This window comes from Dendronephthya gigantea, unplaced genomic scaffold (assembly GCF_004324835.1).
Source record: "Dendronephthya gigantea isolate DGI-Jeju-01 unplaced genomic scaffold, DenGig_1.0 000085F, whole genome shotgun sequence".
NCBI lineage: Eukaryota > Metazoa > Cnidaria > Anthozoa > Malacalcyonacea > Nephtheidae > Dendronephthya > Dendronephthya gigantea.
Window position 1 is genome coordinate 73 of NW_021163095.1, and position 55,244 is coordinate 55,316.

A 55,244-nucleotide genomic window follows, 5' to 3' on the forward strand; every position below is an offset into this window, starting at 1 on the left:
TTACTGATATTCAAACTATCTTGCGGTCTCATATAGCCACAATATCACCTGTTAAAACCAGGACAGTTTAATTTCGTAGCTTGCCAAATTAACGTTTAAATCATCAAACAGTTATTTGAACAGCTTGACAGAATGTTTCACGGTCACAATTATCCTTTACTTTATAAACTAAAGCCAAATAGGCTATAATTCTCTTGGCAAGGTCAAGGATGTTTTGCCATCGGAAAATGAATTAATTATAAAATGATAACCTATGAATAACTAAGATGATAATCTATGAATAATTAGGATAATCACTCATGAATAATTTTCGAAACGTCGAGAAGTGTTCTTGTCTTTTTTCATACTACTACTTATACCTTTATACTTCATTTGATTTGTCTCGTTTGTACGATTTTTACTATGCACTCGTTGTAAAGAATCGTAACTTCACAACACGCGCATAAAAATCGTACGCACTCGTCAACCATGAAGTAATCTATATTAATTATTAAACATGGATCTGAATAAAGTAGCAGGGATCCTTCCTGCAAAATCAAACGAGAGAACACCGTCCTCGGCACGCTGTATTAGCCAAGACGGCGATATAATATATAAAAGTGTTATACCTACCCTTCAATGAACAAGCTGGCTTTATCACTATTCGTCTTTCTCGGGTATCTTTTGTGTCGTAGTTATTTTGGTCTTTGATAGTGGGACAGTCGGACACGAGATTAAGAAAATTTGTTTCAGCTCTTGGATTTGGGTCATCACCGACACTTAATATGCGAATCTCGGAAGTAAGTTCTGATAACGAGATTTCTGAGCAATTTGAGAATGTCTGAGGATCTTTTATCGTAGTCAGGAGAAAGTTCATTAGTGTCCGACGAAGACAGCGACTGTTTAATGCTGCAGATTTTTCTCGCATGTTTTCTGTGACGCGTCGTGTTTAATTATGGGTTCTGTGCCCCTATCTTCCAGTGATTCTTCTAACTTTAAGCGGCCTCGAAAGTTTTTTAAATTAGAATTCTTATTTCTTGAACTTATGCAGGACAAGGGAGTCCCGTCGGAGCGTTCGAAAACATCATCACTAATGGAACCGCAGGGTGAACAAAACGAAGAGCTTTCGATAGGAACACGTGTTTCAACAGGCACTGTTTTCTCCAAGTTTAATCTATGTGCTTTGGTCTTGAGATACTCCTCAAGTTTTACTAATCCATCGCTCGTTGAGAGGTCTGTAAAGCCATCCAAGAATTTCCAGTGTTCGCACCATGAAACATTCTGGGATTTAGCTACTTTTCTGCAATAATAACAGAATGTTTTTAAGACCACGCTAAATTCAAAAGAGAAGCTATTAAGAACCAGTTCTTCAATTTTTATGAAACTATATAGATAGATGCCTTATTTCAAAAAAATGCGTCAAGTTAGCCAAACATTTCAAACTTTAAAGCTGAGTTTGGTTGAGTTTGGTTGAGTTTAGTGATGAGGTGACTCTCAGGAATAATTAACTCGTAAGGGTAACTTTTGACCCTGACTCTCTATGCTCGCCTGACTCTTACAAGTTAATGATATATGAGAGTCTCCTCATTACCAAACTCAAGCCTTCTCTTATTGTTCAAGGCAACTTTATTCTTCACAATACAATGAAATATTTTAGTTCATGCTGACGTATTGTTCAATTTCCAATTGACAGTTAAAAGTTCCTTTCACTGGTGGCAAATGGCGTTAAGCAAAGAAAGTAAAGGAAGACATACGACTGTCAATTAGCCAATATTATGTAAGTGGGTGAGGGTTGTAATAAAATAAAGTTTACTTCTCTTTAATCAAGGCATTATCTGCAATAGTTTGATGGCCTTGTCAAGGCCGAAACTAGACAAAATTTGTACTGAATGGAAATCAACCTTAGTGGCTGTTCTCATGAGCGCGGTTACCGAAATTTTACGAAGCGTAAAATGGACTTTGAGCTATAGAGAAAAGCTACTCATTTAATCTAGATGCCTTGTGAACCTAAATGTTGTTCGATCGCGACACTCAGAAGCACATCGTACTTTAAAAAGTATAGTTCAATTGTTTAAAAATGTAAATAAACTGCGTGATACGTTCACTTTGTCTTACACTTTGGAATTCGTGCTAATATTAAACCTTCAATCCTGTGCAAATTAACTGCGACGTGTCAACGCGTCCGTTAACGACCACATCTTGTTAAACGGCGAAATAGCAGCGATATTATTAGAATAGGACCAGAATCTACATGTATTGAATATATTCTTACCCTAAACTTAATCGAACAGCATCAAAAGAACGGTTTATTTGTCCCTCTTGGTGGAATTGCCTTATCATGCGAGCGAAATCGAATCGCGCATCGGAAAATTAGCCAAAGCTGTGCACCACAACTCTTGGGAGATAAGACTGGGACGTAGATAAATACGGGCACATACACATTTCAAATACTAGTATATTCGCGCCATTACAGACTTGCGACGACGAAAAATAAAAAAGAAACAAAACAAAACAAAACCGGGGCGAATTTTCAACTCCGTCGCTGGCGCCGGAGTGGTTACTCGATTTTTGCGCCCGGAATGTTTCAAGCAACACTCTTCGCTCCTTGTTTCTTTAAATCTTGAATATTTATCAAGCCCGGCTGGACATGCGCAGTTGTGACGTAATAGTAACGGGCCAGATTCCTCAATATTTTTGTGAACTTAGGAAAAGGGATAGATAATTCATAAATAAAACAATTTAAACTGATTTAAAACGTTACCGTACTGATCATGTACAAAAAATTACTATAGGCATAAATCAAACTATCCCCCGGGAAGTTTACACTATGACTGACTGATTGATTTTCACCACTCATCACAATACTGCCAAGTTTCAAAGAAACTTTGCACTAAAAATGATTTAAAATAGCGAATTATTAAAAACGGTCAAGTACTCCCATGGGTTGGCATGAATTATTTGTTATATCGGGATACAACAAAATTTTCCTATCCATAATATTGAAAAAAAATTATGGCGAGGATCCAATATAATAATTTCCGAGGGACAAATATTTCGTGCATCAAAGACAATCAACTGATTCAAAGAAAACTGATTCATACCTCATGTGCTGACAAGGGGCCGGCGAACGCTCGACCTTTGAATGTTGGTTCCCCCATGCAGGATATTTATTGTGTGTATTTAATTAGCCATTTCTCAATCGAGCAGGGTACTGGTCTAGTCGCGAACCGCAAAGCATCTATGGACTGTTTCGAGGGACAAATGATTTCAGACTTGAATTTCCTGTCCCTCCAAATAGTCCATAGATGCTTTGCGGTTTGCGACTATACTTAGTACCCAACCTCGCAAGCCAGGCTTTTCTGCCCACGGTGAAAACCCTGGTTCAGGCTGGTCACGTGATTCCTTTGTAACGCTCCACCCTTGTGGGGATGGGTGAAACACAAGTAGCCCAACAATCACTCCCGTTTAGAACAGCGTGTTTCTACGGACTAAATATGGAGCGCATAACAGCCTGTTTCGACGCAATAGCAGATAAAATGAAATGAGGGCGTAAACGATATTCTTTGTTTGTTCACATTTGTTATTTGTCCTCCAAATTCGCTCATTACGACAGGCAGTCGTAAGATTCAGTAAGATTTGAGTGTCTGTATTGAATGTCAACACAACTTGATAGTTGATTGTAACGATATTAAAACCGATTCTATCAACAATGATACAGTTTGCCCACACACTTTACACCTAAATTCGGTTTATTGTTCTTTGCAGTTTCTTTTTGCTGCGCCTTCCATCTGTATTTATATATATAAAATATATATATACAATATATATCGTATATATATACAAACAAATCAACAAAATATAATCATAAAATTGTATTTCATCGCTACACTGTGTTTCACGTACTAGTTTTAGTACGATCCTCAGGCGATAACTATTTACAACGGTTTACGCGCACGTGTTTTTGATTGATTACGCGAGAGTTTTAACGTGCATGTTTGCGTGCGCTTAACATTACAAACCTTAAAACCATATCTATGCCGGCATTTACTATTAAACAGTTCTGTCCTTTTGTTCAACGATTTGTTTTTGTCTGATAGCATGATTAATCCTTTTTCCTCGGTGCATAAATTACAAACTTTCATTTCTGGACATGCGGCGGGAACTTGCTTCATCACTGACCATTTTATCCCAAATGGTTTATCTTGCGACTTGAGCCCCCAAACATACTTCGAGAGCTCCGTTTCTCAAGAGTAGCGTTCGTGGTTAAAAGACTTTAAGTGGTTGCTGTATCTGAGTTTGAAGCTACCTGATGTTATACCAATATAATGCTTGACAACTTCTCCATTATCCGAGCTAACTTCCGCTTTGTACACAATGCTTTTCACGAGACAATTACCGTTCATTGGGCATTCCTCCTTAACTCTGCAGTTGCATGATTTCAAAGAACATTGGGAGTTGTTTTGATGTTTAAGGATTCTATGATTGTGGTTGGAGATTGAGGTTTTAGCATTGTTCATACAAGAGTAACTCACTTTGACCGTGTTCCGGTTGAAAATTTTATGGAGAGGCGATGACTTTGGGAAATGCTTATCAATTAAGCGAAGGAACCTTTGTGCTACATTCGTTTTCACATTCTTACTATAGTTGGATTATACCAGATTATGTTTCTTGATCGCGTTCTTCGCTTGGGGTTGTAGTTGTTTTCATCTTGTTGGTAACTTAAGGTGGTGTTGAAATGACTGTGTTTTAGAGCATCTTCGTAAAGCGGGGCAGCTAAATCAAAACTGGTTTTGTTGGACGAAAGTGAGGATATACGTTTGTTGATCGATTTGGGAAGTTGTCTGATTATGGATGGTGGATGGTTAGACCGGCTGTCGATGTAAACTGGGTCATTATTAGGTTTTCGGTAAGGGGAGAACTGATTATCTTTTAGGTTTAAGGTGACATCAAGATTGTAGGAAAACCTATTATGAAAGTAAAATTGGTCAAATGAAGGACTCTACGCCCAGAGATTGGTGGAGAGAGGTCAAAAATCTTTGTGGTATTAATAAAAACACTCGTCGTGACCTAAGATCCCTTTTACACCCTGATCTTGTGTGTGATGATTTTACTCTTACGAATAACATAAACAAAGCGTTTATCAGCGTAATGAATGATTACTCGCCTTTGACAGAATATACATGCGTGGATGCGGTTGATGATGAACCTTTGTATGTTACCGAAGAATCTGTGGCAAGGAAACTAAGAGCGATTAAGATATCTCGCGCCAGTGGACCTGATAACCTTCCAAATTGGGTGCTCAAAACGTTCTCGGACATTATCGCAAGTCCTATTACTGATATATTGAACACCTCATTTACCGAATGTAGAGTGCCTAACGCTTGGAAACTCGCAGATGTTTGTCCTCTGCCAAAGTCGTCTCTCATTTGTGATTTTAACAACGACATCAGACCAATTTCTCTTACGTCGACTCTGTCGAAAGTTGCGGAAAGCTTTGTGATTGATATGGCTTTAAAACCGGTTATGTTGTCCATTGTTGATCCACGACAGTTTGGATTTATCCCAGGTTCATCGACAACTATGGCACTAATCGATATGTTTCATCATTGGTTATCTGCCACTGATGGGACATCGTCCACAATAAGAACTGTCCTCTTAGATTTTCGGAAAGCCTTTGACCTAGTAGACCATCATATACTGATCGCTAAACTATTCGCATAGGAGTAAAGCCAACCATCGTTAATTGGATTGTTGATTTCTTACGTCATCGGCAGCAAGGGTTAAATATGATGGTACTTTTTCCAACTGGGTTGATGTCCACGCTGGAGTTCCCCAGGATACTCGTCTTGGTCCATGGCTCTTTCTTATTCTAATTAACGATCTACGATTACCAGATCAGATCTCCCAAATGTGGAAGTTCGCTGACGATATCACATTATCCGAAGTGATTACCCAATCTAATGAAAGTTCCATTAGGACGCTGTTGATTATGTTAACTTGTGGTCTAAAGAGAACCATCTACAACTTAAACCTACCAAATGTAAAGAAATCCAATCATGTTTTAAGAGAATCCCTCCATCTTTCGTTCCAATTGAGATAGATGGATAAAATTTGATAAAGTTAGTGCTGCAAGACTTCTCGTGTTACTATTCGTGACGATTTTAAGTGGATAGATCATGTTAAAACCATAACTGCCAAGGCCTCAAACGCCTATATCTCTTAAGACAACTTAAAAGAGCGGGACTCAGTGTTGATGATATGAAAGCCTTTTATTGTAGTGTTGTCCGATCAGTACTGGAATATTGCTGTCAATTGTTTCATAGAAATCTCCCCAATTACCTCTCGAATGATCTTGAACGCATTCAGAAGCGTGCATTGCGGATTATTTTCCCTCATCAAAGTTATAATGAAGCACTGAAAGAGGCATTTATTCCCACCCTCTTTGACAGGCGAGAAATGCTATCACAAAGTCTTTTTAAAGATATTGTTGTCAATGGAAACCATAAACTTGCTGGTTTACTTCCCCCTCGTAATAGCTGTAATGGTTTTCTGAGAAATAATAGAACTTTTAACACGCCACAATGCCGGACAGATCGTTTCAAAAACTCTTTTATATAAATGAGTTTTAGTACTGAAGCAAATTTTGCTAATTGATAACAAGTTGTATATATGTATTGTTTTCAATTTTAAATGATTGTATATATCTAATCTAAAGAACACATAATGAAACGATTTACGTGCGTGATTGATGATGGACTCTTCTTCATCTGTGATATTTATCATTGTCTTCGCCCAAGAAATTGCCCTTTTCAATAGTTCTTCTGAAATCGATGGGTAGAATTCATTGATGTCGAAAGATAGGAATGAATGATCGCATTTGTTTCTTATTTCCTTGAACCATTTTAGAACCGCTTGTGTATTCTTCCACTGCTTTACACCCGTAGCTCTTACATCCACCTTATAGTAAGAATGTGAAAACGAATGTAGCACAAAGGTTCCTTCGCTTAATTGATAAGCATTTCCCAAAGTCATCGCATTTCCATAAAATTTTCAACCGGAACACGGTCAAAGTGAGTTACTCTTGTATGAACAATGTTAAAACCTCGATCTCCAACCACAATCATAGAATCCTTAAACATCAAAGCAACTCCCAATGTTCTTTGAAATCATGCAACTGCAGAGTTAAGGAGGAATGCCTAATGAACGGTAATTGTCTCGTGAAAAGCATGTGTACAAAGCGGAAGTTAGCTCGGATAATGGAGAAGTTGTCAAGCATTATATTGGTATAACATCAGGTAGCTTCAAACTCAGATACAGCAACCACTTAAAGTCTTTTAACCGCGAACGCTACTCTGGAGAAACGGAGCTCTCGAAGTATGTTTGGGGGCTCAAGTCGCAAGATAAACCATTTGGGATAAAATGGTCATTCCCGCCGCATGTCCAGAAATGAAAGTTTGTAATTTATGCACCGAGGAAAAAAGATTAATCATGCTATCAGACAAAAACAAATCGTTGAACAAAAGGACAGAACTGTTTAGTAAATGCCGGCAAAGATATGGTTTTAAGGTTTGTAATGTTAAGCGCACGCAAACATGCACGTTAAAACTCTCGCGTAATCAATCAAAAACACGTGCGCGTAAACCGTTGTAAATAGTTATCGCCTGAGGATCGTACTAAAACTAGTACGTGAAACACAGTGTAGCGATGAAATACCATTTTATGATTATATTTTGTTGATTTGATTGTGTTTTTGCTCTACTATTTACTTGTATTGAGCACTCTGGTTCAGCACAAATCCAAGATTATATATATATATATATATATATATATATCATATATGTATATATATATATATATATATATATATATATATATATATATATATATATATATATATATATATATATATATCTACTTAATTATATAGATATATATATCTATCTACTTAATTCGCTCTACTATAACATCTTATAGTATTGAGCACTCTTTTGTCTTTTCGAACAACAAGATTATAGTTTCTCGAATTTTTTTTGGGCTCATTTTAAACAGGGATATTAAGCACCTAAATATTTCACTATAAGGCTAAAAGTTAATACACTTTGCAGGAAACATATCTAGAGCGGAAATATTCTCAGAACTTTTGCCTGGCACCCGTTACCATGGCAACTGAGACGTTTCAAAATGGCCACCAAACAGGGTTTTATCGTGCATTGCATTTAACGTTTACGCTATAGATTATTTATCTACGAAAAAGTTTTAAAAAAATTTTAACATGGGGGAATTTTTTAATAAGCAAAAATAACGTTTCTGTAAATAGAAAAAATTCCCCATGTTAGAATTTTTTTAAAACTTTTTTATAGATAAAACATTTATGGCGTAAACGTTTAATGAAAAAAAAATGGGGGTCACCGAACTCGTTTGTGATATAAACATGATTAAACCCTGTTTGGCGGCCATTTTGAAACGTCTCAGTTGCCATGGTAACGGGTGCCAGGCAAAAGTTCTGAGAATATTTCCGCTCTAGATATGTTTCCTGCAAAGTGTATTAACTTTTAGCCTTATAGTGAAATATTTAGGTGCTTAATATCCCTGTTTAAAAAGTGCATCTAAAAATTTCGAAAAATTGTATCGAGCCACTTTAAGCTTTCCGATTGGCTGGTGAAGAAAAATATTGATTTCTTATTGGTTTGCTCTACTTGACTTAAAGGAAAAAATATATCCTTCTCAAGTAAATAAGGAATATTGAAAAATTTGTTAGGAAATTGACGCTACAAATAGCGAATATGTCGAATAGCTTTCAGTTGTCGTCTTGTCGCAGCCTCTTACCCAGGTGCTTTAATAGTAAGATATATAACGTTGCATTTAGGTCTTATATAGAGGTCAGCAGAAAAAACCAAGCGCGCAGGGGTGCTTGGGGTGTTTTTTTTGCGAGAAAGCGCCTGGCAGAAAATGACCGATTTCTGGCAAATCGTGACCGATTTCTGGAAAACGCTTGTATTTTGCAGTTTATATTTTCATTATAAAATTATATAATTTTTTTACTGGATGGACTGCCGATAGGCTAGCCAAGTATTATGAACGCTTCCTTTGGCGAAGAATCATCTGAAGGTACTTTTATTTAAATATTTTCTGTCGGAGTGACTATATTCGTAGAGTACTCGAATAATCGCATGCCGTATTTACATATTACTATTGGAAAAAGCGAGCGCATTTACAACATATTAAGAGGTAAACTCATATTCCTTTATTTACAGGTTTAATAATCCGATGATGATTCAACGCGACATGGCAACAGCTTGAATTTAAAAGTAAATTGATTCCATACGTGATACTTATTGGATATAATTTGTAACATGAAATGTTCTATATTAATCAACCTATAACATTAAAAACTGGTGTATCTGTAAAAACCTGGATCTAATTCAAGTAATTATAGTATATAATTATATTGTATTATATTGTATAATTCATTTGATTGTTTACATGTTGAATTCATTTTCTGCCAGGCACTAAATTTGGCAAAACCACCCCAAGCACCCTCGCGCGATCGCGTTTTTTTTTAGCTGACCTCTATACAATAACTGAAAGCAACATTATTTTTTACTATTAAAGCGCCTGGGTACGAGGCTGGTCTTGTCGAGTAATATGGATAATTCCGTTACCTCGTGTCCTCGTCAAAATGAAAAATCTACTGAGATAAGGTAAAGATTCATGTCGATATTCATATAAACAATACTCCTATAATTTCGTATAAACTATAGTCCTATAATTTGCTAAGTTAACTGTATATTTGAACGTGGTTCTGTATTAGCATATATTTGCATTCGCCCGTCGTCGTTCGGTCATAAGGTCGATTATTATATTGTTTATTTGTATCAAATATCAACCAAGATTTACTGTATGAATTTACGTCTAACAAACAGCCAATGCATCATACTAGATCCAGGCGCGTAAAGAAGATATATATATTTGTGAAATCATGTAATCCATGTTTATGTCAAACAGTACAACGTAATCATGTTACCCACCAAACTAACATGGCAATTATAGCATTGTAAACAATATTGCCCTACTGTGACTCTTACTGAAAAGTGTTAGCGGCATTAGCCACTCAATATTTGGCATGAAGCATAGCTTGGAGCAATACTAGTTTATGCTGTAACAGTTATGAATATTATTCAGGCTTACAAATTGACCGCATTCATGTTTTTATTCCATGGATGTAATTTCCTATTATTGACCGTTATTTCAAGAAACATGTTCCTGCTACATGTTTCAAACATTTTTAATGCGTACTTTTCGCGCATGTTAATAATTTTTGAAATTTCATTATTCCGGGAGGGAGCAATTGACCCACTTCCCGTTTTGACCCACCCGGTCGATTGGGAATAGCGATATAATAAAGTTACATATATGTCCACCCCACTTATCGATGCTGGCCACTGCCCTGCTCACATGAATCCCCTGACGTTTGGGACTCGCAAGTCTGTCGTCGAGGTATAGTAAAGTATAATTTCATATATTTGTAACAAACCTAGCAACTCGTTCCAATCCTTTCTCGCTATCGCTTCGTTTGATATTTAGAAGTTTTGCCTGCTTCTCGGGTGTTGTTCCTCTTGGAGAACGCAAAGAAAAGGAAAACCTTTCTGCCTAAAAACATGATTTTATGTGAAATATACCAGAATATCCTGATCATTTATTATTATACAAGCGGAAAAAGGATAGATATCCCATTGTTGAACATGTAAAATACGTTCATTTTTTCTTCTATTTAATGTCAAATTTCCTAAATTATATACAACAATTTAACTGGTTCTGCACTGGCGCTAGCTTTACTTGATCGCAATAATCGCTATATATCGTATCCTTTATCTTAGAATAGAACAAGTCTGCATGTGCTTCTCTAAGTTCTGAATGGCTAATGCTTTGACGTCATCAGACTTTCAAATAATATTAAACCAACGATTTACAACAATTTAAACAAATTTTACACTCTCGGTAATCGTTATGTAATATACGATTAATACAATTATTTAACGTTATTGTCTCTGTATCTCTCAGTTTCCTTACGGTTGTTCTGATTCGCAAGAAGTATTTTGCAGTCGACGCACTAGGCTCGGAAGTCTACGGTTCTACGATTACGGAGTAATTCTTCCCCTTTCGCTAAATTCCAAAATGATCGCGATGATTTGTCGTTCTTTAAAACGAAAGTCTCTCCCTCCTCGATCTGACACTTGAGGGTCGCATTCGAGGAACCCTTCGACGTCTCTCTCAAACTAGGAGATACTCCGTTCTCCATTGGGTCACAAATTGGTTTAGAAGCCTTTTGGGATACCGCTCTTGTCGAGTTAGGGATTGACTCGTACTGATTATTTCGAAATGCAGATCGTTTGGCGTTGTATCAATGTTTCGACCATAGATCAACTTTGCGGGTGTTAACGGGTATGACACTCCTTACTCATCATCATACACGTAAGTCATCGGACCATTATTTAATGTAGCCTCAACCTTGATCAATAAGGTGCGCATTTCTTCACACGACAATGACGCGCGACGAATGCCTTTTTTGAGACAGCGCTTGACACATCTTACCATTCACTCCCAAAAACCCCCTTGCCAGGGAGCCTTTTCCACAATGAAATCCCAAGTGGTTCCTTTGTTCGCGAAACACCGCTGAACTTCTGCAGATCTCACAATGCCTTTAACTTCCTTCGACGCCGCCTTAAATGATTTTGCGTTATCGGATAGTAGCTTTGTTGGTAATCTTCTTCGCGCGGTGAACCTTCTAAACGACTGTAAAAAGGTAGACACTGATAAATTAGGCACGAGTCCGAGATGCATGTCCTCGTTGACGCACACGTAACCAGACAAATGTATGACTTGTTCAGCTTTTGTTTCTTGACATTTTCATCTGCAGTTGTTAGATACCGTGGTCCTGCGAAATCCATACAAGTGTGAGCAAAAGGTGGGTCATCGCTCACTCTACATGATGGTAACAGGGCGAACTTTGGTGTTTCGTGTTTCCTACATACAACACATACTACAATTACACGTTTGACGGCTTCTCGACCTCTTGGAACCCAATACCCTTCTCGAATGCAGTTATAAAATGTCGTGAAGGGTATAAAAATGTCGTGAAGGAAGAAGGGGCGCTTTGCCGTCATAGGTAATAATGATTAATCTATTCGCCCTTGGCATCGAATCGTGCCTTTTCCGTCTAAGAATAAATCCAACTGTCTCATGAGCTGCGGTTTTGTCGTCAAAACTGCTTGCAGATATAACCTTTCTTCCTTGAAATTGCAGGCTTGTATGACATCTACCCAAATTCTTTCAGCTGCTTTCAGTTCACTGGCAGTTATTGCAATTGGCACTGGTCGTCTCCTGGTCTTGTTACCGAGCTTCTTTAGTAACGCTGTTACTCGCTGTTTTTTTGTACTATCCCGGTTGCAATCCATGACGGCTCCTACGTTAGGTGGTGTGTTCGTTACATTGGTTAAAGTGTTGGCTCGGCCTTTGGTTTGGTGATTTCTGCGAATGCTTTCATTTCGTCACTCTGTGTAGGTCCTGGTTCACTCGGCTAAGACTCATCGGTACATCGAATAAACTCTGGACCGTCCCATTATGTCGTATTCTTCATTAACTCGACTCCACAATTCCCTCTCGATGTCAAGTCTGCTGGGTTTTGTTCGCCTGGGAAAACCGCCAAGATTCCTTCTCGACAAGCCCACGTATCTCTTCGACACGATGATTGACGTAAGATTTATAAATCTTTCCGTTCCTCATCCAGCACAAAACTGTGTAAGAATCAGTACAAAATATTTCAGGAGCGGAGTGCAATGAAGTTAGCGCTTTCCGGACAGCGTTCATCAATTGAGCGAGGATATATGCCCCCAGTAATTCTGATCGAGGTATTGATTGTTTCTTAATTGGGGCCACTCTCGTCCTGGAGGCTACAAGATTAACTTCAATTTCTCCGTTGTGATGAACTGTGCAGCTGGTAAATTATCGGTTTCTCTTTGGTTTTTCGAAAGTAACATCGAGGTATGCCAATAAGTGCTGAGAGGTCTACGACAAATCCCTTCTAAGCCACTAACGCTTCTCCGTCTAACACATCGTCCCAATTAACGTCATGAACACACAAAGTTTGGAACAAAATTTTCATGCTGATCGTAAATGGAGTAAGAAATCCAAGTGGATCAAACACTTTAGCGGCGAGTTGTGGCACCGATCGTTTCGTAGGATTAAGTGTTGCTGCAAAGTTTACCAATACCGTTAGGTCATATTGAATTTCATCAGTTTCCACATTCCAATTCAGTCCTAGGAATTTAATAGAACATTCTAGTTTATCTCATCATCAGACTCGTCATCTGCCTGGATTCGCTCGGACAAAACATCGTCGTTTGCTTCGTCTGAATTTCTCTCAGTTCGGTTCTCCTTTTCTTTCGAGTGTTGCTTACTCCCGAGGGGTTCCACGGTTGTTAGACGGTTTCATTAATCTTATTGCATTCCGGTTCGCAGGCGATTCTTTTACGAAGGAATTGTCGAGTTAGAATTCCACTGTCGTAATTTAAACCCGCCAGAGGCCATAACGTCGTTCGCCTTTTCGTGTATCTCTATAGCCTGGTCGTCGTCCCACGCACCTCCGACCAAATCGTCAACATAGAACGAATCTTGCAACAATGAAACTAGTTCAGGCTCTTTCGTTTCATACGACGCTAAATGACGCTGTATAACCGAGTTCAAAATAGCTGGCTTGGAGTCAACCCAAATACTGGAAGACAAAACTGATATTCGACAATGTCGGGCTGTTCCTTGTGCATATCGTCAAACCACAAGAACCACAACATTCGACGGTTGTCTGGATTCATCTCGACCTGCTGGAACGTCTTTTCCACATCGGCCACTATTCCTACAGGGTAACCTTGGAACTTTATAACGACGTCAAACAAGTGGGAAACTAAGTTCGGACCTTTTTCCAGGCAGTCGTTGAGGGATAAAGCTGTGCCGGCTGATGGTCGCTTAATCCAATATTCAGCACGCCTGATTGGATGACCCTTCTGAGAAGTGTAGATAAGGTCTATTACTTTACCAGATATTGGCCTAGTAGCTATATTAATAAGTTGTTCAAATTGGTACTGAGATGTTATTACATGAAGTGGCTGATAGCAACGTTTGTCTTGAAAGTTAGTGTTTAAGTCTCCTAAGATGATAATTTCTTTACGTTCGTTATCGGCCATACCTAAAGTGCAGTTTAAAGAATCTCTCCAATGGGTATTATTTCCCGGTTGATACAAAATGACCGTTAGGAAGGGTTTGGAATTAGGGTGCTTAAATTCCAACCAAACGCACTCGAGAGAACTGTCATTATCTACCATTAAGTCGCTTCGATATTGAAAGTTAATTGAATTAGGGATATAAATTAGAATACCTCCACCGGAGGCATAAGTTCGATCGTTTCTAATAAGGTTAAACTCTCCAATCTGCAATTCTGCATCAGACCAGCTAGCATTTAAATGAGTTTCAGAGAAGAAGAATATGATATTGTTTTTATTTCGATCCCTAATAGATTCAGAAATCATGAGTCTGACTTGGTCCAGTTTATTTGTAATAGCCTGAATGTTTAAATGGAAAAAACTTAGGCCTTTCGTAGGAATTTGAGTAAAGGGATTATCGTTTAGATTGATATTTGGCATGGGTTGGTTGGAATTCAAGCTGTTTAAAATATGTAATCTAGTATTACTAAAAGTGCCGAATAAAGTTAATTAAGTTCCTAGCCATAAGGTCACTACCAGAAAGATTAAGGTATAAACCATATCTATCCAGGCCTCTCTCATCAATGTTTTCGTGTTTTATTAAGTTTAAGTTTCTGGCTTCACAGAGACCTTGAAGCAGGTTGTTCAGTTGAGTAACTTTGTCTTTAATACCAGGGGCCGGTTGTTTAAAATCTGGTGAGCTTAAACCTGGGTTAAAGCAAATCTTTTATATTAATTTTTTTATTCTTTTGTTTACAAAGTTGAATATCTTTTTTCATAAATATTTTCTGCACTGATAGAAGTAATATTTTCTAAAGTTTTAAAATGAACAGTGGTTCAGAAGCACATAAACTAAAACACTGGATTGAAATTTAATCCAGGGTTAGCGCTAACCCAATTTTGAACAACTGGCCACAGGGCTATTAGTTCTAGTAATTTTTTAGGAAAGTGAAATGTCAGTTTTAGGGCAGATTTTATAGATTTCGTCGCAGAGCTTGGAGATGTTTTTAGTAATAGTATTTACCTCCATGGTTCCAGCATGTACAATAATTTGTGCTGGTGGAAGGCGTAGACTTTTGCGTAGTCCATCATGTCAGTTACTGTCGCTCCGGGAAACGTTTGAATAGTCACATTCTTGCAAGTTGACCTTCTCATGTTCTTTGTGTTGATACCTCTTGTCATAGAGTCACCCAGGATAACTGTGAGATTCGTCCCATCGTGTCTAGGGGGCTCACGGGATTTGTAAGTATTCGTTGGGTTATGTTGATGGAATGGTTGCTGACATTGCGGCTGATTTTGCTGTTGAGTTTGGTTTAGTGAGGAGTGAGAAGTGTCGTTGTCTGGGCGTGATTGATGATATTGTTGTTGCTGCTGCTGCTGGTCTTGATGAAACTGATTTTGCTGTATGAGTTTATGCTGCTGGGGTTGTTGCTGCTGTTGCTGGGGTATATGTTGAGTTTGTTGTGGCTGAGTAATTTGCCGTTGAGGTAGATGTTGAGTTATCTGTGGCTACGAAAATTGCTGCTGCTGGTTTTGTTGAAGGTGATTCGGCTGTATTCGTAATCTCGTGAGATTACGCTGCTGGACTTGTTGCTGCTGTTGTTGGGGTATATGTTAAGTTTGTTGTAGCTGGGGAATTTGCCGTTGCTGATCTTTTAGCAGCTGATTCTGCTGCGTGAGGTTACACCGCTGGGGCCGGTTGTTCAAAGCTATGTTAGCGCTAAACCAGGGTTAAATTATATTCAAGAGTTTTAGTTTATGTGCTTTAGAACCACCGTTTTAAACGTTTAGAAAATATGACTTCTATCGGTCCTGAAATTATTTATTTTGTACTTGAAAATTGATTATCAACTGCAAACAAGAGGCTAAAAAATTAATGTAAAGATTTGCTTTAATCCAGGGTTAAGGTAACCGGCTTTTGAACAACCGGCCCCTGGGGTTGTTGCTGCTGTTGCGGGGGTAGATGTTGTTGATGATATTGTTGTTCCAGCTGATGGAGATATAGTGGGCTATGTGTATTATATGGTGAGACACCAGTATGTTGATAGCATGTATTAGTATGTAAATGAGCTAGTTCTTGTTGCTAGAATTGAATAGTATTTTGATTTTCTACATGTAGTAGTCTTACAACTGTTAGTAAGCTGTTTCATTCGTTATTAAGTTCTTTTGTCTTTGTGTCCAGATTGCATATTAAGGATGACTGATCGTTGATTTTGTTCTTTAATCGTGAATTTTTTTCCTTGAGAGATAGGTTTTCATTTAAAGAACGAGATGCTCTAAATTCAGTTGATAATTCATTCAGTGACTGCTCTATTGATTAATCGCTAGCCGAACATCCTGAGACTTGCTCGATTACACATGACTTTACTTGCTCGTCTCCTCGTCGTATCTCGCCCGTGATTATTTCAAAATAGTAATCAGCATTAAGTAAGATGTCAGTAAGATGTCGATATCTTACACAGAATCGCTATCGTTAAACAGACCTTCATCAGCAAGTTCCAGTCCTTGCAGGTGTGCATGTCAGTCAAGATCAAGCGTTGTGAAAAGGGGCGAGCAAATTTTAGAATAACAGAGTGCTGCAATTTCAATGCCCTTCAATTTCCCTTGCAATTCTACGCGTACTCGGTCGCATCGTTTCTTGATAAATCTATCATCTCCGAACGTATTCAAGTTCAAAACTTAAGTTTTTTCCGAGCTAAGACCAAGCCTTCCTTTCAAAGATTTGTGACATATGATCGCTGACTCCCGCTGTCCATCAAGACACGTACCGGAATTACATCATCTTCACCTTTTGAGTAGGCATGTGCTATCGCGGTTAGCAAGAAAACTTTACATTTCGCTCGAGTTGTTGCGGTTTTCGAATTTTGGCATGCAGTTATGAATGAATCTTGTCTTGCACTTGTATCAGGCTGGTCGTCTTTGGATGTCAATCTTGGATCACCGTCCTTATCTTTCCTAAGAGATTTTGACAAATTTACTACAAGCCTTTCACAAATTGATTGGTGATGGGGACCTTCACATCGACGACATCTTTTCGATGAATGACATTGGTTGGCACAGTGAACAACCTGTAGGCACACAAAACCACGACGGTCTCGTCTCAAAATTTCCTTTCGCTCACTAGGTTTCACTTTTAATTCACACGAAGCCGAGTAAAGTCCCACAGTAGACACATTTAATGGCACCAAATGGTTTGCCATCCATCTCTTGAGCTGTTAGCGAGGCAGTTGCAGATGGGAAACCAGGCGGTGGTTTTATCTTCTTCTTCTCGCTGTCGGCCTTCACATGATCACTTAATTCACGAGCTTCCACTTTCTTTCGGATTATCTCTAGTAACTTTTTATCTCCCACACCTCTTTAACAGATTTCCTAGCAATCTCAAGTCGAACGACCCCGGATAATTTGGACATGACGACTTTCACCGTAATTGTGATGATTTCTCTCCAACGCATGGTGCTAACTTTAAACGTTCGTCCATGTGAGCGGAAATGATTTGTTGCAATTTCCCAAATCTTTCGCGTAATAGATTAATGGCTGATTGGTAGTTATCCGCTTTAACTGCTAGTGCCTTTATTGCTCGAAGTGCACTTCCTTCTAATAATGAAAAGAAATAATTAAACTTATCGATGTTGGTTAAATACGAATTTCGGTGCACAGCGCTCTCGAAGCTCTCCCAAAATGTTCGTAGTTTGTAATATCTCTCTTAAAATTCGGAAGTACCAGCTTGGGTAACTTAATTGTGGGTGCTAGTCGCACTGCCGATGCGTTAGTATTTGGTGATTCTTCCACTTCCATCGATTCGTTGCTTGGTGTTTCCACTTGTGTTTGCTCGTCGTTCGATGGGCTTGTCGCCTCTTTAGCGACAACACCGGTGTTTATTTTGCTTGGTTGAGAAGTTATTGACCCAGGTTGCACTAGTATATTTCTCAATTCTTCTACTTACGTCGCTTATTCTCGAAAACTTTTCTTCTGTCTCTTCGATTTCCCGCTCGATATCATCGACTTCGCATAGCTCTAAAATTTGAGCATCGTTAAGTCGTGTTATTTTCTCGTTTGTCAACTTCGCTATTGTTCGTAATCGATCCTTGTTCGTTTCATCCCCTTAATTTAGCACTTCGCTCGCTTCTTTGGTGTATTTCGTAACAACTCCTCGACTTCTTGACCGAATAGCTCGTAACCTTTTCAGATCTTTGCCTGCTGGGTCGCTCATATTGTCGCGTAAAGTCGCGTAAACAACTTTTATAATCAATATTTTTTCGCTTTAATTATTCTTTCGTCAAAGCTAGCTGGTTCTGCACTGGCGCTAACTTTACTTGATCGCCATGATCGCCACATATCGTATCCTTTATTTTACAAAAGAACAAGTTCTGCACGTGCTTCTCTAAGTTCTGATTGGCTAACTGACTTGACGTCATCAGACTTTCGAATAATATTAACCCAACAATTTGCATCAATGTAAACATATACATAAACCCTTCGTTACACGTGACAATGAAGGGACTCATTAAGGCCAGTGTTTTTCCTCAAATCTGAAGTTGGCTTGAATAATGACGGCGTAGTAACCAGTCAGTTATCGTCCCAGTCTATAAATGTCCCAGTCTGTCCCTCACTATATTACGATGGTCATTGTTGTTGCTGCTGTTGTTCTTATTGTTATTGCACATATAAACATCAGGGGCCGGTTGTTCGAAAGGTGGATAAGTCGCTATCCAACGGATAACTCGCTATCCAACGGATAAGTTTTATCCAGCGTGTGATTTGCGTTGCACGAAGCTTGGATAACTTTATCCAGCGGATAAAAATTGCTATCTACCGGATAAATTTATCCAAGGTCCGGAGGTAGTTTAAATCCACTATCCAGTGGATAAATTCAAAGATACAAGGTAACACTGTAAACATTTATATAAAATAGGACAAAAATGCAATATTCCTGTTACTGTGTTTCAACAAACTAATACACATCATGATTGTATTCACTATTAAAAATGTTTTCGAAGTGCATTTTGTCGCAGCAGCGTTTCACGTTGCCTGCACATTCCGTTCCGAGCGGCGATTTTTTGGACATCCTCGCATTTATAACAGGCGGTAAATTTACTATACGCTTCTAATCAGTTTATAAACGCGAATATGCAAAGAAAGATTCAACCTATTCCAAGGAAACTTGCTAATATCTAAGTATTTTCATTCACGAACATTAAAATAGTGTTCCTAAATTTGCTATGGAACCAAAAGGCAAAGCGTTGCAAGGTCAAGGACAAGGAATAAAATTGCAATGTGTTTAATTAACAAAATCACTATGATGTGAAGTGCAAAGTTCGAGCAAATCACTTGTTCAAGTCTTTTTCATTCAGTAACTATACTCGAGAATTCGTAAATGCTTAGCAACAGCTGACGTTGTGGTACGGAGAATATATTTCCAGGCCGAAGCGTTCGCTCTTATGGGCTACCATAGTGCTGATACTGCACTTTAATGTAAAGGTTTCCAAGCAACAAATATAAAATTTGTGTACCAAAGACAATCAGCTGACTCACAGGACCATTCATACCTCATGTGGCGACATGGGCCCTGCGAACGCTCGAACTTTGTATGTTGGTTCCCCAGGACTTTTTACCCACGGCTTCTTCAAATTTCATATGACAACTCGGAGACCACGGAGCTCCAACTTTTGGAGGCGCGCAGTTGTCATCTGAACGTAGAATAGGCACGCAGACGCTTTCTGATAAACAAAATTAAATTGACTAAATTAATTAGATTGTTTGGCTACTATAAGACCTCTGGAACAAGATGTTTCTTCAACATCGGTTTTTCAAACACCATGTTAGGGAAAATTTTCCGTCTCAGTGACCAAAAGTCACATCTTCGGCGTTCATGAACAAACCGATAAACGATACTTATTTTAAATAATTCACAACCTCTGATTGGCTGATTGCTAAATCTTTGCTTTCGATAGTGCAATTAATCTTTAAAAATGTAAACGTCACTTTTTATCAAAGTTTGCGTGATATGTTTTCTCGCACAAAGATTGCACGTGCCTCTGCATATAACAAATACATGCACGTGGTGTTTCTATACATATTGATGATTTAATCTATAAAAATTAAATATGGTTAATAATGTAGATTGACTCTTCTTAATTTCCTAATTTCTTTTCTTTGCAAAACTGTTTAAGAAAAGTACGAAACTAGGGATCCAAGGATAGTGCAAAGTTTCAGCGCCCTCCATATACCTAGTCCCAGGCAACCAGATGTCTGTCGCAACATAAAGGATTTTGACTTTTGCCACTAAAAATCTAAAGAAGCAAGTTAAACACAACCCCAAATCAAACGTGATCAAACGGAGGTTTCATTGCTAATATTACAATTGCTCAATACAACACTACAAAGGATATGGCAAAATTTGTATGCTTCCTCATAGCAGGGTCGAAGTTTTCAATATATGATCTCGCTCGCAATTTTAACCGTGGTGTATGTATATTATAAAATGCGATTCTTCTAGTTCTAGTTATATATTTGTGAATCGATTGTAATAAGATTAAAATCAATATTCTTAGTTAAAATTTACCGGTGTATATTATATGCCAGGGGCCGTAAGTCGCTATCCAACGGATAACTCGCTATCCAACGGATAAGTTTTATCCAGCGTGTGATTTGCGTTGCACGAAGCTTGGATAACTTTATCCAGCGGATAAAAGTCGCTATCTACTGGATAAATTTATCCAAGGTCTGGAGGTAGTTTAAATCCACTATCCAGTAGAGAAATTCGAAGATACAAGATAACACTGTAAAGATTCACGATAAAATGACCTATCAGGACAAAATGCAATACTCTTGTCCTTTCCAGTAATTATTCGAAAATTCATAATGATTATGAATTCAATGTTATTTAAGGGGGTTAGAGACTGTTGTGAGTGTTTGTTCACAAATAAACGCATGCGCTGACCATACAATGAACGAAAAATCTCAATGTTTGAAAATGGTCGGCAAGCGCGTTTATTTGTGAACAAAACACCTACATGAAGTCTCTAACACTTTTATTATACAATCTGACTTCATTGACGGCTGCATTGAAGATCCAAGCTTCGTTGCAGGCTGTCGTTTTTTAATAAACCTTGATTTTCATAGTTTATTGCGAATAAATCACGATTTTCATGGGTTATTGCGAGTAAATTATGATTCCCTTGATCTGTCGCCAGGCAACAAGAAACGACGTGATTGATTTTGACCAATCGCGTGAGTAGATTTAGGCCAATGCACGAAGATTGTATATTAATTTTGATGGATTTTTCATGGGTTATTGCGATTTGCAAATAAACTATAATTCCCATCAATCCCATGAACTGTCACCAGGCAAATCACGTGATTGATTTTGACCAATCGCGTGAGTAGATTAAGGCCAGTGCACGAAGACTGTATATTAAAAATGCTTAGCAACAGTTGGCGTTGTGGTACGAAATTACAGGGAAATCAATCCTGTTTTCTCCTGGTAAATTTTAACTTATCTGGGGCCGGTTGTACGAAGGCTGGACAGCGCTATCCACTGGATAGTGATAGTAATTCTCACTTTAGGAATACTAAGATTTAATCAAAGTTACACCCAACAACTGGCGACTTGTGAAAAAATGAAATAATCACTATCCGGTGGATAGCGCTATCCGGCTTTCATACAACCGGCCCCTGTTGGATAGCTGTCTACTCCATTATCCATGCTTTGTGCAACGCGTTTTTCAATGGATAACTACCCACTGGATAGCAGATTTATCCGATGGATAGGACTTATCCCAACATATTAAATGGGTCACATTTTGACTTCTGCCAGTAAAAATATAAAGAACTAGGTTAAACATTACCCTTAATCAAACAGGAAATTAATCAAAGTACTTAAATTACTTAGTCGCGATATTTTCATCACTATTTAATTAAATACTATTCAGTTGTTCATGCCAAGCGGGCGCAATTTTCTCAGTTTACACTTTACGTCAAACAACTGTGAATACATGTATATGATGGCAACAATTTACCCGTCATTTTAAAATACTTGCATTGTAAATAATGTAAATAAACCGCCGTGGATATTATGTCTATATATATATATATATATATATAATAATATATATATATATATATATATAATAATATATATAATATATATATATATATATATATATATATATATATATATATATGATATATGATGTGGATGCTTCGACGCGTAAAACGATAGAATGTTTAGAAACTCTATTAGGATTACACAAATTACTGCTATACCAGTATTTTACATTGTGGTCCACGATACAAAGCAATATACTTATGATCAATACTGTATACCGCCAATATGATTTGAATATCAGGTATCAACATATACACGAACTGCTCGCTAACTCGAACTAAATCCAATTCCCCTTGAATTTGACAGTGTTTTTAAAAGTAATTTACTCCGCTTAACTCGAACTCACTTAACTCGAACTCCTCGCTAATTCGAACAAATTTTATTTTCCCTTGGTCAAATATATCCGGTTAACTCGAACTTTGGTTTCGAATCAAAGATCAGCAAACTTTAAAATGTGAGAAGAATTTACTGGAAACTATCGAAATAACAACAAGTTAATGAAAATGTACACTGGCGGTCAAAAAGAGCTGCTCAAATGTTGCTATTGTCGTATGTAACAGGAATCGTGACAATCTATCTTTTATTGTACACTATAGCGGTCAAAAAGAACTGTTTAGATGCAAATTCATAAAGAAGAAGCGAATATAGGAGAGAGCTTCATAGGCATTTTGGATAATTCTGATATTCCAAGAAATATTTCAGTAATGTAATGCAACCTGCTACACTTCCAAGATTGGCCTACACAATCAAAATACCTTAACCCTATTGAAAATCTGTGGGACAATGTCAAGGGGATAGTGCAAGGAAGGAATTAATTCATAAAGCATCCATGATTTATGGCTTGCTGTAAACACAGTCCATAGGATGAATTTCTTTTGACCGCTCACGATTACCACCTTAACAAAAAGTATGCCACGCCGGTGTAAGGCCGTCATCAATTGTAAGGCCAAAGGAGGGTCAACAAAATTAATATTTCAAATAGCTTAGCATGTAATCTAGTCTATATTTACTCGTATATATTGTTAGAGGGACGGTTACGTTCATTTGAGAACATTTAGACTTGTTTTGAGCAGTTCTTTTTGACCAGCAGTGTATAATTGATTTTAAATTTCAAGATTTTCTGTAGTGCCACGGTCGTTATTGATCTAGCTTTTTTGGTTCCTTTTGTATTCTTTCGATCTTTTTAATTTTAAAACTTCGTCCACTCTCGGCGACCATTCATATTGGTAGACCTGATATCCTTTGAAGAATGATTCGATTGAATTTATACCTTATTGTATTACTTATATAACCAGGGAGCAGCGTGGCAGCGTCTTCAAACAACTTAGCATCAAATAAGGTATAACAACTGCCTAAATTAGACAAAACACTTCGTCTAGTATGACTCTCCTGACGAAGGCCGAAAGGACGAAACGTCGAGAAGTGTTTTGTCTAATTTAGGCAGTTGTTATACCACATTTGATGCCAAGTTATTGTATTACTTATAATAAACGTAATCTGGCACCAACTCCGGTTAACTCGAACCCCCGGTAACTCGAACATTTTTTCCTTCACCTTGGAAGTTCGAGTTAGCGAGGGACTACTGTACATTCACATTCACGTAAGAGATCCATCTATGCATAACCTCTTGGTTCCGTAATTGTGCAAATTATATTTGTGTAAAATCGAATGCTCGTAATTCATAACATGTGTTTATAAATTACGTCCTCAAATAATTGAGTTTGATTTTTGCGCCCGAAATGTTTCAAGAAACACTAATCCCTCCTGCATAGTTTCTTTACATCGCGAATACTGATCAAGGGCAAGGCCGGACGGCACATGCGCAGTTGCGACGCATAAAAAAACGGGTGTTACGGGGAACAAATCGTTTAAAACAAAACCCACACCACGGAAAAGCAATGTTTCAAAATTTACAGTAACGGCCGAGACTCTTCAATATTTCTGTGAACTTAGCCAAACGGATAGAGAATTAATTAAGAGAATTAAGTTAAAAAATTACATTGATACAAATGAAAGCGATAACAAATTTATTTTATTAGAACGACGTTTCGATGTCATCTTTACATCATTTCAAGTTCAATTAGAGTTCGTTATTACTTAGTGTTCGTATTACGGTTCATGACGCTAGCATATAATTACGTTAGATCACGCATAAAGTTACGCACGAAAATGTGATAACAAGTACGATCGTACTATAGTGGACAGGAACTGCGTGACCGAGTTTCTGAACTGCATTGTATTTACAACAGTAGAGAGGACAATGTATTTCTAATCGTTTGCGTATTCTTATATATTGGCTGAATATTAATGATATATAGGCTGAATATTAATGATATGTATATATTATTTGCTGCACATATAGTCAAGAATTCCTTGTAACTTGCTTCAACGGTCAAAAGTAAAAATTCGAACTCCGTCAATCGATGCGGAATATTGCTTAGAATAATTGTGCCAAGTTTCATTCCGATCAAACAAGTAATGATAGAGCCTTAGGGTTTTTTAAAGAGCGTCGCCCCCTAACAAGAAGAAGAAGAAGAAGAAGAAGATTAGCAAAAATGAATTTTAAGGTGGCTCGATACAGTATATTTAGTTGCGCTCTTGCGCGTGGAAACATTAATAGCCTCGCGAGAAATTGGACGCGCGTGTGTAACCCGCTCGCGGGAAATTTAAATGCCAAGCAAAACAAACATGGCAGATTTAAAGATTTAAAAATTGGAGGTCACCGTGCTTCTTTTCCAACTGTCCGAGGCAATTGGTCATTTTGGAGTGAATTTTGTACACGTATGTTGCCATAGCAACGGACAATCTGTTACTAAAACTAAGACGATTCAAAAGTAGAGACACCAAAATATATAAAAACCCCAATATCTCTGGAATAAATCACAAAACCGTTGTTTGAACGTGTCAAAGTGATCAACAATGGAATTTTTGAAAACTGCATCGAGCCACCTTAAGCATAATATGAAATTACTAATTTTACTTTTACAAATATACAACAGTAAATACATATACAACAATTAAATAAGGTTATTCGTATGAGTCCAACTGCGTATTCAGACTGGGCTTGTGTTCATTGATGTAAAGCATTTCATATAAGAGACAATCATACTTCCCTTGCCATTTAAATACGCAAAACCGAAAAACAGCTCGTGATTCTCTCGACATCTTTGCCATGAGATTTCTTGACATGTGCTCCAATCACTAAATGCTTGTGCACATCAATTCGTTGATGCAGATGACGACTCGTGTATCCTATATAATCTGCGTCACACAGATCACATTTGAATTGGTAGACAACGTTTTGCTTGTTGACTAATGGCGGTTTTGCTTCAGAAAATACGAGATCATCCCGAATTTTTTTGCTTTTGTAGGCGGGTTCAATTTTCATGCCGATTAGATTCTTCACTATTTCTGCTGACTTCTGATCTTTAAATGACAGGGCAATACGCACGACATCCTCTGATGGTCTATGGCATTCGGGCTCTTGGTTTGCTGCTTTATAATGCTTGTCAATGAAGGTTGAAATTGTGGCGTCAACCAGGTGTGGAGGATATTTAAGCCGATCGAAGAGCGTCTTCAACCGTTCACATTCTTTGGTAAAGTGCTCCCTGGATGAAGGAAGACGAAAAGCTCGGTACAAAATGGTTGTGATAAGAGAACGTTTATACCTCTTATTAACATGGCTATGATAATGAAGCAAGAGGCCACTGTTAGTTGGCTTAATGTAAACCTTGCTTTCAAGTCGGCCATCCTTCCTCATCACTTCCATTCCGAGAAAGGGTAATTCACCTTCGACCTCGACTTCCATGGTGCAACTTAATGATGGATGACAGCTGTTTAGGTTTGACAGGAATGATGTAGCTGAATCAAGGTTACCCTGTTTGGTTAACGTGTCATCATCAACATACCGGTTGTAATAGGAAGGTAGCTTGTTTCACTTGAAAACATTCATGACGCTAGCATATAATACGTTTATTAGTACTAGGAAATTTACAATAGTCAAACATGCATTAAAACTAAGTATAACAGTTCTACATACTGTTAACAAAAACAACTTAATTAGACTCCTTAAAGTTCGAGTTCCATTCCGACAAAGTGATGTCTTTAAGTGATGTGATGGACGCAGTCCTCCATCTTCGACTGCCACGAACACCACACAAGCTCTAAGCAAAGTAAAGGGGATCTTTCGACGTAACTAGCTACCATAGATGAATACTGATTCTTCTTGTCAGCAAGCTTTGCACCCAGGAAGGAGAGAAAATATTGAGTCTCTCTTCCACATCCGCCAAAGGCGCTAAAGACAACTGGTGTGAAGGAGCCATGCTCGACTTCTACAATCCGCTGGTTGTAATGTCGCTTCTTTTCCCGTTCTTTGGCTTTGAACGAGCTGCTCAATGTCTGGCGTCGATGTGTTGAAGCGTATGGGTTAAACACCCTTACATCGAAAAATGCCTTTTCACATCTCTGCCAGAAACCTCTCGCAGCAATGTCCACTCTGGCGTCACCGGCTGAGTTAGCACTGGATGGAAAAACCTCGCCAGTCAAAGGAGCAAGAGCAGGTTCAATTGAAGCATCGTAAGTAACGTCATTGATAGCAGCAGCATGTAGATCACGGATCTCATCATGTCTTCGATGGATAAAGCCTCCTTTCAGGCACGACAGGGCATGATCGACCGTGAACGATTTTCCACAGGCGCAGAAAGATGGAAGGCGTTTCAAAGGCCATCGATAATGCATGTAGAAATCACGCTTGGTCAAGATGTAGCCCTCATCAGCACGTGGCAGAGCTGTTAGCCAAGCTGAGGATCCTTTCAACTGGGCGAGGTCATTTGCTCGAATCTGCTCTTCACACATGCACGATCATAAGTTCTGTAGCAGCAACGAGTTGCTAGCTTGACGTTGTTTTGCAATCTCACGACGAAGATCGTGGATAGAATCTCCATGTTCTGTTGATGGTGTACCATTCTGGTGGATGATTCTACTTGAGATAACATGACAGATGGTTGTGGAGTTTAAATGTTCTTCATCACAGATGTTATTAAAGATTGGAATACCAAGACCTCCCATACGAGCTGGAAGCGAAACTAATTGTCGCTCATGGATGGACAAGCTACGGTTATCGAGGAGCGCAGGAAGGAGCTTCAGGTTGATAGTGTCGTCAACAAGCTGCATCGCGGTCTTGATACCTGGAACGGCACGAATGTGGTAAGTAAATCTGTGCCGAAAACCTGAGACAAACGCCGTGTATGCTGCTTGGGGTTGGAATTTGGCAATTTCACTAAAACGTGAAGCTGCTGGCACCATTTACTAACTAAAGAACTAATATACTTATCTTTTCCGTCATCCGATCCAAGACATCCTCCAAGGTACTAATGCCCTTCACTTGAAATTCGTACATTAGTTCGAGCGAAGATCTGAATAGCAGTCTGCTCCAGGTGTGGCTTCACAATCAACCAGGATTTATCAGCTCGCGGGTAGTAACCAAGACTGCGACCATGCACGGCAATCTCCTCCCACCAGTCACGCAGTTGCATTAGCTTATCTGACCACTAAGGTCATCCGCGTACGCAACATGCCTTACATCACTAGCTTCATCAGATTTAATCATGAGCAGGAGTGGAGTAATGGCAACGGCATAACTAACGGATCACCTTGCGTGGTACATTCCGCTGATGCAATTTCTTTACCACCTTGCACGAACAATCTTGAAGCTGTTACATAACAGTTGAACGTATAAACAGCCATTGTGGGACAAATGTACTGAATGTTATGTAACATTATCTTGCAGTTGATGGAATTGAACGCATTGGTGGCGTCCACCAGTAAACAGCATCTGTTTCTTCTTCTTTAGAAATCTTCGACATGGCGTGAACAGCAGCCTCGCAGCCAGATTGTTGTCCTGCACATAGTCTCTTTTTTCTTTTTTTTTATTAACTTAACAATCATATGATTGATGGTAAGGACAACAGAACGTTAGTTCCTATTTAAGTCCCACCAAAAATTACATTGACATTATTACATAATTACTATAGTTATTACGACATTAACATACATATACATATAAAGATACAAACAAAGTTATATAGGAAATGCATTTACGAACAACAGTTTGACCCTAAAGAACGACACTTGCTACACAGTGTTTTCCAAGTTCTAGCGCGGTCTACATCGAAGGTATTGATCAGTTTGTTCGAATAATATGTATATAGTTTAGATTTCAATATGGAGACTGTAGAGGATGATTTGATCTCTGAGGGCAAATTATTCCATAACAAGACGCCAATTCTGGCGGTTACTGCGTCGCGCCAATCGTTGCATGCAACTGTGCCCCATTTCCTGTCAATATTCATTCCTTTAGAAAAATGTTTCTTTCTTAGGTTTTCTAGTAAATAGAGCACTTCGTACAGAATATACGGGTAAAACTGCATTATTGGTGCTAGGCATATGTAGCTAACGATATACGTGAATAAGGCTGAGTTTGGAATCATGTACTCTGGGAATCAGTTTGTACTGAAATTCAATAGGATCGGTCTGGCCGTTTCCACCCTTGAGGGGAAAGTGCGGTTTGATTGAAAAATGGCATAGAATGGCATACAAGGCTTTCATAGCATACAAGGCTTTCATGGCATACAAGGCTTTCATGATTCATGTGATCGTTGTCTGTAAACCCGTTTTAGTGTAGGTTTACCATCATCAGTGTGTGCTAGTGTATGCAGAGTGAGCATATCAAACAAGACAAGTCGAGAATCCAGCATTATGATTACCTGTATGTATTTTCTCGAACGACAGACGTCTAGATTTCCTGCGCTATCGGCCATGCACAGCGACTCGTGTACGTGTTATTTTATATGACGTGTATCGTGCATGCAGTTTCCTGCTTTTGGTTCGCACGACCCGAGTTCGAATCCCGGCGACAACAAACTTTTTCAATTTTTTGTTTCAGTAAAATATTTCTTTTGTGGGGGTTACTAGGCTTAGATTACTATTTGAAGTGTGTTTAGCACAAAAATATTTCGATACGAAATCAAACGAGTTGAAAATACGACTATCTTTAGTTGGCCTGCGCGGCCAGGTAGACCGGGTCGAAAACGTAAAAAACACAAAAAAAAAAAAACAAAACACCGACGGCAATTTAAGACTGCGTTCGCGCAGTGCGCGACGCAGTAAAAATACAATTCTGTTAAAGTACGAGTTTCTGAATAGAGAAGTTTTACACAGATTTGGACGAAGAAGATTACCGGAGCTCGAGCGAGTGGAATGATGGAGAGGCTGTGCAATGAGCTGGTTGATATCAACTTCGAATAACCCGGATTTGCATTTGTAGAAAAAGACGATATCTTTCATTTCATGCCAATAGGAAAGAGGGATTAGATTAAGCTTTTTCAATCGATCAACGTAGGAGGATTCATATTTCATAGTCCTGGAGAATAAACTTGGACGCTCTACGTTGGATACCTTCGAGTCTGTGCAGATCAGCACACGATCCTTGAGGTGCCCAGATTTCACAACCAAACGACAAATGAGAACGAACCAGTGACAAGTACAATAGACGGCGAGTATGAATGTCAGTAAGGTGGAAGCAATTCTTTCTTAGAAATCCAAGCATTTCATTGGCTTTACTGACAATTTGACAATGTACCTGAGACACCTGCTGTTCAAGTTTCAAAAGAAGATGTTGATGCGAAACTGAATCAAAGGCTTTCGAGAAGTCTAAATAAACAATGTCCGCTTCATTTCCTGAGTCTAGGGCTTTACCGATGTCATGAAAACACCAAGAAGTTGAGTGGTACAAGAGCGTCCTTTGCGAAAACCATGTTGCAATTTTTCAGCGACGATTTGACATAGTTAGACACGTGAATGTGTACAACTTGCTCAAAGAGTTTAGACAATAGGGACAGCAAGGAAATAGGTTGGTAATTGCTGACATCATTGCTGTACGTCTCATGCGCTATCCATGATTTGTGGCTTGATGTAGATCCGTCGTAGAACATCTCCAATCCCAATCGGTCTGACGCCAGGGTTCTTGTCCAGAGGTATTAAGCGACACGCTAAGAAGGCTTCTAAGCTGGTGGTCTGATCTGCTCCAATAACGACCTCCTGGGTTGGGACCTCCCTAGGCCTTTGCCAGCATCTCCATAGTTGCGAGACACCAAAATATGCCGCCATCTAAGTGCATCAAGACCTGAAGGACCAGCAGCACCTTGAGTCATCAATGCTGCTTTTGCTATGGCTGCCTCGTCAATGTTGGCGATTAACGATGGATCGACATACGGAATTTTACCATCAATCATGATGGAATGATCCTCAGGTTGTGCAGGTGGATGTTTCTGCAAGAGGTCCTTGTACACAGCGTTATTAAGAGGAAGAACTCCACCAGATGATTGTTCATCCAACAAACGTAGAGCTGCGTTCACTTTGCCACGAAACATGAGACTAGCGAAGGTCTTGGAAAGCTGTTCATTCGAAACCTTTCTAGTAGCCAGTCGTGTCGACTGGATGGTTCTACATTCCCGAAGTAACCCATCAAAGTTCCCTTGTTGCCACAAAGCCATGCGCCGAGACAGACAAGTCACATGGTCTTTCGATCTCGATTTGAAACTCGGTTTTTGCAAGAGAAGAGCAGGCATGATCATAGTAAGAAATATCATGCAAGATCTCCGAGTAACTGTTCCAAGCGATAATCAGTCTCTCCAGTTCCCTGACGTATAACTATCCAGCAGCTCTACTAGGCAACATAAACAGATTTTTGCGCCAAAAAACCAACTCTTCATAGGCTGCGTTAACAACTTGCTTCAGATCGTCTTTAGTGAGGCTGCCGCAAACACATGGTGATCCGCTATTTTGAAACTAGGCATACCTGATGTTTCTGCATCTTGTTGACGCTCTCCAACTGTTGCGTGTTTTTTTCTGCAAGAATTTAAATGTAGCGACCGTCCTCGTTCCGAATCAAATTGTCTCAGGCACAAATTACATTGGAAAACGCGTTCACCGTCTTTGTTTTCTTGCGACATAGATTCTAATTAGCGCGTGCCGACTCGTAGTCAACAATTGAAAGTCGAATCACGTTGCACGCGGTTAACGGAAAAACGAGCACTGATGTACTAGTAACAGCCAAACCCCAACAAATACCAAAATAAATTGAGCAGATATTCCAAATTGATAAACAGGATGTCTAGTTATTTATCACAAACGGATGTATTGTTCAAAAGTAATTCACCAATCGCTGTCCACTTGCTACAGATCCTATGATCTTAGTCGATGATTAGCGGCTAACTCTTCGAGAATGTCACAATTATTTACACGAAAACACTCATACAAATAACAAAAAAAACTTCCACAATGTTATCGAAAACCTTACTTGTAATAATATGTGATAATGTTTCCAAATCTGATACAAAAAGTGAAATAAATTTTAAAAAAATTGCGGAGCACTATTTTTAGCGTCTTTACACCATAGCGATCGCTGACCCCCAAAAGCGAAGTACGCAGCATATAATTACGTAAAATCACGTATAAAGTTACGCACGAAAATGTGATAAAAATGAATTTTAAGCATAATATGAAATTACAAATTTTACTTTTACAAATATACAACAGTAAATACATATACAACAATTAAATAAGGTTAATTCATAAAATAATAAGGTTAATAAGGTTAATTCATTCATTTGTAATTTCATATTATGCTTAAAATTCATTTTCATCACATTTTCGTGCGTAACTTTATACGTGATCTAACGTAATTATATGCTAGCGTCATGAACCGTACTACGAACACTAAGTAATAACGAACTCTAATTGAACTTGAAAATGATGTAAAGATGACATCGAAACGTCGTTCTAATAAAATAAATTTGTTATCGCTTTCAATTGTATCAAAGTGTATTACGAAAGCTTTCCTTATTAAAAAATTACTATATGCATAAATCAACCTACCCCCGGAAAGTTTACACACTGACTGCATGACTTACTGACTCGTTTGAATTTTCGCCACTCATCACAACACTGCAAATTATAATATAGCTTTAGGCTCGTTCATCTTTTCACTAAAAAGATGAACGAACCTTAAAAAAAAGTAAAGCTACAAAGCTCTGTTACAAAAGTAATACTTTCGAAATAATATATACTGTACTACGTGTGGCATTTGTGCGCAGTTTTTGAGTGGTAAAACATTAATACAAAAGTGCTAAATTTTCTGGCCCATATTTTACTATCTCGCAAACAAACAACTATCTTGTAAACCACACACTACTATCTCGTCAACAAAACCTACAGTTTCGTACATTATAAATGCCTCTACCTTACAACAGCCGCTGTTAGTGTTGGATTTCGTTCTTTATGCGAAATAAAAATTTAGTCTATATATGTATTTTTACAAAAATCCAGGTGAACAATGTGTCCAAAAAATGAAAATCTGGTACCCACAGCCTTTCTTACCTTGTTTGTCAAACATGCTTTGAATTCTTGATCGTAGGTCTTCATCACAATTCGGCACTCGGGCACATATGACCTAAACAACAACTTTACCATTACAATAGGTCTATACTAAAAGTTTTATTAAACAAATAAGCAGTGTATTGTGCAGTTGATGAACAGTGGATCGAACAACGGATTGTTCATGATGAGATGTCAATTCTCATCAGCCCACGATGAACAGGACATACAGAGGTGTCACGAAGGGATTCGAGAGTCTCAAATTAAACTAAACACCCTAAATTTCGGAAGTTGACATCGTCTGAAAAGATCTATATAGGGACCAAAAACCTTTTGCATGGCGAGGACCAGGATTAAGCTTCTAGCTACGGCCTAACCTCGCAAGCCAGGATTTTCTACCTGTTTCGTCTATGTTTGTTCAACCCAGGGACACGGTACGAGGTTGATGTTTGCTTTGACGGAACCAAAGGTAGTTTAATTCAGTTGTTTCCTAATAAACCTGGTATGTCAAAGTATACAGATGGTTTCTCCTGTAAGCCGCATTGAGTAACTATAAAGTAGGCCTAACAACATAGAAGTATTTTTATAATCAGGATAGACAGTCGAAGTCAGATGTAAAACAGTGTATATCACTAGTGTATTGTTGTTATAATAAAAGTAAAGTATTGATGTAAAACCGTGATTAGCACTGATGTGCGCAACAATATTGCAAGAACCTGTTGCAAGAGCAGCATGCAATCTCGACACGATGAAAACCCATAATTTCCATGTAATGATCAGCTTATAGCTATGTACGCTATCTTTGCAATAGAAAATTCCCGAATTCGCTTGAGTGCACACAAAACAATAGCAAGACAAGGAAACCAGGTTGGCAATGTAATATTTTGTTAGTGAGATTGTTTTCATGGCGTGTCTATATTACGTGGACCTTCTTACAATCACAGGTGAAAACGTAAGTCATTTAGGGAAAGAGAATACAAATACGAAGTATGACGCAGAAGCTCATTTGTGGTAAAATTACTGCGAAATTAACGGACAGATGTGTAATCTAACTTTTATCCTGTCTGCGCGTGGACCTTAACGCCGACACACACGATCCGGCAACGCGACGCGATTGTTGCAAATTTTTCAGTTTTCAAAATCAACTGTGTTTCATCTTACGATTACTGAATGATAGCACAGTTTCACCAGTCATATGCGTAGTTCTCAAAATTCCCTTCCAGAATTGAATTTATTTGCTTGTATTAAAAAATTGATAATTTGCGTCGCGTTGGCGAATCGCATCCAGTGTGTGTGGGGGGGGGCTTTACAACAGAAACGAACGGACGCGAGAAAAACGTAAATAAATAATACAGATAAAAGTGCATATAACTACCTCTTCTGCTGTTCTTCTATCTTTGTTTAATACAGATCGTTCAACACCCGAGCAAGACAACAAATATTTAACGACATCCGCTTTTCCAAATTTACAAGCAAAATGCAACGGTGTTTCACAACTCTATAAACAAAGTTGAAATGCTTTAAACTCTAACAACTAGTTAAGCAAGGCCGTCGCTGGTATTTTTGCACAAGTGAATATAACAAATCCTACATTCTGGTCAAATTTGTATAATACCGTTATATTCACCTTCAGGGATGTAACAAATTTCAAAATGGCGGCTAGCCGTTTTGTGGACGTTTCTTACAAAGAGATAAGCGAACAATAGACCTTTGAGGTGCTTACGTCATGTCGGTCTCGAACAATGAATCGCAATGCAATCTGGGAAACAAGTGGGACAAAATTGTATAGATAGAAAACTGTGTGACGTAAGCACTTCAGAAGGCTATTGTCAAATGCAGTTCTTATATATATAGTTGCAAACTATATATCCAAATTTTGTAATATTTGATTGATTTTATTTTATTGCTCTATTTAATTTTGATATCGAGCACTCTTTCTTCTTGGATACTTTTTTAATTATATATATATATATATATATATATATTATATATATATATAATATATTATATATATATATATATATAATATGGTTTTCGTATATCGAAGAGTGCTCAATACTGTAAAGTAGAGCTATATTATAATCGCAGTAAAGAGAGAAAACTAAGGTTGCATAATTACTACAGCGCTGTTTCGAAGGAGCAAGGTCCCTCTCATCAGGTGTATATAAGAATTTATTATTAACAAGCACGTCTTAAATACATCAGACTGTAATTTACATGATAGATAGAATCTATAAGTTCTTTAGAAGATATTTGCTAGCGTGACGGCATGTGCTTGTAAGTTCGTTCCTTTTATTAAGTGAGTATAAGTTTGTTTTGCAAATGATGTAGTATTTCTGAGGCATACGTTGCAACGCTTCGTGGCGCTTGAATACGGGGCGGCTCGTGCGATGATCTTCCAGCTTAGATAGAATTCTTTATTATTCTTACAAGAATAGTACTCAAAACACACGTTTGAGTTTACAGCGTTTTCTAAGATTAAATATATTACAGGATAAGATTTACTGTTATTTACATAATTTTAACTATTAATTACTATAAAACTATTATTTTAATTTTACTATATTAATTACTTTGAATGGTACTCCGTCATCCTTCAGGGACCAGATAAACTAGCTAAGCTCGGTTGCGTTCTGTTTGTTCTTGTGCCTAAATGACGCTGTATGATTTCTGTATCTGGATTTGAATTCATCACCAGTGAGACCAATATAGGTTTGTTTCTCATTACTGCTCTCAACGGTTGCTTGATAGATTATGTTCCTTGTTTCCCCGTTTAAAGGGCAGTTAGCTCTGTATCTGCAGTTACAGGTTTTTTGCTCTTCTGGTGTAGAGTTGTTTTTTCGCATGACTAACTTGTTCTGGGCGCTGATCTTTTTCTCCAGGCTTGGCATACAGGAGTAACTGATTTTGAGTGTGTTGCGGTTGAACATTTTTCTTAGTGAGATGTTTCTCTCCAAAGGCTGAGTTCACGATGTTTAGGAACTTTTTTCCTATATCTGTGGCTACATGCTTGCTGTAAGATGGGTTGAACCATGTAACGTTTCTGCGTCGCTCTCTTTTTTTCTTGTTAGTCTCTCTTTATCTGTGTAGAAGTGTAGTTGGTAATTGTACCCGTTATCATTGAGTGCGTTTTGATAAGTTGGCGCTGCTTGGTCGAACGACGCTTTGTCTGACGATATTTCGTTCAGCCGTCTGTTAATGCTGAGGGGTATGTTCTTAATGATTATCGGCGGGTGGTTACTCTCGCTGTGGACGTACAGAGGCGTGTTGTTAGGCTTTGTGTACGGGCTGTAGGAGCGGTTGCGCAGATCTAGCGTCACGTCAAGAAAGTTACGGTTTTCTTATTCGCCTCGATAGTTGTCTTTAGGTTGTTGCTGCTGAAAACACTACAGATCTTTTTCTTAATGGTTTCTATTTTCCGGGGGGTCTCACAGAATGCACCCAGCTTATCGTTTCTGTATAGACCTATTTTTCGTCTGATTTTGTCAGGGAGCTGGCATAACAAGTATGTCCCAACAAGTTCGCAAGTCGATCTCTGCGCCATCGAAGGAGCCCTTGGTCACATCGAACAGATTTGATGATTGCTTTTTTGCCCATGCAGACTTGTCCTCGAAGAGCAGTGATTGTTTGGCCTCCATGATGATATATTAGATCTATATTGGTGTGGGTGGCAGCAAAATCCAAAACTTTATTAAGCACCCACACCCATATACAGGGTGTCCCAAAAAAAACGAAGACTATTGAAATCACTCATTGTTAAAATTTGAATGCCGTGTTCACGAATTCCAGCCCGTGGGGATTTAATGCAACTTATAAAATGCTAAATGCTTTGTGTTGCTAGAGAAAGGGGACATGTCGAAGGTCATGGTTTTTGAGATGCACATTTAAATATTGTTATCCATATATTTGTAAATTGTAAATATTGTTAATAAATATCATTTTTGCGAACAAGCAAATTTGACTGCATCATATGCATGCATAAAAATGCTTATGCATGGCAACCCCGATTTATACACTTGTGGGCCCAACAGAGTGCTTAGGCATTCAAACTCTAAAAATGGCATTGTTATGGGTGATTTCAATAGTTTTCGTTTTTTTTGGGACACCCTGTAGATCTAACGGACAATGAGAGCAACAATGAGAAACAAACCTAAATTGGTCTCACTAGTGATGAATTCAAATCCAGATACAGAAATCATACAGCGTCATTTAGGCACAAGAACAAACAGAACGCAACCGAGCTTAGCTAGTTTATCTGGTCCCTGAAGGATGACGGAGTACCATTCAAAGTAAGCTGGGAGATCATCGCACGAGCCGCTCCGTATTCAAGCGCCACGAAGCGTTGCAAACGTATGCCTCTTAGGGCTTGCTTACATGAGCCCGGTTATCCGAGATTCAACGAAGCGTGAGAGGACTTTGAGGTATTGAAATAAGTCTTTATGACACCAAACAAGGACATGCTATTGTTTTGGTGATTATACGACTGCCAGGATCATGTTATCTGCTCATTTCAATACCTCAAAATCATCTCACGCTTTGTTGAATCTCGGGTAACCGGGCTCATGTAAACAGCCCCTTAGAGAAACACTACATCATTTGCAAAACAAACTTATGCTCACTTAACAAAAGGAACGAACTTACAAGCACATGCCGTCACGCTAGCAAATATCTTCTAAAGAACTTATAGATTCTATCTTAGTTTTCTGTCTTTACTGCAATTATATATATATATATATATACATATATATATATATATATATAATCTTGGATTTGTGCGTAGTAAACCAGAGAGCTCAATACAAGTAAATAGTAGAGCAAAAACACAAACAAATCAACAAAATATAATCATAAAATTGTATTTCATCGCTACACTGTGTTTCACGTACTAGTTTTAGTACGATCCTCAGGCGATGACTATTTACAACCTTGTACGCCTCAATTGAAAGGCAAACTCCGTAACCTGAAAACTATGTTAACAACGACGAAACCAAGCTTAAAGGTATCGAAAAATATGTAAAACCAAGGCGAAAAACGGCATATAACTCGGCGAAGAGCTTTGTACTGCAAAAATACAAATATTGTTTTTTACATAGAGATTATAAATAACACTAGAGGGGTCATCGAGGAGAAATTGGGGAGCGCGTTAATGCGGGGCAAATTCAAGTCCTGGATGTTCACTCATTCACGATGTCCAAAGCCAAAATAAGTCGTTTTTAACGAGTTTTTTCGGTTTCTAAATGGTTTTCTGCCTAAAATATAATTTCAGGATGTCTAAATTAGTAAAACCAGTTTCAAAAAACACTGTTTTTTTTTAAAAAACCGGCAAAGCGACCTAAATAACGAATATAATCATAGGCGGCCCAGAACTGATCTCACTGACCTCGCGCAACGCTTATGTTGTCTGAACAGTCTTATATTATGACAAGGTTGGCAACTCTCACGCCAAATAAGCTAAAAACGCACGACGGTTGACTTAAACACCTTCACAAAACCGCAAATATTTCATTAAAATATGGCGAATAAGAAAAAAAAAGTACAACACATTAAACTTGAATAATTTTACTACATTTATACTATATTTTTAGCATTCAAATGTATTCCTATGCATGTATAAAACGTGAATGTTTTTTGGGTTTCTGTCAAATATATTTCAAAACGTATGCTGGGGACACCTTGCCTATACCTTCGTCATATTTTTAAATTGAGAATAGAAAGCTGATTGGCTCTTTTTAAACGACAACCAATCAGCTTTCTATTCTCAATTTAAAAATATGACGAAGGTATAGGCAAGGTGTCCCCAGCATAGGTTTTGAAATATATTTGACAGAAACCCAAAAAACATTCACGTTTTATACATGCATAGGAATACATTTGAATGCTAAAAATATAGTATAAATGTAGTAAAATTATTCAAGTTTAATGTGTTGTACTTTTTTTTTCTTATTCGCCATATTTTTACGAAATATTTGCGGTTTTGTGAAGGTGTTTAAGTCAACCGTCGTGCGTTTTTAGCTTATTTGAGAGTTGCCTACCTTGTCATAATATAAGACTGTTCAGACAACATGAGCGTAGCGCGAGGTCAGTGAGATCAGTTCTGGGCCGCCTATGATATAATTTTTTTAAAATTGTTGCTAACGTGGTTGCTAAGGAGGCATTGATCTAGCCAATCAGCGCTTGGCTTAGCATCCGGGACTTGAATTTGCCCCCCATTATCGCGCTCCCTTTTTTGACTGATGTTTCTGATACCAATGCCTCCTCTAGTGTTATTTATATTCTCTATGGTTTTTTACACAATAAGCCTCTTTCCATATTTTGCGAAGGCGCGGTTACTAAGTTTCTCCTGTACTTTTTTCGTAAGTGTGATTCGTCATGATTTGAGGTAGTCACGCCCCTGCCAATGTCTAAAATCAGCCCACTTTTAGTATTGGCAGGGGGGTGACTGCCTCAAAAAAATGCACTTGCTAAGTGACGAATCATGACGAATCACACTTACGAAAAAATAGTATAGAGTTCTACTTCTGTTAGGTATTCTGTGTCATTACGCTACAAATTAAGTTATACAATTGGATACTAGGCCCTATTTAAACATGCAACGAACATGACTCATATGAGGCATCTATCAGGTTGCTGTGTGGGAGTCAAAAACTAACGCTAAATAGAAAGCAATAAAGATAATTTCAAAGATTCAACTGTTTTTACACAATAAGCAAATACAGAGTTAGATGAGATTGTTGTAACCCCTGCAGCCCTATTTTGTAGTTTTTGCAGTTCATCGCTCAACGATGGCATCCTAGACAGAATGGGAAAAAATTTGGTGCACCAAATGGAATATGGGTGTGGGTGCTCGATGCACCTTATAGCTGTATTATATACATATATGCTCCTTCGAAACAGCGCTGCAGTAATTATGCAACCTTAGTTTTCTGTCTTTATATATATTATATATATATATATATATATATATATTATATATATATATATATTATATATATATATATATATATATTATATAATATATTATATATATATATATACCCGTGTTGGCCATGTAGCTCAGTTGGCAGAGCATCGGACTAGTAACCGAAGGCCGCGGGTTCAAATCTTGCCGTGGTCAAGTAGAATTTTCTGCTTGCCATTGCAGGCTGCTACTCGGTGTCATATCCTATTAAAATCCTTCCCTTTCCCGAGCACCATCCTCATGCAAATATATATATATATAACACAGGATGAGAAACACGAGTTACTTCATCGAATTTTTTTACTACAGAGCTGTTTCGTATGACAAGCGTTAAGCTTGCCACACTCATCAGGTAAATAATATGGAGGTAAATAATAGTGTGGCAAGCTTAACGCTTGTCATACGAAACAGCTCTGTAGTAAATAAAATTCGATGAAGTAACTCGTGTTTCTCATCCTGTGTTATATCGCTCTGCGCAAGCATTGAGCACTCTGTCCGGACGATTTTGTATGCGTCATTAATTATGCAACCTTAGTTTTCTGTCTTTACTTCTACTTTATATATATAATATATATAATATATATATATATATATTATATATATATATATAAGCCTAAGCCCTATATATATAATATACAAGCCTAAAATGCATGGTCGACTTCCTTCCTATTGCTAGGCTTCAAACCTGGTTGGGTTTCAAATTGATAGGGCAATACCTCTTCTACTTGTTTTTTGTGATTATTTTTCATTTAAGTAATTGAAAAGCGCGAAATCCCTCACAAGAATTATGACATCGCGATTTGCAGGTATAAAAAATATTTCTTGTTTTGATCTCCCCTGCGTCTGACATCATCCAATTATCAAAAGATAATTTTTTTGAAAATCGGCCCAAGATGGCGGACGAATTAAATATTAATCATGAAATGACTCGAGAACAAAACATTTTGGGTAAAAAATAATCACATATTCATATACAGGAGGTCGAATATAACTGATAGCAAGAATAAAAAAATTTATCGCCAATACCCTTAAAAGGAGATAACACATGGGATTATCTGGTTTGTGGTGTGCCGTATGCGCTACCTGGGCGGAAAAAACTAATTTTAATAAGTCTGTTCTAGTGTAAGTGTTTTTTCAACACCGGAAATAAACTCCATATTATATCCATGTATGATTATTTATGTACAGGTTAGGGGAAAGGCACTATAGCTGTACCACTTTCTTTAAAAAAGTTTAGCAGATTTTAACAAGACATGCATCAATGCTGTATAATTGTTCAACAAATGCCTGACTGAGAGCAATGTCTTCAGAAATGTTATTACTAGAATTTTGAAAATAAATTAACTAATGTACTAAACAGAATTAGTTGTATGCATAACAGACATTAAAGATGTTTATATGGTCACTAATCAATGAAAATGCACCTAAAATTCATGCAAATGCAATGTAACTTCTTCTAAAACAGATAAAAGCATATTTTTATATGTGCATTATTTGGCCTTCCTATAATAACTCAATAATTTACTTAATTTGTACCGAATTTGATGGTTGACTATCTTGGATGAAAATCCAATCCATGTAATTTATCTCACACCCTTATATTGCTCTGAATCAGTTTTGACTGGCCAAGAAATAAAACACTTCATAAAAATAAACAGATGGGTGCAATTTGTTGGCAAATGATATTTATACTTTAGATCACTTTGCAATTAACACTCTGGGTACCAGATTTATCTTTAAAATCTATGTCTATGTAAAATCCTAAAAATCTATGTATTAGTTAAATTTACTTACTCCTCTGTCTGGTGTGTTTAGATACAAATCCAAAGTAAATGCTTTCCTTCTGTTATTTAGTTTTTGCCAACCATCTATTCCTTTTTCTTTGTTTGGATAGATTAGTTTCCAGAATTCATCATCATTAAGGGTTTCAATAATTAACTCGCAAATATCCTTCTGACCAGTTTTTGCAGCAACATGCATGCTATTGTAATGACACCCTTCTTGAATGATGACAGGGGTATCAGCAGTGCTAATTAGATACTTTGGATTGCTATAGATTATTTTCGCAAGGTTATCATAATCACAGTTTTCAATAAGTTTGCGAAAACGGGTGATTTCTCCCCGTTTAGGTCCTTTGTACTCAGAAGTAGGTTCAGTCCATCCTGGTGACAATTCCTGAGAGAGGAGCCGAAATGATGCGTTTAGTTTACCAGATGCAAAAGCTTCTGCCTCCTCTCTTGTATCAAAAGCTTTAAGCCGAGCACCACTGTTCAATTTAAGACAATTAAGTGCTTCAGTCTTGTCTGTGAATACTGAACCACAACCACCAGTAGGTTCCACGCCATCTTTCTCTTTTTATCAACTGCATATAGGCAAACCCCGTAGAATGTACTTACTTCTTGACAAGTTGCGCCTACGTTTTCTTTCGCGCAAGAACTATTAATACAAAGCGGGGGCTTATTCTCATCAAAAACAGTGTTAGCTATTTCACTAACTTCCTGGTTTAACGGATTTTTTACATCTGGTTTACAAGTAGTAGATGGTCTGGTAACTTGCGTATAGTCATAGAGGCCCATGGCTCTAGCAAGTTTCGTTTCAAATAATTTCCTTGTTGTTCTCGTTATAGGGCCATCGGGAAGATTAAAAGAGCGCAGCTTTGTTCGAAGTTGGTCTTCTGTTAGCAAAGCTATTCCAGATGCCATGTTAAATTGAAATCATTTATTTATCAAGGCAATGACTTGAAAGCGAAATTCATTTCACTGTAATGCAAAATGATACAAACCCGTTGTAAAAATCTCATACAAACATGCCGCCATCTTTAATCTTTTGTGCTTCCACTTTAAAATCATGAACTTCCAGAATCCCCCAACACAGATTACAGGTTTACATGTAAACTAGAAATAAATTGTATGCAAAGTCCCCTCGCCTATATATATATATATATATATATATATATATATATATATATATATATATATATTATATTATATAATTTTATTATTATTATATTTATTTATTTATTATATTATTATTTATTTTAAGCTTCAAATCATTAAATCAAAAAGTAAAACATCATTTGAGAAGAAAAAAAAATATATATATATTACGTTTCGGGGCACAGCCCCTTCGTCAGAAACTATATAAGATCCTCTCCATGTCATTAAATACCATAGCCCTAACATTATACAATTACTTAATGGTTTCCGTGTTTGGATGGCCTGATTTGGACACGCGGGAATGTTGCATTACCGCTGGCTGGAGATGGACAAAAGTGATGCCCTTAAATTAAACAAGGGAAATTTCGATAAATCCTTAACGCTTTCACCAGAAGCAATACATGATGTGAACTGGTGGTATACATCCATTTTAAACGCCTATAACCCTATAAGTCACGGTGAGCCACAGGTTTGTATCACAACCGATGCATCCCTCACTGGATGGGGTTGCTCACTTAACGACGTGAGTGCGGGGGGAAATTGGACCCCCACAGAAGCGGCGCATCATATAAATTATTTCGAGCTCCTTGCAGTCTTTTTTGCCCTGAAATCCTTCGCCTCACAAATCTCAGGGAAACATGTCAAACTGCTTATTGATAACACTACGGCTGTCGCTTGCGTAAACCACATGGGCACCTGTCATTACCGCCTACATCATAGACTTGCTTGCGACATATGGAATTGGTGTATCGACAAGAAAGTGTGGCTGACCGCTGCACATATTCCGGGCATAGAAAATGTCACTGCGGATCGAGAATCTCGCGTAAGCCGCAGGGAAACCGAGTGGCAATTAAACAGTGAGATCTACTCAACTGCCATTCGCCAAATAGGTGCCACACCAAATATAGATTTGTTTAAACCTGGCAAACACTGGGGACGCCAGGAGTTTCTGGCTTATCCCAGCGACCCAAACCTGTGCATTGTAAAATGCTTAAACCACTACTTGCGGTTGACTGAACCTATTCGAGGGGATTCACCACAACTTCTGTTAAGCTACCAAAAGCCTCACCAACCTGTTTCCCGTGATACTATTGCACGGTGGCTAAAGAGCGTTATACAGAAGGCAGGCATCAATACTGACATTTATGGTGCTCATAGCACTCGGGCTGCTTCAACCTCTGCAGCACAAGCAATGAACATACCCATTCAAACAATCATCAATGCGGCTGCGTGGACAAATGAACAAACATTTCAAAAATTTTATTGTAAACCTATCACGCCAAGCAACTTTGGAGCAGATCTTGTCAGGGCTTTTAGTGAGACTTAATCATTGTACATGTAAATATACTATGATGATTCAATGACACATTTGTTATTGGTATGATTGTGGTTCATGCCCACATCGCTTTAAAGTCTCACGTGACTTTCTAGTGACGTAGAACAATGACGAAATAGAATTTAAAAATTAAACGAGACTTACCTAAAGTCGAAGTTTGATTGTAGTTCTATGAGTCATTGTTCAGGAACTAGGAAGTCACACCCACCCATGCAATTATCCTGGTTCATGTTGCCAATGTAAAAAGTCAAATACAGTGTATATATAGGCCCTCCCTATATAACGATGGGGATGTGGGCATTCACTGGCTTTAAATACTGAACAATGACTCATAGAACTACAATCAAACTTCGACTTTAGGTAAGTCTCGTTTAATTTTTAAATTAAACCTTAACCTAAATGACGTCACTGTGTTGCCCACGTATTGTTTACTACAAGTTTTGCAAGTTACCAGATAAATCACTCCCTTTCAATTGCAGTCAAAGAGATGGTTAATATACAGGGTGACCTTTAGAAATCAAGCTATTGTTAAAATTTGAATGCCTTTTCAATTGCATTTGCACAAATGCTGAATACATTAGAAAATGAATTGACGTTTTGTACACAAGATTGTCTGCTCCTGGGAATTTGAAAATAACTTTAATAGCATAAGGAAAAATAACGACCCAAAAATATTCAAATGACTAAGCACACTACCAGAACCAAAATGGTTCAACTGACTTCGGAGCAAAGAGTTTTTGTAGTCTTAACTTATACCCAGCCTGCCGTCATCAGAAAAGCAGTTCGCGATATGCACAAGCGTACGGTAGTTTGTGTTGAGAGAAATGGAGGCCACGTTGGAGGTCATGGTCCATGACATTCAGTTTTTTTGATGTTCAATTTATCAGTAATTTTCAATCCGGATCGAAATGTCAAGTGAATCTGTGTCAGATCAAGTTGTAATTCATTCCTAACTCATGTAAACATTTTAATAGGCAGAGTTTGTAAAATGGGATGCTGAGCCATTCCGGATTCAAAGTCAATTCTAACTCATGTGAACAGCCCTGATGCTCGCACGCAGTGTTAAAAATTAATGAACAAATGATTTGTTCATGTTTGAAGGAACAGCTAAAGCAATTTACCACGCATGCTGTTATCGCTTTTGTGCTTAGTCGTTTGTGCTTGGTCATTTGAATATTTTTGGGTCGTTATTTTTCCTTATGCTATTAAAGTTATTTCAAATTCCCAGGGGCAGACAATCTTGTGTACAAACGTCAATTCATATGGCTAAAGGTCTCCTTTTTCTAATGTATGCATGCATGCCATCAATATTTCACGCACTACGGTTTAGCATATGTGCAAATGCAATTGAAAAAGCATTCAAATTTTCAATAGCTTGATTTCTAAAGGTCTCCTTTTTTTTTAACCCCTGTAAACTTACGCCGCGAACCGTTACAGGGTGTATCAAAAAAAACGCAACCACTTAATATTCATGAATATCCTCTTTGTTCTACAACACAAAAGACGTTTGGCCCCTGGAATGCGAGAAAGCTTGTACTGATCATATTCTAGCGGCACAATCGTCGGTAAACAAAGTCGGGTGCGTAAACCAACGAGCTGAATTGAAAGTATTTAACGAGTAAAATTTTATTTACAATTTATTTTACAAGGTCGACAGTTAGCATTCAAGTTATCATGCACGACAATAAAAACTCGTTGTTCGGTTGTTAGCTGCACCATTATTAGTTTAGCTGATTTGACTATTAGCAGTTGAACTGTACGATTAGAAGCCATTTTAAAATCCCAGGGGCATAAAATCTATTGAGCTTATGAACAATATGAATTTTAGAATATTAAGTGGTTGCGTTTTTTTTTATACAGGGTGTTTCAAAAAAAACGCAACCACTTAATATTCTAAAATTCATATTGTTCATAAGCTCAATAGATTTTATGCCCCTGGGATTTTAAGATGGCTTCTAATCGTACAGTTCAACTGCTAATAGTCAAATCAGCTGAACTAATAATGGTGCAGCTAACAACCGAACGAGTTTTTATTGTCGTGCATGATAACTTGAATGCTAACTGTCGACCTTGGAAAATAAATTGTAAATAAAATTTTACTCGTTAAATACTTTCAATTCAGCTCGTTGGTTTACGCACCCGACTTTGTTTACCGACGATTGTGCCGCTAGAATATGATTACAAGCTTTTTTCGCATTCCAGGGGCCAAACGTCTTTTGTGTTGTAGAACAAAGAGGATATTCATGAATATTAAGTGTTGCGTTTTTTTTGATACACCCTGTACACCCTGTATAAAATACTTCGCCTATCACAATAGAATCACAAACTTTACACTTTTTAGTACCACATTTAACCATCCCCTTAACTGAACATTCAACTTTGTGCAATTTAGCCCTAACCAGATGATCTCTAAGGCTTTTGGATCTTCGAAAACATACCATAGGCTGTTCAGGCATAACGCTCAAAAACTGCCCAGACAAACCTACAATATTTTGCAATTCCCTAAAAATACCATACAATTCACGCAAAGCTGGGTGAAAATCTATGACAAAAATACTTCTGATTTTTTGTTCACTATTTTGTTGTTCCACCTCCTTATTAAAAAATGCTGAACGATCCAAAAGCCTCACTCTCTCAAACTGACTTTCAACAAATTCATTACTATACCCCCGTTTGGCCAAAAAGCCTTTCAATTCCGCCAATCGTTTCTCCAAACACTCATCTGAACGACAAATACGTTTCAATCGTAACGCTTGTCCATATGGGATTCCCCTCCTCACATGCGGGGGATGACAAGATTTAAAATTTAAATACTGATGTGCATCAGTAGGTTTACTATACACATCAGTACTAATGACCCCATTATCTACGTAGTTCTACCATAACGTCAAGGAAGGAAACTCTCTTATCACTTATATCCCATGTGTACTTAATATCTTCATGAAAAGAATTCAAACGGAGAAGGAAATTATCAAGTTCCTCCCACGAGTGAAGCCAAATCATGAAGATATCATTCAAGAAGCGCCACCATACCCACGGTTTTAATTCACATGTCTCTAGAAAGCTTTCCTCTAAATACCCCATAAAAATGTTGGCAAAACCCGGAGCAAACTTGGTTCCAATGGCTGTCCCTATTTTTGACGAAAAATTTTTTCGTCAAATTCAAAATAATTATTTGCCAATATCATGCTAGCCAAAGAAACCAAGTCCTCCACAGGCAACTCCCTCTCAGCCTTAGAAAATGCTTTCTTAAGCGCTTCCAGTCCCTCATTGTGTGGTATATGAGGATATAGGCCAACCACGTCTATAGTACACAATACAGGGTGTATCAGAAAAAACTAGAAGATTTTAAAATGTTCAGAAAACTATTATTTTATCAAGATATCTCAAAAATATATTTACGTCTAAGTATTTTAGCATCTTCTGGCTTATCTAACAGTAAAAACTAGCAGAAAAATTAACCTCGAAAAGCGGGAGAACGGTTTGTAAAAGCCTCATTTTTAACCGCTTAAATGAGACGTTCAAAATCCAAGTTCAGTTAAAGAGGTGAAAGTTTGGAATCTTTTGTGCAATGTATCGCAATTTCAAAAAATTTGATAAACATTAGGTCCGCCGCGAAACGTTTCAAAATTGGATTTTTTTTCCCGTTTACTCCGCTCTCTCGTAACTTTTTACACGCAAGAATGATTACATGCATGAGTGATAGTTCGAATGACGTACTTAAACATAACTAACAATGAATACTCTTGTTTTATTGTTTTCATTTAACAAAGAATGCTGGTAATTACGGACGTCATTCCAACTATCACTCATGCATGTAATCATTCTTGCGTGTAAAAAGTTACGAGAGAGCGGAGTAAACGGGAAAAAAAATCCAATTTTGAAACGTTTCGCGGCGGACCTAATGTTTATGTCCGAATGGATGCTAAAATACTCAGACGTAAATATATTTTTGAGATATCTTGATAAAATGATAGTTTTCTGAACATTTTAAAATCTTCTAGTTTTTTCTGATACACCCTGTATAACATTAGATGGAACGTGCCCTAAATTTTCCAATTTTTTAAAACTCATTGCCGTCCGGTCGTAAACGACGCACGCAAAAAATTTCGATTTTATCTGCAAGTATTTTACCAAATAAACTAGAAATTGTATTATCTTAAAGCTAAAACATTTATCTATTTGTGTAAGTTCAGTTCATTTCAAGAGCTTTCCTATAAGCCAATATATTTATTGCTGATCTTGTACTTTTGAAATTGAATTTTAGAGAAGCGAAAATACGCAAAGCCTTCCAGAAATCTCGCCTAAAAACCTCCAAATGTTTGTAGCTTACATTGTGATCAATATTTCCATCTATTTTGCTTGAAATACAGTCGTTTTGGCGATTTGTAGTGATATTTCCAACAAACGTGTTTACAAACGGAAAATCCGAAAATTTGCATATAATTATCACCATATTGGCGAAAATTTGACAAAAAATCGGAAAATTTTCGCTCCAAAAAGGCCGAATATATGACTTCTAGGGACATTTTTACCCCAGGAATCGATTTCCGGGCTTATTTTACCCCTAGGGGGTAGGCAACGTTGAGTTTTTGACCCTCTAACCTCACGCGACAACCGCATGTGCGTGCGCTAATTAACGCGTCTCGCTACAAACAATAATAAATCAGAAAAATCGATATTTTTCGAGTTTTTCTGCCCATCCTGACTCAAAAACTATCAGAAAAGATAACTAAAGCATTTCTAGTCTATATATAACGGTTAAAATACGAAAGGATGAAAAATAACGAAGAAAATAACGAAGTTCCAAAGGCGAGTTATATTTCCGGTTGTCATCACCTTGTAATTTGACATGATTTTGACAGCTGCACTGCGGTGTCAGGTTAACAGAAATATTTATTAATTTCCGGATTAACACCTTCGTCCATCTTACTTACCCGATTGGATGGTTAGGTGTTAGCTCGTCGCTCGCGGGAGGGGTGGCTTGGAACGAGTGCTGTTACTTGGAGCCAGGTTGAGATCCCTACGGTATCTTAAGCTGAACACGCAAGGGTGATGTGAAACATTACCCCTCCAAGTAACTACCCCTGACTCAGCCTTCTTCAGGGGCGAGCTAGCAAGAACGGTGATCGTTATCACGATTGTGCCGACTGTGCAGCGACTGTTGTTACCAGCCGACATGGTAGCACAACCTTAACCCAAAAAACTGCACTGTGTTGCTCTGGACGTTGTTCCCAGCTTCAATGGGAGCACAACGAGGCCGAGCCAACCTGGGGGAGAGCACACTCCTTCGCCGACATGAGCCCGGACGTTGTTACCAGCTGAGATGGTAGCACAACGTGTAGCACGATAGCGCCCTGTGGGGTTGCATTTCCGCCCCGACTAGATGGTAACGCGAAAACTGGTACCGACTCGTGCGAGGACGTTGTTGCCAGCTGGAATGGCAGCACAACGTTCGTCCTCGCCCATCCTTTGGGCTGACCCTTCCCGAGGTGGTATGTTATAGGTGTGATAACTGACATACCAGGCCCGTCCCAATGGCCCTGGATCGATGAGCAAGCGGACCGGACAAAATGAGGAGAAGCGATAAACCCCAAGAGCTTTTATTGTGACTGACAACCAAACTTATATACACGTTGTTTTTTTTTGTTTTTTTTTTTGTTTTTTTTTGTTTTTTTTATCTAACACTATAGTCTACGCAACGAGACGAGCTGCTACGCTGTCGATTACACTCGGCGGAGTTCTAATGTACACTTGGTACGCGTCGCTTAGCCACCTGCCCATCGTCTTAATCAGATGGTCCGGAACGCCGACCATAGCGGCTGTAGTCGCCGCACCAATGCGGAAGCTGTGGCCCGAAAAATTACCCTCCAAACCTAGGCGTGCGAGAGCATCGCGCGTCCACGACACGAGGTGATTTCGGGATAGAGGAGTGCCGTTTTCGAACCCGAAGAGGGGGCCTGGAGAGCTGCCCCGGAGCTGGAGGAAGTGGACCACGGCATGCACGGCACAGATCGAAGTGTTCGTACGGCCCAGTCGCAGCGTATGTCCTCGACGAAATTGATCCGTTTTTGAAGCTTTGATGCGTAGAAACAGAACCGACGGATTCACTCGCTGGTCTACCGATATGTCCGACAACGACAAATGCACTGTAGGGTCGTAGGTACCGGTCGTGGTAAACTCGCCCGAACGCAGAAAACCGAAGAACCCTGTACAGCACGCCGCCCAGAACAATGCGTCCCGGTAGTTGCGCAGGTCAAGCAGCGAGTATATCCGGCGAAGAATGGAGGCTGTTATCGGTAAACGCGGCCGACTGGCGAGACCTTGAGTACGTTTTATCCCGCGAAGAACCTGTTCCAATCGGAGACAATTAGAGAGAGGATTCCCGAAGCCGCTTTCGACATGTAAGGAACGAACTCCTGACAGATACACCTTTATCGAGCTCGCCTTGAGGGAGGAAGACAGCGCGGTTACAAACAGGATTAAGGTCCACTCGCTCTGGGAGAGGAGAGCCCGATTCGTGAAACTGCCCACTCCAGTAGCAGAATTCGAGAAAACGGCGATGGGCCGCACTGTATGTTCGCCGGGTCGATTTGGCTAGGCCGTTGATAAGCAGGGCGGTAGCTTTCTCCCTCAAAGATTTGAGGTCAGTTTCGCTTGCAACTCTGGTGGAATCGAACGAGGGACTTTGTGCGCCTCGGGGGCCAGGCGGAAAAACTCCTGAAAGTGGAATCGAGATAAAGCATCAGCGATTGAATTTTCTTTACCAGGTAAATGCACTGCGGAAATACGAAAATCGTGCGTGGCTGCCACAAGAAAGAGCTCCGGACTAAGTCCATGATCGTATCGTCTTTGCAGGCACCAGACGTAATGATTTGCACCACACTCTGATTATCGCAGTGGAAGAGCACGCGTTGTGACGCCAGTTGTGACCCCACAGGTGACATGCAATAACAATTGGGTACAACTCCTTGTACGCCATACCAAAATGCAGTTGCCCCGGTAACCACGCTGCCGAGAACCATTCCTGGCGGTAAAACCCGCCGAAGCCTTTGTTACCGGATGCGTCCGTCGCGAGTTCGAAGTCGGGCACCGGGGTCCATTCCGGAAGGTCGAAAAACGAAATGCCATTCCACGATGGTAAAAACGAGTCCCACCATTGCAAGTCCAGGCGCGCTTGTTTGGTTAAACGAATAAACTTTTGGTGTGGCTTAGCTGTGCGAAGCAGACTGATCAGACGTTAAATAAAAGTCCGGCCATGTACGACGACCCCGCATGCATGATTAAGCTTACCGACTAGCGATTCCATCTGTTTACGAGTGCAAAACTTCTTCCCCGCCCATTGCGTAATAAGCGTTTGTAGCTCCGATAGTTTTTCGCTTGGGAGGCGCGCGGTCATGTTATCGGAATCTAGCTCAATACCCAGAAAAGTTAAGCACGTAGTTGGCCCCGCACTTATCAGGGGCCAGCGGCACACCAAGTTCACGCGCAGCATCCTGAATGGCGCGAATCGAATCTTCACAGGTTGATGTCCCTGCCGGACCGAGAGTAAAATAATCATCAAGGTAGTGGAGCACATCTACTACACCGTATTGGTGTTGCAAAATCCATTAAAAGAGATCCGCTAACGTATTAAAAATCCCGGGTGCAGACCGAAGACCAAAAGGTAAAGCTAAGTCAATGAAATATTTATCGCGCCACCGCATTCCCAAGAAATGACGATCGTCCGGATGAATTGGGACAATACGGTACGCCTTTTGAATATCTACCTTCGCCATTAGCGCACCCCTGCCGGTTTTAATTATGAACCGAATGGCGTCCCGAACTGAACTATAACTGACCGGAAAATTGAATTTGGATATGCCGTCATTGACACTGTGATCAAGCGGGAACGATAAGTCTAATATTAAACGCCACGGGTCCGGTCTACTTTTCTTGGGAATCACTCCAAACCGACTGACATGCAAATTTGGCAACGGTGGCGCGTCGACAGGTCCGACCACTCGGTGAGCTTGAATTTCACCCGCGACTGTTGCTAGCCGCAGCTTCTCGGCGATATGCGCGATCGTAATGAAACCAGCCCATGCCACCGAACCGCTTCGATGTGCGAATTAGCGCCATGTACGCTAACAGGTCGCGAGCGCGCGTGGGGAAAAAGCTGGTGAGGACGGCCGTGTAACTATTAAAGCATTCCACCCATGTAAGAATGTCCGAGATGTCCCGTTTTTTCCCCGGTTGTGGTTTAGTAACAATTTGGGCCCCCACTATAGAAAAGGAGGGCAACTCGTTTGGCGGTTCTTCTAGATTCTCAGGAATCAGTTCTGACAAATCAATAAATTCGTGCGACACGATCTTTTTCACCAGCTTGGCCGGGATTGGCGACCGGCCAGGACCGAGGACAAAGGCGTTTTCAGGGCTAGCATTATACAACGCCCCGACCGTGTTAGGGCGATTTAACTGTTCGACAGGTTGGTTACCCACAACAGAATTTATGTTCGATTGGTTGTTGGCTGGGGGACCCGTGTGTGCACTATCCTGATTAGTTGGGATGAATGACGGGACATTCAACATACCTTGACTTGCATCTGTCGCTGGGTCACTTCGAAAAGTGCGCGCCGGGTCTCCGAGCTGCTCTAGTTGTTGGGCCCGTTCTACAGGCCCTCTTGCCTCGTGAAGCACTTCATTCACTAAGGATTTAAAGCCACTGACAAACTCCGCTGATTTGAGAGCGGCTTCCCATGAAACGCCCGTGGTCGTCAGGTTGTCCGAACTAGACGCTTGAGTCTTCTTTGCCTTTGGGTTATCGTTCATAATGATGTGAATACCAGCCAAGTTAACTCACAAACAGAGAAAGAAAGAAATTTACTAATAACACTTTACCACAAGCTGCTTTTGTCGACGTTATCGCTCGTTCGCCGACGGGTTGTTAATGCCCTCTGCGGGCTCTGCTCCGCACCTTGCCTCCACTCGCCCCTCCCATTCGGTCACGTGGTTACCTGACGTCACTGACCGGTTTCCTCGTTGTTAACCTTGGTTATTGCATAACCCCATTTAAAACAGAAGCGATTGGGTTATAGTATTTTTCTCGAGCTATATTTTGGTGGTATCTATGTGTTTTTTGCTCGCGAATTCGCAGAGCTATTGGAATTTTAAAAAAGTCGGACTCTAACGTCCGAAATTAATCTACACCGGACGGGAATGAGTTTTAATTAAAAGGAACATTCGATTCATTCTCATCATTCATTCTGATCAATTGAATGAAAACACCAATTGAAAACACAAAAAATGTACACTTATGGAATGTCAAATTATCTCAACTTTAATCAAATACCAGACTTACACTAACAGTAGTCAAAATGTGCCAAATATAAAAGTATTGCATATACATGTATACCACCAACATAACAGTCTCATAAGAATAACCCCATATAAACAACCTAACATAACAAATTGTCTTCAATGTTTTCTTCATTTAGTCTTATTGTTTTGCCTAAACAGCGATACTTTGAGCAATTTTCTTATTTGTATCATATGAAATATGTAACAAGGAGGGTAAACTCATGAATAATGCCTCAATTTCATCCTTGGTTACAGATTTTTGGGTAAAATTTTTTCCTTAGAGTTCAAATGCCTGCGAAATAATGTCTTGAAATGCTGTAAGCTCAATGACACTTTCTTCATCACTTTCAAAACAAAGCTGACAATAGCAATTTCTCTTGCAAGCTTTTTCTTTCAACTTAAGACGACACGGATCACAATATCCATAACCTTCAGAAATGTTAACTTTTTTGTTGCATTTAATACAGCCCATGTAATAACTGACTGAGCTAACACCAACAACTTCTCCAGTTAGAGAACTATGATTTGTTTGAAGTGCAATTGGCAATGCTTCAGTGAATGGCTCACATTCATTTACTTCACTTTCTGACATGGCTGTGTTGAGAAAAATCTCTTTCGTCAACTTATCACGTTTGATTCGCAGATTTCGGAAACAATATGTCTAACCGACTTCGACTGAACTTACAAATTCTTCCCACACCACAAGCTTCATTGTAGAGGATGGATCGACAATCATAACTTCTCTTAGTTCAAGCTGTCTTCCGTTGCTGCTTACTTTTTTGACTGGATGCAGATGTGCAACTTTTGCAGTGACAGTGATCAAGTGGCCAACACATGATGTGGATGCTGTTGACAAATTGAACGAATTGAAAAAATTGAGTTTGGATATAGGGAAGTTGATTTCTGGTGCTACTTCAATAGTTGTATGCCAATCCATCACAACATCTTCCATGTTTGAAGTAGTATCAATCCAAAACTTCTTTACCTTTACTGGCGTTGCTTTATCATGCAGAAGCTTCCTTAAAGCGTTTCATCTTAGGAGGCGAGAAACAAACCCCACGAACGACAGTCTCCTTCGTTTGTAAAACACAATCAAAGTATTTCCCTTCTTCACCGGCGAGACATTATGAATGTATGCAACAATTTCTCCCTGAAGCCCAGGCTTCGATGTCTCTGGAGAACCAACTAGTTTAAGATCTTTCCCCACCTCATTAACACAGTCAACAAGATCTGAGTCTACTGTGCTCTCCATATTTAAATGATCAGAATCCATGAACTGAAAGAATATATAGCTAAAGAATAAATGCATGCATGCTAAGCCAACCCATGTGCCATATAACGGAAGGATGATACCGTGATACGTATTCTTTGGCAAAGCGACAGCGCCTATTGGCTACATCGATGCCTCCTCAGCAACCACGTTAGCGACATCTAAAATATGTTTTGAAAAATTTCATATTCGTTTTTTAGGTCGCTTTTTCGGTTTTTAAGGAAAAACAGTGCTTTTTTGAAATGGTTATACTACCTTAGATCAGTGGCGTAGGAAGGGGGGGGGGCATTGGGGGCACGTGCCCCCCCCAAGATTTTTCAAGGGACCAAAAGTGCCCTTTTTTGAAAAAAATGCCTTTTTGAGAAGCGAAAAGAAACTAAAAAGTATCTACTATATCCCAAAAATCCCTAAATTAAGAGGGGTTTGTGGCCATTTCAGAGGCCTATATCTCAAATTTTCTCGGGGGAGCATGCCCCCGGACCCCCCTAGCAGTACAAAGCCCAAGAAATACGAATCAAACCGTCCCTGTATATCTTTATTAACCATTTTAGCCGCCATTTTTATTAACCAAAAGTGCCCCTAGAAGCTGGTGCCCCCCCAACCTCTGGATGCTTCCTACGCCCTTGCCTTAGA

General features: G+C 38.9%; 2 protein-coding genes across 2 annotated transcripts; both read right to left on the reverse strand.

The window, feature by feature from the left end:
- Window positions 1-882: 882 nt before the first annotated feature.
- Window positions 883-15,907, reverse strand: LOC114533060. The gene is made up of 3 exons (XM_028554646.1): window positions 15,256-15,907; window positions 10,514-10,629; window positions 883-1,279 (listed from the first exon to the last, which is right to left on the reverse strand). Exons 1-3 carry the CDS (start codon window positions 15,259-15,261, stop codon window positions 883-885), a joined length of 519 nt encoding a protein of 172 aa, XP_028410447.1. The 5' UTR covers window positions 15,262-15,907.
- Window positions 15,908-19,778: 3,871 nt separating this feature from the next.
- LOC114533067 (ankyrin repeat and LEM domain-containing protein 2-like) lies at window positions 19,779-42,080 on the reverse strand. The gene is made up of 4 exons (XM_028554653.1): window positions 41,525-42,080; window positions 34,148-34,270; window positions 32,776-32,848; window positions 19,779-19,948 (listed from the first exon to the last, which is right to left on the reverse strand). The coding sequence occupies exons 1-4, from the start codon at window positions 41,708-41,710 to the stop codon at window positions 19,779-19,781; spliced, it is 552 nt and encodes a 183-aa protein (XP_028410454.1). The 5' UTR covers window positions 41,711-42,080.
- Between the last annotated feature and the right edge of the window lie 13,164 nt (window positions 42,081-55,244).

Coding starts and splice junctions, on each gene's coding strand:
- LOC114533067 (XM_028554653.1), bottom strand. CDS start 41,710: ATGCATGTTGCTGCAAAAACTGGTCAGAAGGATATTTGCGAGTTAATT. Junction 34,271..41,524: donor TAAACACACCAGACAGAGGA/GTAAGTAAATTT, acceptor CTTTGTTTATAG/AGTTGTGAAACACCGTTGCA. Junction 32,849..34,147: donor ATAGAAGAACAGCAGAAGAG/GTAGTTATATGC, acceptor GTTGTTGTTTAG/GTCATATGTGCCCGAGTGCC.
- LOC114533060 (XM_028554646.1), bottom strand. Junction 1,280..10,513: donor GGATTGGAACGAGTTGCTAG/GTTTGTTACAAA, acceptor TTATTATTGCAG/AAAAGTAGCTAAATCCCAGA.